Source organism: Nicotiana tabacum, chromosome 4 (genome assembly GCF_000715075.1).
Source record: "Nicotiana tabacum cultivar K326 chromosome 4, ASM71507v2, whole genome shotgun sequence".
Classification (NCBI taxonomy): Eukaryota; Viridiplantae; Streptophyta; class Magnoliopsida; order Solanales; family Solanaceae; genus Nicotiana; species Nicotiana tabacum.
This window is the reverse complement of record NC_134083.1, coordinates 68,256,404-68,328,492: the sequence shown is the minus strand read 5'-3', so window position 1 is coordinate 68,328,492 and position 72,089 is coordinate 68,256,404.

Below are 72,089 nucleotides of genomic sequence, written 5' to 3'. Positions count from 1 at the left end.
ACTACGTACCCCGGTCAGAGATGATAGATACCGGTACGCCATTAAGCCTAACAATCTCGCGAATGTAAACCGGAGCCAGTTGTTCCGAAGAGTAAGTAGTAACCACGGGAATGAAATGAGCTGACTTGGTCATCTTATCCATAATCACCCAAACTGCATCAAACTTCCTCTAAGTCTGTGGGAGTCCAACAACAAAATCTATAGTGATCCGCTCCCATTTCCATTCTGGAATCTCTAACTTTTGAAGAAATCCACCCGGTCGTTGATGCTCATATTTCACCTGTTGACAATTTAGGCACCATGCGGCATACTCCACTATGTCTTTCTTTATCCGTCTCCACCAATAGTGCTGCCTCAAATCATGATACATCTTCGCGGCGCCTGGATGAATGGAGTACCGCGAGCTCTGAGCCTCCTAGAGAATCAACTCACGCAAACCATCTACATTAGGCACACATAGCGTACCCTGCATCCGTAATACATTGTCATCTCCAATAGTGAATTCTTTGGCATCACCGTGCTGAACTGTGTCCTTAAGGAAAAGCAGATGGGGGTCATCATACCGACGCTCTCTGATACGATCATAAAGAGAAGACCAAGAAACCACACAAGCTAAAACTCGGCTCAGCTAGGAAATATCCAATCTAACAAACTGGTTGTCCAAGGCCTGAAAAAATCCAAGGCTAATGGTCTCTCCGCTACAGGTAAATAAGCTAAGCTGCCCAAACTCTCCGCCTTACAACTCAAGGCATCGGCCACCACATTGGCCTTCCCGGGATGATAGAGAATGGTGATATCATAATCCTTAAGAAACTCCAACCACCTCCGCTGCTGCAAATTAAGATCCTTATATTTAAACAGAGGTTATAGACTCCGGTGATAGGTATAAACCTCACAATGGAAACCGTACAAATAATGCCGCCAAATCTTCAAGGCATGAACAATAGCTGCTAACTCAAGGTCGTGGACCGGATAATTCTTCTCATGTACCTTTAACTGTTTGGACGCATCGCAATCACCCTACCGTCTTGCATCAACACTGCGCCGAGACCAATGTGCAACGCATCACAATACACAGTATAAGACCCTGAATCTGTAGGCAATACCAATACTGGGGCTATAGTCAAAGCTATCTTGAGCTTTTGAAAACTCTCCTCACATTCCTCGGTCCACTTGAACGAAGCACCCTTCTGGGTCAATTTGGTCATAGGTGCAACAATAGAAGAGAAATCCTCTACAAATCGGCGATAATACCCCGCCAAGCTAAGAAAACTCTGGATCTCAGTAGTTGATGACGGTCTGGGCCAACTCTGCACTGCTTCAATTTTATTCGGATCTACCTGGATCCCCTTGTTCGTTACTACATGACCCAAAAATCCTACTGAATCAAGCTAGAATTCACACTTTGAAAATTTTGCATACAACTTCTTTTCTCTCAAAGTCTGAAGCACAATCCTTAGGTGTTGTTCATGATCCTCCCGACTCCGGGAGTACACCAGAATGTCATCAATAAACACAATGATGAAGGAGTCAAGATAGTGTTGAAATACATTGTTCATCAAGTGCATAAATGTTGTTGGGGCATTGGTCATCCCAAATGACATTACAAGGAACTCATAATGACCATACCGAGTCCTGAAATCAGTCTTCGGGATATCTGGCTCCCGAATCTTCAACTGATGATAGCCTGAACGCAAGTCAATCTTAGAGAACACCCTGGTACCATGAAGCTGATCAAATAGGTCATCAATACGTGGCAATGGATACCTGTTCTTCACTGTGACCTTGTTCAATTGGCAGTAATCAATACACATCCGCATAGAACCATCCTTCTTCTTTTTCACAAATAAGACAGGAGCACCCCAAGGCGATATACTGAGCTGAACAAAACCCTTATCAAGAAGTTCTTGTAACTGCTCTTTTAATTCTTTCAATTCTGCTGGAGCCATACGATATGGTGGAATAGAGATGGGATGAGTGTCCGGTAACAAATCAATGCCAAAATCAATATCTTTGTCGGGTGGCATACCCGAAAGATCCGTTGGGAATACATCCAAAAAATCCCTTACTACCGGAACTGACTCCATGGTAGGAGTATCAACACTAACATCTCTCACATAGGCCAGATACGCATCACACCCCTTCTCAACCATTCGTTGAGCCTTAAGAAATGAAACAACCATGCTAGGAACATAATCTAAGGCACCTCTCCACTCTAGCCGCGGTAGACCTGGCATAGCCAATGTCACCGTCTTGGCATAACAATCAAGGATAGCGTGAGAGGGAGACAACTAGTCCATGCCCAAAATAATATCGAAATTCACCATACTGAGCAATAATAAATCATCTCTTGTCTCAAAACCACCGATAATAATCAAAGATGACCGATACATGCGGTCAACAATAATAGAATCACCCACGGGTGTAGATACATAAATAGAAGAACTCAAAGAATCACGGGATACACCCTAATACGGGGCAAAATAAGATGACACATAAGAATAAGTGAAGCCTGGATCAAATAAGACTGATGCATCCCTATGACAAACCGGAACAATACCTGTGATAACAGAATTGGATGCAACTGCCTCCGTCGTAGCAGGAATGGCATAATATCTGGCCTGACCTCCCCCTCTAGGACAACCTCTACCTGTCCGACCTTCACCTCTAGCTGGTTGTGCAAGTGAAGTAGCAACTGGTGCAGTAATCATGGCTTGAGAAACCTGTGGGCCCTGTGGAATTGGTGGGGCCTGAGAAATCTGTGGAGGTGCACCCCTCCTAAATCTGGGGCAATCCCTCATTATATGACGAGTGTCACCACACTCAAAACAAGCCCTCGGAAGAGGTGGCTGCTAAGACTAGATCGGGCCTGATCGGCTGGACTGACCACTGAAAGCACCCCATGCAGGAGGTACAACAGACACTAGCGGTGCATAATATAAAACCTGAGGTCTGGGAGTAGCCGTAATACCGCTGGAAGCTGGAAGTGGTGAATGAACAGGACGGCTCACATAGTCTCTACCATGACGGGCTGCAGCTAGGGCACGAGAACTATTATATATGCCAGAATCTCGGGATCTCTTAGCTTCCCTCTCTTCTCTCTCCCGGATCCGCATATCCTCTAATCTCCTAGAAATTGACACCACCTGTTGGTATGTGATGTCCATTTCCAGTTCTCGGGCCATACTGAATCTGATACTAGGGTGAAGCCCTTCAATAAATTGACAAACCCGCTCTCGAACAGTAGACCCAAGGCTGGTGCATGCCTAGCCAAATCACTGAATTGGACCGCATACTCTGCCACGGTCATAAAGTCCTAGCGCAGCTGCTCAAACTCTACGCGCCATGTATCTCTAAGACTCTGAGAAACATACTCCCTCAAGAACATATATGAAAATTAAGTCCAAGTGAGTGAATTTGCCTCAGCCGGACTATCCAACTCATATGCCCGCCACCACTGGTAAGCCACTCCTCTAAGCTGGAATGCCATGAAAGAAACCCCACTGGAATCTATAATACCCATAGTACGGAGGATATGGTGACATTCCTCAAGAAAACCATGATCATCCTCTGATGGAAAACCGCTGAAAGTGGGAGGGTGGTACTTCTTGTACCTCTCAAGCCTGAGCTGCTCCCCCTCCGTAACGGCTACCCTAACCTCGGGCCAAACTGGGGCAATTGGTTGCACTGGTATAACCTCTGGAGCATGGTAAACCTGGGCCCGTCGCTCTAGGGTACGGGCGGCGGGAGTCTGTGCTCCTCCTCCGGCCTGAGATGTGGCAGGAGCAAGTGGAATCAACCTTGCCTGAGGTAGAGTGCCAAACATGCTCAAAACCTGGGCAAGAGTCTCCTGAAGTGCAGGAGTAGTTACAGGCATCTTAGGTGCCTGCTCTCCAACTGGAGCTACTGGTTGTTCCTCTGCAACAGCTCGTGCAGGTGCTCTGGCTGCACCACGTGGTCTTCCTCGGCCTCTGGCTCTGCCTATGCCCTGGCCCCGGCCTCTTGTGGCTCCAACAGGGGGCATGGGTGTCTGATCATCGGATCCAGTGGTACGTGTCCTCACCATCTGTGAGAGAATAGAAAGACAAAAGTTTAGAATTTCAAAGTCAACAAATGCGCACGATAAGGAATCAAAGAAGTGAACATTTTCCTAACAGTTCCATAGCCTCCCGAAGATAAGTACAGACGTCTCCGTACCGATCCGCGAGACTCTTCTAAACCTGCTTGTGACTCATAATACCTATGAACCTAGAGCTCTAATACCAACTTATCACAATCCCAAATTCCCTCCGTAGGATGTCGTGATGGCACCTAGTCTCTAAGACTAGGTAAGCCTATCAATTATGCGGAATAATAGAATCTAAAACTGAAACTCAAATCTCAACATATGAAATAAATAAAGCTGCAATTCAAAATAGTTACAACTCCCAAAACCCAGTAGAAGTAAGTCACAAGCTTCTATGAGAAATACTAAGTGTCTTTATGCATCAGAGTCTAAAGAGAATAAGGGGAACAACATAATAAGGATAGAGGGGGACTCCGAGGTCTGCGGACGCTGGCAGATATACCTTGAAGTCTCCGTGTACGGCTAGCTCACTGATATCTGGTTTGATAGAAAGTACCTGGATCTGCACAAAAAGATGTACAGAAGCGTAGTATGAGTACACCACAGCAGTACCCAGTAAGTGTCAAGTCTAACATCGGTAGAGTAGTGACGAGGTCAGGTCAGGCCTTACTGGAAATAATAAAAGATAGGGTAAAAAGTTTAACAATATAATAATAATAATGACAATGGAAATAAATTAAGTAAGTAGTATGTCACAATTTAACTACATAAAATAAGGACAAATAATATCTCACGGAAGGAAAATGAGAAATTTCATATTTAAGGAAAACATAAAATAACCAAAAGCAAGTGCAGCCATAGAAAAATATCAACAAGGACACTCCTGAGGTACCGCCTCGTAGTCCCAAATCATAAATAAATTCACAATAAATGACCACGGGAGCCTTCACATTTAATTTTAAAGAAATCAATTTTTTCGAAATAACATCCCGCGTTTTAGCCACCCCTATCACACCGCATGGCTTCTAGTAGTTCCCCTACTAGCCACGCATATCAATCCACCCTTATCTCACCGCATGCGTTTCAACACCCAGACCTTATACCACCGCATGCGTATCAATATCACAATTTGTACCTCAAGTATCCAAATATTTCAACTTGCCAAAATAAATCAACAACAACATTTATTTTTTCACAATAAGGAGCTCACGGCTCAATCACAATGAATACAAAATCTCACAAAATATTCGGGACAAAAAAAAATATTTCACAAATTTAACACTTCACCTTAATACCAAATTTTGAATGTCAAATACTTCATATAAATAATAATTCAATTAAGAAATTCATCTTTCAAATAATGAGCACAGAACAAAAGAAACAAAGCTTCAACTAAACAGGTAAAATAATTAGCAGAAAAAGGTAAGGCAAATTTAAAATATATAAGTAGACCAATGATGAGGAGTATAACAGGATAAAAAAATAATTTAATTAATATGAGACAGAAATCTACAAAATTTAAAACCAGAATTTTTCACATTTAGCTTGTGTACACACTCGTCACCTCGCGTACACGGCTTTCAACACATCACAATTTTCATAACAATACCAATCCTAAGGAAAATTTCCCCCACATAAAGTTAGACAAGTCACTTACCTCGAACAAGGTAATTCTTTACTCTGCTATGCCTTTGCCTCGTGAATTGGCCTCTGAAAGCCCCGTATCTTAAGGATCAAAGATTTTTATTTATTTAAAGGAAAACAACTCTAGCCACGTACACGATATCTATGATGAATTGGCAGCTAAACTCAACCAGCGACTATGACCACGTCGGAGAAACTTGACCAGAACCTCTCGAAGTTGCAAACGGACAGCTCGTCGACTCGACTAGAACCTGTGGTAGCATTTTGGGGGAGGGCTATTTTGGGACTGTTTTTCAGCTATTTTGCAATTGATTTTGCGACTGCTTTAAGGATTATTTTCGCCGGTGTCTTGAGGTCATTTTTCAGAACTGTTTTGGTCCGTTTTCTGTTGTGTTTTTGCTGCTAGAAATTGGTGTTTTAGGTGACGTTTTGCTGAGGTTTTCGGCTGCATTTTGGTGATATTTTGGGGAGCTGATTTTGGTGGTGTTAATTGGTGGTTAACGGAGGTTCATGGTTTCATTTTCAGGCAAATATTTAGCTCGTTCTTTGAGCTTTTTGAGGTTATTTTTGAGCAGCTTTTCTATGGCTTTTTAATGGGGTTTCAAAGAGAGTTTTACATGGTTTTCATAGAAGATAGTGGCTGGTTATTGGTGAGTTATGGTTTGAATTTCACTAGTATTTTACTGGAATTTAGCAGCTATTTTTTATTTTTATTTTTATGGCTGAAGAAGATGGGTTTATGGTGGTGGATTTGCTGGATTGAAAAAAGAAGAAATGGACGAGTCGAAAAGGAAGAATTCCCTTAAAACTAATCCTCACGTTGCTCACTCCTTGTTCTCTCTCCATTCTTTTCCGTCTCTTTTCCTCTCTGTTTCTTTTGTTTCTTTCAAGATCTATATCCTCCCCTCATATCCGTTTTCCCTCTCTCTGCTTTCTATTCTTTATCTATATGCCTCTCTAAAATGGATGAATTGTGGGGCAAGAAAAATGAGTGTAGTCCTCCACTAATAAAAAAATGTCGTGTGTTTGTGCTCATATCAATTATTTTGAGTATGTACTACAATTAAGGACAAAAATTGAAATGGGAGAATGGGGTGATAATGTGAATACATGAAATAAAAAGGGTGAAACAACTACATTAGCTATTATTTTGTGATTTTCAATTTTATCCAAAGTAAGATATACTAAAAATTGCTAGACTAAATATTAATTAGCTAAAATAATGAAAATATTCGTGTAATTTTTTATTTTAAAGACAAAATAAAGTAAAAAGTTAAAAATAGTCAAAATAACAATATTATATCTAAAATCAACATCTAAGCACTAAAAGGTAAAACAATTTCTAGGAGGGTCAAAAATTACATGTCTACACACGTAACCACCAAATGAACTAGAGGAAGCAAAAATTAGGGGTTCGGGGCTAGACCTCTCAAAATGACTGCCCGGGTCGTTACAATATACGTCGTCAAATTAATTAGTTGCTTAATTATTTAAAAATTATAAATTATTTTAAATCATGAATTAATTATTATATTAATTGTTTCTCTCATATTCCTCGCTCAATATTATGCCTTGAATCCATGCTATAATTGCCACATGCTTAATTGATTTATGTGACTTAATTGCTACTTGATATTTAGCATACTAATTATTAAATTGCCTATTTCCTCCTTAATTTCCATAATTAATTGCTACTTGTCATCACTTATTTTTAAATAAATCATAATTATTGTATGCTTGTTGTCTTATAATTTCATATTAATTATTGCATTTATTGGAGTAATTTTTTTTATAAAAATTGATAAATTATATTAATTGAGGAGCGGGTTGCACGCCTCAACAGAAATAAAAGTGAATATATTAGAGGAGCGAGTTGCACGCCGCAACAGAATTGATGAAAATGAATATATTGGAGGAGCGGGTTGCACGCCGCAACAGAATTGAATGAAAAGATATATTGAGGATCGGGTTGCACGCCGCAACGGGATTAAATAAAACTGAATATATTGTGGGATCGGGTTGCACGCCGCAACGGAATTGAATATGAATATATTGTGGGATCGGGTTGCACTCCGCAACGAAAATTGATTGAAATAATAATTAGTTATGACTGCCGAGTTGGTTTCAACTGTTGAAATGAGTTACCTGTTTTATTTCTATTATTGTTGTTGTTATTATTATTATTGCGTACAGGTTAATGTAACTGACCTGCCTTAACCTCGACACTACTTCGTCGAGGTTAGGCTCTACACTTACTGGGTACATGGGGTCGGTTGTACTCATACTATACTCTACACTTCTTGTGCAGATACCGGAGTTGGTCCCAGTGGCATACAGTAGATTTGCTCGGATTCAGCTATTCGCAGGAGAATTGAGGTATAACTGCATGGCGTTCGCAGTTCTGAAGTCTCCTTCTACCTTATTTTTAGTTGTGTGCTTTCTTTCAGACAGTTTTATTTTTATTCAGACCCTTGTTTGTATTATTCTAGAAGTTTGTGCACTTATAACACCAATTTTGAGATGGTATTTAGATATCGCTATTATTATGGATTATTCACTCTATTTCAGACCTTATTTCCGCATTTGTTTCTTTATTAATAATTAATTTAAAATTATTTTAAAATGGCTAATATTATTCTAACGTTGGCTTGCCTAACAAGTGAAATGTTAGGCGTCATCACGGTCCCGAAAGTGGGAATTTCGGGTCGTGACAATTGGTTTTAATTTGGTGGCTTTCCGTTAGGTAGAGGGCATTTTTAAAAAGTTTGGCTAACTGTAAGAGTAGATATGTCTCGTTAGTATAACGGAGGGTAGATGTGAACAATATACCAGAGTAAAAGGGTATATTTGACCATTTTTCCTTAAACTAAAGGACATAGTGGTTTGCTAGACCGGAACCAATTCCAATATTGGTACAATACAAGCATTTATTCGATTAAACCAACTATTTAGAAGTTATATTTTCACATCAAAGTAAACGAATAATACCTGGATCTGCCTCTTGAACTCTGCCTAAATAAGCCAGGTAGAAATCCACACAAGAAAGATGCATCAAGTTTTAAAGTTTATAAATTTGATCTTCAAGAATTAAGCACCTTTTCATTATTCTACCAAATCTGCTGACTCTTTCGACATCATACATAAATATTTGACAAAAAAATCTGTAAGGAAAGAATTGAACAACTGAGTAAGAAAATATAAGAAATCAGTATTAATATAAAACAAAGAAAAGAAACGGCGATGTACCATTTAGAGGATGAAAAGCTGAGATGTCACCCGTTTATCTTTTAGTTAAGTTTTGTTGTGAAAATATTCCTTTTATTTTTTAAAAATATAAGAGAAGAAAAGGAGAACTAAATAGGAAAAAATTTAAAAACCAAAAGAAATCGGATCTCCTCTACTTCCTTTTCTATCGTTTTTGCTTTCTACCTTTGTTGTTCTTTAGTAATTAGTCTTTCCTTTTCTGTTCATTTTATTTCTCTTTATATTTCTTTTCATAATACTCCGTTTTCTTACCATCTGTCTTCCTACTTCTCAAATCAGAAAACAATTGATACATGGTAACATCATAATTTCGCTGTGAAAGAAGAAAATATTACAAAGGAAACAAAGAAGAGTAAAATAGAAAATAGATGAAAATAGTAGCATAAAAATTAATACACCTCATGACTCATGAGTAATGCGGAGCAGTTGTGAAAGATCCCATTGAAATTTTGAATTAGAAAGCAGAATCTGAAAGCCTTGTGAGTAAGGACTTCTAGTAAGTAGAAAGGAACGTTTCTTTCTCTAATTGTGATGTGACTTTTGCATTCATGAAACGTTTTGTTGCTAAAGGACTTATAAGAATTAAAACGGATCGGTTATTTAGTATAACCTCTACAAGTGAGAAGGTGCTTTTTCAAAAAGGACGTTTAACAATTGAAATAGGCGAAAAATTTAAAATAAAATGAGAAAAAAGATAAATAAGATTCCTACACTATGAAAGATGCCACATCATCTTGTCAAGTCCCTCCTTTATATATATATATATATATATATATATATATATATATATATATATATATATATATATATATATATACACACACACACACACTACTCGCGCGGAAATGCGCGAACACTAACCATTCAAATATTTGAGTTATTTGGATTATATGTAAATAATCTTAAAATTTAAATCGTCTCAATAAATATAGATAATCATTGGATATTAATTAAGCAACACTATATGAAAAAGATTAACCATTTCTTAAATCTCTTAGTTATAATTCTATTTTTCTTTTTTGGTACAATTCTCGTCGGTGTCATTGGATCCTAAAAATAGTCAAGAAGCAAAATAATAACTCATATTATGGCAAAATAATCAAAGGTTGAGACTATGAAGGACTCTTTGGATATGACTTGACACTTGTTGATATCTTTCAAAAAATATTTCTATTTTAAAATTTCACTTTTTAAAACTTTATTTTTCAATAATAATTATTTTTATAATAATATAAGTGAAAATATTATCCTTAATTCAAAGTTTATTTTAGTCGGCTATCTAAAAATTTTAAAAATTCTTTAGCCAGTGCATTTTTCCCCCCAGTATGACTCCATTTTGATCTTTGATATTAAACATGTTAAATATCTGAGTTATTTGAATTATATGTAAATAATCTTAAAATTAAAACTTTTTAGATAATTATAGATAACCCTTAGTATTAATTAAGAAACACTACATGAAAAAGACTAACATTTTCTCAAATCTCGTAGTGACAATTTTATTTTTGCACCATTCACATTGGTGTCATTGGAACCTAAAAATTGTAACAAAGCGAAATAATAACTCGTATTTATGGGTAAAGCACAAAGGTTGACACAATATAAATAATTCTTTGGTTACGACGTGACTCTTTTACTACTACTTAAACTCTTATTTGGTATATTGTTATCTTTCAAAAAATATTTCTATTTTGAAATTCCAATTTTTAAAACTTTATATATATTTTAATAATGATTATCTTTATAATGATGCAAGTAAAAATATTATCCTTAATTTAAAATTCACTAAAAATTATCTCTATAATGATGCAAGTAAATATATTATCCTTGATTTAAAATTCACTTTAATCGGCTATCTAAAAATTTAAATGATTCTTTAGCCGGTGACACTTTATTTTAGTATGACTCCATTTTGAGTTTATCGATATCTCTAGCCACAGATTTTAAATTTTGAATACCCTATATATAGATATTTTTTGTTCTTTGAATCATTAAATGTTAAATTAGTTGATTGTTATTATATAACATTGCATATATTATTTTAAAATTGTCAAGTAGTTTTTTCTCGATACCATACTTAGCTTAACCTCAATGCAAACTACTCAAATTGTATTTAAATTCAAATTCGAATATCATATCAGTTTGTTAGTAATAGTGATTTTTTAATAATGACACACAATGTAAATTTAAAAACAAATCTAAGATATATCTTATAATCTATGTATATGAGTTGAAAAAAATATTTGAAATCAATGAGATCAGCTTCCAAATTTTTTATGGTCAACAAAGATGAAACAGAAGAAACAATTCGTTGTCATCTCTTATTTCTGGTTTTTATATTTTTCATACAATTTTTTTCTATATTTATTTTCTTTTATCTTATTTTTTTATCTCTTTCTTTCTTTTATTACAAAAAGTTAATTTATTTCGCTATAAAAAGGATGAGTTTTGATTGAAATTGTGTACATAAGAACTTTATTTATATTCTTAGCCTTTGGTTGAAATTCTTTCATATTTTTCTTTTGGCTTTTATCTAATTAACCTAAATAAGTATTCACACAACCACTTGAATTAAAAAAAATTAAAGGATGTGTAATTTTATGTATAATTCATATATAATATGTGTATAATCGTGTGTTATTGATATATAATCTATGTATATTACCTATAAAAAGTAAATAATAAATCTGGCCGGGTATTTATATAAATATTCCATAAGATTTCGATTTCTTGATTTTATCCATGATATGACTTCTATTATAATAATTTAAAAAACTCTCTACTAAAATTCAAAATATCTTATCTTTTTATTTTTAAAATTACATTATATTTTAAAAAATAATCCCATTTCAAAATAATTTGTTTGCATTTTAAAAAAAAAATCATGTCATACCAATTCTTTTACAAATATACTTTTTGTTACACTTGAAAATCGCTATAGAAACTATCAATTAGAAACCAATATCCCTCTTGTTGAATTCGAGAAAAAAAAAACCTTTCACATAATCTAATGATTCAAAACTAATATTTTTCAACGAAAAAAATATTATACCCTTGCAATGTTGGCTTGACTGCTGCTAAATGAAGAGGCTGTTTCAGTTTATACATTTCAATTCCTAGAAGGTGCTAAATTAAAATTAATGATGGCAATTGTATAGCCAAAGTTTTGTTATTTGTTTGATGTCCATTTATACAAATTGACTCTTCAAACAAACATTCTTCAAAAAGGAAAAAAATAACTTTTTTGAATATTGACTGGTTTTTGTGTTGTTTCTTTCTCCAGCGTGTAGGTTTACTTAATTATATATGTAAGTAAACTTTTATTAGATTTTTAAACTCTTTTTGTTATCTGGATAAACATAGACGGGTACCCTATATATTATATCTATTTTAAAAGAAATTCGCTTTATTCAAATCTAGCTATAGAGTTTTAAAGAATTATAATTATAGGGTTTTAAAAGTGAAAGGATTCTATAGTTATATAGAGTAGTTTTTTTTTCTTGTTTGCCAGAGGCGACATAGTATTTAAATAATTAGAAAAGATAAAAAAAGTTCCTAACATTATTACATATGATCATTAACCGAATTAAGTATAATAACATGACAACAAAAGATAAATATCTTTTTTATTTTAATTCAAATTTAAAAACTTTATCTATAAATTCAAAATTATCCTTTAATTCAAATTCATTATACACACACACACACACACACACTTGTATTTCTATTTGATTAACATAGTCAAATATAGAATAAAGTACCATATACTATTGGCATTTATTAGCTTGCCACTTGACTTAACCACAATGCCAATTATATATGATAATTTTATTCCTTTAATATATATATATATATATATATATATATATATATATATATATATATATATATATATATATATATATATATAGATAGATAGATAGATAGATAGATAGATAGATAGATAGATAGATAGATTTTAAAACTTCATTTTAAAGAAAGATAGATTTCAAGTTTAACTCAATCCATACATATACTTGTCAAGTGGGCCACACTTCTAATTAAGCCCAGAACAAACCAGCCAACTTAAGCCCATATATAGGGGTGAGGGGGTGAAAAATTTATAACTAGTAATTTTTACGCCTGGTCAATCAAATTTAGCCACATAATCAAAAGTCAACTATATTTAGCCACTAAATTAGCACAGGAATAATTTATTGACTAAAATACCCCAACTCTATTTATAGAATTTATACGACATGACCTCATACTTTGTTTCAGCAGAATCTTGCGGTGTCAATCTACAGATTGAAGTAAGCTCTCACAATTATTCTTCTGATTCTTCGAATTTTCTATTTTGATCTTCTTATTCTTCTCAATGCGTTAATCTACGATTCTTCTCGTTTGCAATTCAGATCGTAACTAATAATATCTGCATTGTTATGTATTATTATAAATTTTATATGAAAAATGTTTATTCTACGCTTAATTGTATAATATATAAATATAATTTAATTTCAAGTACTTTATGCTATCACTAAAGACCGAAAATGTCTAGTTCATCAAAAATAAAACACAGTTAAAGTGATGGAAGATGAATTAATTGCAGAATAAAACATCCAGTATAATGTACTGGACCTTTCTCAATAGATATATTAAACTTACAAACTTCCAAAATATTATACGGAGAGTATGTATGATTCAAACATCAAGAATATATATCTAAATGTTTAAGATTCACCTACTATCCTGTAACGTCCCGGTCGGTTATTTTGAGTATTATAACCATGTTCCCCCATTTACTGCTCGATTTATGCCTTACAGTTGTTTTATGACTTACGAGGTTAGTTGGTTCAGGTCCGGAAGGATTTCGGAATGAAATGAGACACTTAGTCTCATAATTTAAAACTTAAGTTAAAAAAGTTGATCGGATGTTGACTTATATGTAAACGACCTTGGATTTGAATTTTGATGATTCTAATAGCTCCGTATGGTGATTTTGGACTTAGGAGCGTGTCCGAAAAATTATTTGGAAGTCCGTAGTGAAATAAGGCTTGAAATGGCGAAAGTTAAATTTTTAAAAAATTTGACCAGGGGTTGACTTTTTGATATCGGGTTCGGAATCCGATTATGGAAATTTGAATAGGTCTGTTATGTCATTTATGACTTGTATGCAAAATTTATGGTCAATTGGATTTGATTTGATATGTTTTGGTATCGAATGTAGAAGTTGGAATTCCGTAGTTTCATTAAGCTTGAGTTGGGGTAAGATTCGTGATTTTAGCATTGTTTGACGTGAATTGAGGCTTCAACTAAGTTCGTATGATGTTTTAGTATTTGTTTGTGTATTTGGTTGACGTCCCGGAGGCCTCAAGTGAGTTTCGGATGGTTAACGGATAAATAATTTGGACTTGGGAAAATCTGAAAACTTTGCTTCTGGTGTAACCGCACCTGCGAAGCTTTGACCGCAGGTGCGCAAGGACCATCGCAGAAGCGGCCAGGAGTGAAGGGCAGGGGATGTTGCGCGGGTGCGAAGATTTTTTCCGCACCTGCGAGGTTGCAGATGCGGCTGATTGACCGCAGAAGCGGAATGGGCAGTTTGGACTCGCCGCAAAAGTGGACAACTTCTTCGCAGAAGCATGTCCGCAGAAGCAGACCAGTCATCCCCATAAGCGAAAGGGGGCGCAGAAGCGGATGCCAAAACCGCATAAGCAGTTAAAATACCACTGATGCGGAGCCCCTGGACAATATACATTTCGAAGGGGTTTCGAGTTTTGCCATTTTTGGACTTTCAAGCACGGATTTTGGGGTGATTTTCTGAGAGAAATCACGGAAAATCTTGAGGTAAGTCACTTGTGATCATTTCTACTCCATAATATGTAATTATCATCGAATAATCAGGCTAGATTATATGTTTTGAGATGGAAATTTGGGAAAAATGAGAAAGAGTTCTTGGACTAGAATTTTGAGGTTTTGAATGGGATTTTGTTATCGGATTTAAGTAAATTTGGTATGGTTAGAGTCGTGAGTGAATGAGCTTTCGGGTTTTGTGACTTTTGTCGGATTTCGAGACATGGGCCTGGGAGCCGGGTTTGAGCCAATTTCGAATTTTTGGCTATAATTTCATATTTTCTTGTAAAATTGATTCCTTTAGCCTATATTGATTGTACTGTACTGCTTGTGGCTAGATTCGGGATGTTTGGAGATCAATTCATGAGGTAAGGACATAGCGGAGTAAGAAATTACGCGGTTTTGAGGTAAGTAACATTTCTAAACTTGGTTTTGAGGGTATAATTCCCTGAATTACATGTTGTACTAATTGTTTGAAGATGACGCACATGCTAGGTGACGGGTGTGTGGGCATGCATCATGGAAATTTTGACTTAAATTGATTCCGTGGAGTTGCATAATTAAATAAATGTCATTATCCTCATATCCTCCACGTGTTAGAGAAATTGAGTTGAGACTCATGTTAAAGATCATGTTTAGGCTAGACGCCGATATATTTTGGGACCCACATGGGTCGTATTGTTGTTGAATTAATTGTTTAAATTTATAATTTTGCACTCAATCACATCTATCACTTGCATATGATATCTCAGTGTTTGTTGTCATTCATTGATACTTCATATCATCATGTCGAGTTGATTTTTCATGTCATTAAGAGCCCGAGAGACTGGAGATTCTAAGTGATAGTTATGTTTATTTATTTATGCATGGATTTGGCTATTATAGCGCTTAGGCTGAAGGAACCCATCCGGAGTCTGCATCCTCACAGTGAGCGTAGTATATATATATATTTGGGATGGATCTACCCTGGGCATGGATCTTGCCATAGATATATATTGAGGGATGGATCTACCCCGGGCATGGATCTTGCTAGAAGCATTTATATTGAGGGATGGATTTTCCCTGGACATGGATCTTGTCCGAATCATTGATATTGGGGGATGGATCTTCCCCTGGGCTGGATTGGCCTTATATAGTACTGAGTGACTAACTGTCAGTTGATGGATATACATATATATTTGGGATGGATTTTCCTTGGGCTGGATTGGTCATATACAGTACTGAGTGATTGAGTATTTTAGATTGTGAGTACACAGAGTTTTCTCTGAGGTTCATCACATACAGTATGTACATTGGCATGTAGATACAGAGATGTCATATTCCTCGTATTGTTCAGAATTGATCTGTTTTATTTGTACTGAAAGCTACTGTTGAACTTGAAAGCATGCCTACATTTCTGTATTGTTATTATTTATACTGGACTATACCTGCGGAGCTCGTCACTACTTTCAGCCCAGAAGTTAGTCTCGTTACTTATTGAGTTGGTTGTACTCATACTATACTCTGCACCTCATGTGCAGATCCAGGTGCTTTCGGATACGGCGACCGTTAGATCTAAGAGTGCTATCAGTTGGAGACTATCAAGGTAGCTTCCTGGAGTCCGCTGACCTTGACTCTCTTTCTTTCAGTTATTGTACTGTTTTATACTTTCAGACAGTATTTTGTCAGTCAAACTTTATATTCATATTAGATGCTCATGTACTCAGTGACACCGGGTTTGGGAGTGTTTATATCTATATTTGTGAGTTTTCTTCCGCTGAATTTAAATATTATGTTTTCAAACTTCAAAGATATGGTGGTTTATTAAAATTGTCGGCTTGCCTAGTATTGAGATAGGCTCCATCACGACAGGTGAGATTTTGGGTCATGACAAGTTGGTATCAGAGCCTAGGTTACATAGGTCTCACGAGTCATGAGCAGGTTTAGTACAGTCTAGCGGATCGGTACGGAGACGTCTGTACTTATCTTCGAGAGGTTGCCGAACCCTTACGAAAACTTTGACCTTCTTGCATTCTGTCGTGCGAATTTGTTGATTCCGGAAACTAAATTTCTATTAGTCTATTCTCTCATAGATGGTGAGGAAACGTACTACTGGATCGGACGGTCAGTCACCAGTGCCACCAGTTAGGGCCGCGAGAGGCCGGGGCCGTGGTAGAGGCCGGGGCCGAGGTAGAGGTCGAGGTGTCACTCGTACAACAGTTAGAGCAGCACTTGTAGCACCACCAGTTGCTCCAAGTTTAGGATCAAGTCCAGATATAATTGAGTCGGCGGGACCAACTCAGGCACCAGTTGTGCCTATTGTGATTCCAGGCATTCAGGAGGCTCTAGCACAGATATTGACTGTTTGAACTGGCCTTGCTCAGGTGGTTTCAACTCAGGCTGCACTAACCATTTCTCAGGACGGGGGAGGTACTCATACCCCTGTTGCCCGTACTCCAGAGCAGGTAGTGCAGGGACTTCAGATACCGGGGGCACTACCAGCCCAGTCGGTTGCAGCTGCTCAGGCCCTAGTAGTCCCCGTTATGGAAGATGATGAGCAGAGGAGACTTGAGAGATTTGGGAGGCTTTGACCTCCATCATTTAGCGGTGCTGAGGCAGAGGATGCTCAGGGTTTTTTGGATAAGTGCCAGCGGATGCTTCGGACTGCGGGTATTCTGGAGACCAATGGGGTCCCGTTCACTACTTTTCAATTTTCTGGGGCTACCTTCAGATGGTGGGAGGCTTATGAGAGGCGCAGGTCAGTCGGTGCAGTACCCCTTACATGGTAAGAGTTCTCTATTCTCTTTTTGGAGAAGTTCATGCCGCAGTCTCGTAGGGAGGAGCTACGCAAAAAGTTTGAGCAGCTTCGGTAGGATGGCATGTCTGTGACCCAGTACGAGATGTTGTTTTCTGAGTTGGCTCGTCACGCAGTTTAGTTGGTTCGCACTGATAGGGAAAGGATTAGGAGGTTCATTGATGACCTCACATATCAGCTGCAGTTACTTATGACTAGGGAGAGGGTATCTGGTGCTACATTTGAAGAGGTGGTTGACATTGCTCGGCAGATAGAGGCGGTTCATAGCCAGGAGCGTATTGAAAGGGAGGCCAAGAGGCCTCAAGGTTTGGGCGGTTCTGGTAGGGTACCTTCTGGAGGGCAGCCCTACCACAGCAGGGGTCGTCCTTACAGACACGCTCATGCGTGTCGTCCAGTTCACCGTGGTGCATCATCCAGCTATGGTTCATACAGTTCTCATCAGGGCCAGTCATCTCTTAATGCACTTCCAGCCCAGAGTATGCCATGTGCTCCTTCCGTTCAAGGATCATCTGTACCAGGTTCTTCTGGTAGTTATTCTGGTTCTCGAGGTCCGCCTCAGAACTTACCAGCCTTTTCAGAGAGGGGTTGCTTTGAGTATGAAGTCTTGGGCCACATAAAGAGATATTGTCCCTGCCTTACGTGAGGTCCAGTTCAGCAGAGGAGTCATATTATGACTTCTGCACCAGTTGCTCCACCACCTGCCCTACCAACTCGGGGTGGGGCTCAGTCAGCTAGGGGTCGCCTAAGAGGGGGAGGCCGATCAGGTGGCGGTCAGGCCCGATTCTATGTTTTTCCTGCCAGGCTAAATGCTGTTGCTTCAGATGTAGTGATCACAAGTATTGTTTCAGTGTGCCACAGAGAGGCTTCTATATTATTTGACCCTAGTTCCACTTATTCATATGTATCATCATATTTTGCTCATTATCTGGATATGCCCCGTGAGTCCTTAGTTTCACCTGTTCGTGTATCTACGTCGGTGGGGGATATTATTACTATGGACCGTATGTATCGGTCATGTGTGGTGATTATTGGGGGACTAGAGACTAGAGTTTATCTCTTATTGCTTAGTATGGTTGATTTCGATGTAATCCTGGGTATGGATTGGTTGTCCCTATGTCATGCTATTCTGAACTGTCACGCAAAAACCGTGACATTGGCAATGCCGTGGTTGCCAAAAGTTGAATGGAGAGGTTCTCGAGAGTATGTTCCCAATAGGGTAATTTCTTATTTGAAGGTCCAACGTATGGTGGGGAAGGGGTGTTTATCCTATTTGGCCTTTGTGAGAAATGTTGATGCAGATACCCCTACTGTTGATTCAGTACTGGTAGTACGAGACTTTTCGGATGTATTTCCTGCAGACCTACCGGGTATGCCACCCGACAGGGATATTGATTTCGGTATTGACTTGGTATCGGGCACACAACCCATTTTTATTCTCCCATATCATATGGCACTAGCTAAATTGAAAGAATTGAAAGGGCAACTTCAAGAACTTGTTGATAAGGGGTTTATTAGGCCTAGTGTGTCACCTTGGGGTGTACCGGTTCTGTTTGTGAAAAAGAAAGATGGAACTATGCAGATGTGCATCGATTACAGGCAACTGAACAAAGTTACAATCAAGAACAAATATCCTTTACCGCGTATTGATGACTTATTTGACCAGCTTCAGGGAGCGAGGGTATTCTCCAAAATTGATTTGAGATCCGGATATCATCAGTTAAAAATTCGGGATTCGGATATTCTAAAAATGACATTCAGGACTCGTTATGGCCACTATGAATTCCTCGTGATGTCTTTTGGGTTGACCAACGCCCCAGCAGCATTTATGCACTTGATGAATAGTGTATTTCACCCATATCTTGATTTATTTGTCGTAGCATTTATTGATGATATCCTGGTGTACTCACATAGCCAGGAGGAGCATGCACAACACTTAGGTATTGTATTACAAAGGCCGAGAGAGGAGAGGCTTTATGCCAAATTCTCTAAGTCTGAGTTCTGTCTTAGTTCAGTGGCATTCTTGGGACATATAGTGTCCAGTGAAGGAATTAAGGTGGATCCGAAGAAAATAAAGGCAGTGCAGAGTTAGCCCAGGACATCTTCAGCTACTGAGATTTGGAGTTTTCTTAGCTTGGCCAGTTATTATCGTCGCTTTATGGAGGGTTTCTCGTCCATTGTATCGCCTATGACTAAATTGACCCAAAAAGGCGCTCCGTTCAGGTAGTCGGATTAGTTTGAAGAGAGCTTTCAAAAGCTCAAGACAGCTTTAACTACATCCCTAGTATTGGTGTTGCCTACAGGTTCAGGCTCTTATACTGTGTATTGTGTTGCGTCACATATTGGTCTCGGCGCAGTGCTGATGCAAGATAGTAGGGTGATTACCTATGCGTCCAGACAGTTAAAGGTACATGAGAAGAATTATCTGGTCTAAGACCTTGAGTTAGCAGCTATTGTTCATGCATTAAAAATTTGGCAACATTATTTGTACGGTGTCCATTGTGAGGTTTATACTGATCATCGGAGTCTACAACATTTGTTTAAATAAAAGGATCTTAATTTGCGACAATGAAGGTGGTTGGAGTTGCTTAAGGATTATGATATCACCATTCTCTATCATCCCGGAAAGGCCAATGTGGTGGTTGATGCCTTGAGTCATAAAGCCGAGAGTTTGGGCAGCTTAGCATACTTACCGGTAGCAGAAAGGCCTTTAGCCTTGGATGTTCAGGCCTTGGCCAACCAATTTGTTAGATTGGATGTTTCCGAGCCGAACTGAGTTTTGGCTTGTGTGGTTTCTCAGTCTTCTATTTATGATTGTATCAGAGAACGTCAGTATAATAACCCTCATCTGCTTGTCCTTAAGGACACGGTTCAGCACAGTGATTCCAAGGAAGTCACTATTGGGGATGACGGTGTATTACGGATGCAGGGCAGGCTATGTGTGCCTAATGTAGATGGTTTGCGTGAGTTGATTCTCCAAGAAGCTCACAGCTCGTGGTACTCCATTCATTCAGGTGCCGCGAAGATGTATCGCGATTTGAGGCAGCACTATTGGTGAAGGCGAATGAAGAAAGATATAGTTGGGTTTGTAGCTCAGTGTTTAAATTATCAACAGGTGAACTACGAGCATCAGAGATCGGGCGGATTTCTTCAGAGACTTGAAATTCCGGAGTGGAAGTGGGAGCGTATTACCATGGACTTCATAGTTGGGCTCCCACGGACTTTGAGGAAATTTGATGTTGTTTGGGTGATTGTAGATCGGTTGACCAAGTCCGCGCATTTTATTCCAGTTGGTACTACTTATTCTTCGGAGTGGTTGGCTGAGATTTACATCCGCGAGATTGTTTGCCTATATGGTGTGCCAGTGTCTATCATTTTAGATCGGGGCACGCAGTTAACATCACAGTTTTGGAGAGCAGTGCAGCGAGAATTGTGCACACAGGTTCAGTTAAGTACATCATTTCACCCTCAGACGGATGGACAATCCGATCGCACTATTCAGATATTTGAGAATATGTTACGCGCTTGTGTCATTGATTTTAGGGGTTCTTGGGAACAGTTTTTGCCACTCGCGGAGTTTGCTTACAATAACAGCTACCAGTCGAGCATTCAAATGGCTCCATATGAAGCTTTATATGGGAGATGGTGTCGGTCTCCGATGGGTTGGTTTGAGCCGGGTGAGGCTAGGCCATTGGGTACTGACTTGGTTCAGGATGCTTTGGAGAAGGTTAAATTGATTTAGGAGCGGCTTCGCACGGCACAGTCTAGATAGAAGAGTTATGCCGACAGGAAGGTCCGTAATGTTTCTTACATGGTTGGGGAGAAGGTTCTGCTCAAGATTTCACCCATGAAAGGTGTGTTGAGGTTCGGGAAGAAGGGCAAGTTGAGCCCTCGGTATATTGGGCCTTTTGAGGTACTTAAGAAGATTGGAGATGTGGCTTATGAACTTGCTTTGCCACCTAGTCTATCAGGTGTTCATCCAGTGTTCCATGTATCCATGCTCCGAAAGTATGTTGGGATCCGTCTCATATTTTGGATTTCAGTACAGTGCAGTTGGACGGTAATTTGACTTATGATGTGGAGCCAGTGGCTATTTTAGACCGGCAGGTTCGAAAGCTAAGGTCAAAGAACATAGCATCAGTGAAGGTACAGTAGAGAAGCTAGCCAGTCGGAGAAGCTACTTGGGAGACTGAGCAGGAGATGCGGAGCAAATATCCACACCTATTTGAGACTCTAGGTATGATTCTAAACCCGTTCGAAGATGAACGTTTGTTTAAGAGGGGGAGAATATAACGATCCGGCCGGTCATTTTGAGTATTATAACCCCGATCTCCCATTTACATACATGGTTGGGGAGAAGGTTCTGCTCAAGATTTCACCCATGAAAGGTGTGTTGAGGTTCGGTAAGAAGGGCAAGTTGAGCCCTCGGTATATTGGGCTTTTTGAGGTACTTAAGAAGATTGGAGATGTGGCTTATGAACTTGCTTTGCCACCTAGTCTATCAGGTGTTCATCCAGTGTTCCATGTATCCATGCTCCGAAAGTATGTTGGGATCCATCTCATATTTTGGATTTCAGTACAGTGCAGCTGGACGGTAATTTGACTTATGATGTGGAGCCAGTGGCTATTTTAGACCGGCAGGTTCGAAAGCTGAGGTCAAAGAACATAGCATCAGTGAAGGTACAGTGGAGAGGCCAGCCAGTCAGAGAAGCTACTTGGGAGACTGAGCAGGAGATGCGGAACAAATATCCACACCTATTTGAGACTCTAGGTATGATTCTAAACCCGTTCGAGGATGAACGTTTGTTTAAGAGAGGGAGAATATAACGACCCGGCCGGTCGTTTTGAGTATTATAACCCCATTCCCCCATTTACTGCTCAATTTATGCCTTACAGTTGTTTTATGACTTACGGGGTTAGTTGGTCGGGTCCGGAAGGATTTCGGAGTGAAATGAGACACTTACTCTCATAATTTAAACTTAAGCTGAAAAAGTTGACCAGATATTGACTTATGCGTAAATGACCTCTGATTTGAATTCTGATGATTCCAATAGCTCCGTATGGTGATTTGGACTTAGGAGCGTGTCCGAAAAATTATTTGGAGGTCCGTAGTGGAATTAGGCTTGAAATGGCGAAAGTTGAATTTTTGGGAAATTTGACCGGGGGGTTGACTTTTTGATATCGGGGTCGGAATCTGATTCTAGAAATTTGAATAGGTCCGTTATGTCATTTATGAATTGTATGCAAAATTTGAGATCAATCGAACTTGAATTGATAGGTTTCGGCATCGAATGTAAAAGTTGGAATTCCTTAGTTTCATTAAACTTGAATTGGGGTAAGATTCGTGATTTTAGCATTGTTTGACATGAGTTGAGGCTTCGACTAAGTTCGTATGATATTTTAGGACTTGTTTGTGTATTTGGTTGAGGTCCCGGGGGCCTCGGGTGAGTTTCATATGGTTAACGGATCGGAAATTTGGACTTGGGAAAATCTGGAAATTTTGCTTCTGGTGTAACCACACCTGTGAAGCTTTGACCGCAGGTGCGACACCATAGGTACGCAAGGACCATCGCAGAAGCGGCCAGGAGTGAAGGGCAGGGGAGGTTGCGGTAGGTGCAAAGATTTTTGCCGCACCTGTGAGGTTGCAAATGCGGCTGATTGACCGCAGAAGCGGAAGGGGCAGTTTGGACTCGCAGCAGAAGCAGGCAGCTTCTTAGCAGAAGCGTGTCCGCAGAAGCGGACCAGTCATCCCCAGAAGCGAAAAGGGGCGCAGAAGCGGATTCTGAAACCGCAGAAGCGGTTGCGCAGAAGCGGTTAAAATACCGCAGATGCGGAACCCCTGGACAATATACATTTCAAAGGGGTTCCGAGTTTTGCCATTTTTTGACTTTGAAGTACGGTTTTTGGGGCGATATTTAGAGAGAAATCACGGGAAATCTTGAGGTAAGTCACTTGTGATCATTTCTACTCCATAATATTGAATTATCATCGAATAATCCGGCTAGATTACATGTTTTGAGATGGAAATTTGGGGAAAATGAGAAAGAGTTCTTGGACTAGAATTTTGAGGTTTTGAATGGGATTTTGATATCAGATTTGAGTAAATTTGGTATGGTTAGACTCGTGAGTGAATGGGCTTTCGGGTTTTGTGACTTTTGTCGGATTTCGAGACGTGGGCCTGGGGGGACGGGTTTGAGCCGATTTCGGATTTTTGGCTATAATTTCATATTTTCTTGTGAAATTGATTCCTTTAGCCTATATTGATTGTACTGTACTGCTTGTGGCTAGATTCAGGATGTTTGGAGACCAATTCATGAGGTAAGGGCATAGCGGAGTAAGAAATTACGCGGTTTTCAGGTAAGTAATATTTCTAAACTTGGTTTTGAGGGTATAATTCCCTGAATTACATGTTGTACGAATTGTTTGGAGATGACGCACATGCTAGGTGATGGGTGTGTGGGCATGCATCATAGAAATTTTGACTTAAATTGATTTTTCGAGTTGCATAATTAAATAAATGTCATTATCCTCATATCCTCCACGTGTTAGAGAAATTGAGTTGAGATTCATGTTAAAGATCATGTTTAGGCTAGACGCCAATATATTTTGGGACCCACATGGGTCGTATTGTTGTTGAATTAATTGTTAAAATTTATAATTTTGTACTCAGTCACATCTATCACTTGCATATCATATCTCAGTCTCTGTTGTCATTCATTGATACTTTATATCATCACGTCGAGTTGATTTTTCATGTCATTAAGAGCCTGAGAGACTGGAGATTCTAAATGATAGTTATGTTTATTTATTTATGCCTGGATTTGGCTATTATAGCGCTTAGGCTGAAGGAACCCCTCCGGAGTCTGCACCCCCTGTGTGTGTGTGTGTATATATATATATATATATATATATATATATATATATATATATATATATATATATATATATATATATATATATATATATATATATATATATTTGGGATGGATCTACCCTGGGCATGGATCTTTCCATAGATATATATTGTGGGATGGATCTTCCTTGGGCATAGATCTTGCCCGAAGCATTTATATTGAGGGATGGATTTTTTCTGGATATGGATCTTGTCCGAATCATTGATATTCAAGGATGGATCTTCCCCTATGCTGGATTGGTCTTATACAACACTAGGTGACTGACTGTCAGTTGATGGATATGCATATATATTTGGGATGGATTTTCCCTGGGCTGGATTAGCCGTATACAGTACTAAGTGATTGAGTATTTTAGATTGTGAGTACATAGAGTTTTCACTATGGTGCATCACATACAGTATGTACATTGTCATGTAGATACAGAGATGTCATATTCCTCGTATTGTTTTGGATTGATCTGTTTTATTTGTACTGAAAGCAACTGTAGAACTTGAAAGCATGCCTATTTCATTGTATTATTCTTTTAAATACAGATGGATACAGTTATGTCACGACCCAAAATCCCACCACAGGCGTCGTGATGGCACCTAGTCTCTAAGACTAGGTAAGCCGATTTCTATTACATTTTGAAGCCATTTTTTTATATAAGTAACCAAAACTAACAGTGGAATAAATATGAATATACAACCTCCCACTACTGGTAGTACTAAGTCACGAACTCTAACTGAATACATGGAATGATCACGAGGACCGAATATACAATACCGTTTGATTAAAAATTAACAGTACGATGAAATGAAAAGACTCCAAGGGATTACGACGACCAAGCAGTTCTACTTTGAATCCTTACGGTCCTGCTTTAACTCTGCTCAAGTCCGATATCTCCAATACCTGGCTCTGCACAAAAATGTGTAGAAGTGTAGTATGAGCACACCACGGTCGGTACCCAGTAAGTATCAAGACTAACCTCAGTGGAGTAGAGATGAGGTATAGTCAAGACACTCACTAGTCCAATAGCCTGTGCAATATAATATACAAGATAGTAGGAAACAGATAACAATAAGGACATCATAAAACAACCAGTGATATGCACAACAAGACAACAAAAGACCATTTAAAATCGCTCAACAAATAATAAATACAAGTACACCCAATTAAATCAAATTCTTCAAATAAATGTCCTTCACAAATAATTCTACCAAATAACTCTCCTTCAAATATAATTTTCCTCAAATAAATATCTTTCAAATATAATTCCTTCATATAATACTTTCTAAATAAAAATCCTTCCAAATAAATATTTAGAATATAATTCTTCAATTAAAAAGTCACCATGTGACACCTCATTTCATAATCATAAAAATACGGGTCTCGGCCCATTTTCATATCTCCACGGCACTTCGTGCCCATAATTAAATCATCATATTTTTCCGGCACCTCGTGCCCTCATTTCATATCATAACTGCACGGACAATTCACATGCCAATATCCTCAATGTATATAAGATCCACATGATCAATTTATTTTTACTAAAGTGAGTTTAGAATTTTTAAATCAAGTAAGAAATCATCAAAGAAATGAGTTTATTTTTGAACTCGTTTGGGTGAAGAAAATGACATTTCAATTTAAAATGAAGCATCCGATGACTACTAATTTGGATGTAAAATCTATTAAATTAAAACATAATAGCAATTTCTTTTATTCGAAAAAACTCAATTTTCGAAAATCAGTAAAAACCATAAACACAAATCTGCAGAGTCTTGTACAAAGAGCCAAAGCCAACACAATACAACAGGGAATACCAAAATACATAATAAAATCAAATAATACATTATGGAAGAACACAAGAATTTACATATCACGGAAAAATAAAATAACCAAAGGCAAGTGCATCCATAGAAAAATATCAACAAAATGGCACTCCTGAGGTACCACCTCGTAGTTCCAAAAGTAAATATGCAAGATAGGGGGATCTCCCGGAATACCGTTCCGTAGTCCCAAAGTAAATATGCAGGGCAGGGGGATCTCCCGGAATACCGTTCCATAGTCCTAAAGTAAATATGCAGGGTAGGGGGATCTCTCGAAATACCATTTCGTAGTCCCAAAGTAAATATGCAGGGCAGGGGGATCTCCCGAAATACAGTTCCGTAGTCCCAAAGTAAATATGTAGGGCAGGGGAATCTCCCGGAATACCGTTCCGTAGTCCCAAAGTAAATATGCAGGGAAGGGGAATCTCCCGGAATACCGTTCCGTAGTCCCAAAGTAAATTTGCAGGGCAGGGGGAACTCTCGGAATACCGTTCCGTAGTCCCAAAGTAAATATGCAGGGCAGGGGGATCTCCCGGAATTTTGTTCCGTAGTCCCAAAGTAAATATGATTTCAACAACTGCACATCAAGTGCTCACATATCACAAATGGTTTATCAAGTGTTCAAATATTACAACATATCACAAATTGCACATCGAGTGCTCAAATATTTCAACTTGCCACAGAAATCAACAATACATAATTTTCCATAATAAGGGGTCCATGGATCGACCATAATGTACACAAAATATTAACAAAAATATCCGGAAGTGAACAACTCAACAAAATAATATTTCACATAAATTCAAGGTGGCAATCACACCAAATCATCATATAAAAACAATTTCAATAAACAATGGCCTAGGCATGACAAATAGAGGATTTAATAAATGTCAATAGTTTCCAATTTAATTCCTAAGGGCGTCTAAGGATTTTAATCAATGAAATTTGCACTTATAAACCAAGTACGTACTCGTCAACTCGCGTACATGGTTTTCAATTATACAGTTTGCATATAATACACAATGCCTATGGGGTATTTCCTCCACTCGAGGTTAAGCAAGACACTTAACTTTTTGAAGTTATGCCGATATTCCAAAATTGCCTTCTTGCTTGAATTGACCTCCAGACCGCTCAAATCTATCCAAATTAATTGTATAACTTCATTAAAATTCATCGCAAATAAGTCCGGATAATAATACGTAATAATACGTCGACTTCAAAATTTATTGCAAAAAGTCAACAAAAGTCAACGCGAGACTCGTCCCTCGGAACCCGACATAATTTTCATTAAATCAGAACACCCATTCCGATACGAGTTCAACCATACCAATTTTATCGAATTCCAATAACAAATCGACCTCCAAATCTTAAATTTGTGGTTTATGAAGTTTCTACAATTTTTCCAAATTACCATCTCAAAGTACTAATTAAATGATGAAATCAGTGATATATTCATGTATAATAACCAAATCCGAGTTAGAATCACTTATCCCGATGAATTTCTTGAAAAGCCCACAAAAAATCGCCCCAAACCGAGCTCCCTAGGTCCAAAATGTGAAATAATATCCTAAACCTCGGATATATAGTACATCCTATGAACTCCAATTTCGCGGTCAGCGAAATTCCGAGCACGACGGCGCCCCAGGTCCCGCGGTCGCGAAAAAATGGTGCGGCCGCGAAATTCTTGGGGCTGCACTGCAAGGCTTTAGTATTTTGGCCATAACCTTTTCTATAGATGACTAAATTATGGCTTCTTTACCTTTCTGGAAACTAGACACAAAGGGCTACAACTTTCGTTTTTGAATCATTTCAAAATTTCTTGTAGATCAAAGGATATAGGCTTTCGAAGTCGAACTAGCGGATCTGCAGAACTTCCTGGAGCGCGGCCGCTGACAGAATTGCGCGGTCCGCGAAATTTTGAGCGCGGTCGCAAAATTTTGCTGCTGTCCGTGCCCCTCCTTCGCCTCAGCGCCCCAAAATGCACGGTTCGCATCCCTCCTTCACCGCAGCGCCCAAAAATGCACGGTCCGCGCCCCCAAAAGTGCCAGAACAATATTTTTAGTGCTAAATGCCCGGACTTGCTCAAAACTCACCCCGAAACTCATCCGGAACCTCCCGGAAACAAACCATATATGAATTTCAATCATAAAACACGCCACGGACCTTCTCATGTACTCAAAACACTGAAAAGAGGTCGTCTTGACCTGATATTGACCATGGCCAAACTCCCAAATTTCTTAACTTTACAAATCTCTCAACTTCTATGTTTTGCGCCAAAACGTATCAAATCAATCCGGAATGACTTCAAATTTTGCACACAAGTCATAAATGACATAATGTAGGTATTCCAATTTTTAGAATTAGATTCCGGGCCCAATATAAAAAAGTCAGCTCCCCGGTCAACTCTTTTCTTTTAAGCTTCTTAAATAAGAATTGTTCTTTTAATTAAATTCCGAATCTTCCGAAAATCAAACTCGACCAGTCCCCCGGGTCATAATACTTATTACAAAGTTGCTCGAGACCTTAAGTCACTGAACAGGGTGTTAATTCTTAAAACGACAAGTCGGGTCGTTACATTCTCCACCTCTTGCACAAACGTTCGTCCTCGAACGTTCTAAGAATTATTTTGAGGTTACCAAATTGATGATTTTACTTTTACTCATATACTCACGGTTGATTCCACGCTACCGCATTTGAGATAAGCCCGACAACACCATATTATTTGAGATTATTTCTTTTATTCACACTTATAAGCCTTTAAGCCAATTCTTTATACTCCAATTAAATTTCAAATTCCCTACATCAAGACACGGGGTTAGTCTCAACTGGCTGTAGCAAATCGTGCCTACGCACACATCACCTTTCTTGATAGTGTTGAAGTACTTCAAAATTTTTCTGGGGTGTTACATTCTCCCCCGCTTAGGATCATTCGCCCTCAACCACATAATACCAATACTCTCTTACTTCCATAATGTCACAGTCAGTCCAACGAAACTTCTTTCCAAGTTCATACAATGCCAATCATAAAAATACCCCAATCATCCGCTAAGCTCGTATTCATCCTCTTAACACACAAGTCAACTTTCTCAACCAGATTCAGATTCAAATCTCCACCCATACACCCCGTCGGCAGAAAAGAAACTCTCTACTCACATCATAAGGAATACTCCTACGTAGATTACTCCGCAGGGGATAACCCACCTGCTTAGCCTCAATCTGGTATCTTGTTATACTCTTTCGCAGTCACAATTACTATGCAATCACTTAGTCTATCTGAGTCCAAACTCATTAACCAGACATGAGAGTTTGGTCTGTCCCAAAATTTAACAATGTGAAAGATCCTTCAAAACATTCATTACTCGAGACTGTTCGTCACATCAAATCGAAAATCAAGCACCCAATGGCCTTTTCCTTTACATTTCAAGGAAACACTTCTCGTTATATTCCAATCATCTTAACACATCCTGCGGTTACATCATACCCATCACACCGCCATTCCACCGCTCATCGAGTCACAAATTCCACTGTAGGGTCATTACCGGACATATAAGTCCAATTGTACGAGTTACAACTGAAGCTACCGAGCTTAAGCTGCAGTCTAAATCTGGCCTCAAGTCCTCCAGACTTGCCCATCACCAAAACATAAAATACTCATCTCGAACTTCATTCATGGAATCACAAGCGCGATGCATAGCTAATACCGAGAGCTCATGTGCGCATACGAATACGTGGAAGGAATTCAAAGAGTTTATGTCTCAATCTAAATCAATCTCGCACGATAAGAAAAGAAAGATGGGAAGTATATATCCTAAATGCCCTATAACCTCTCGAAGATAAGTATGGATGTCATCATACCGATCCGCAAGACTCAACTAGACACTTGCTCATGATTTGTAGAACCTATGAACCTAGAGCTCTGATACCACCTAGTCACGACCCAAAATCCAACTAGTCGTGATGGCACCTAACCCAATCCGCTAGGTAAGCCAACTTTTAATAATCCAATTCCAATAATAATTAAGTAATTTAAGTGAATAAAGATCTTAATCTTATACAATCCCCAAGAACTGGTAGTACAAATCATGAGCTTCTAAGAATAAAGTATACAAAGCGGAAATGAAATAAATACATAGTCTGTTTGAATAATACATAAACAGAGCTTTTATAAATCTAAGGCTACCCTGAACAAGAGGCAGCTACAATAGGAACACAGGTACATCTTCAAGTCCCGCAACCATCGAGCACAACAACAATAGCAGCCAACATCTGCACGCAATGTGCAGAAGTGTAGTATCAGTACAACCGACCCCATGTACTGAGTAAGTAACAAACCTAGCCGTAGGTTGAAAGTAGTGACGAGCTTCTACCAAGGGCGGGTCCATAACCAATAGTCCATAACAACATAAAGCAAATAATACCAGAAGTAACTCATGAGATAAAATGCTCATCCAAATCATGATTAAAAAAAATAATAGTCCTTCCTTTCAAATACATCAGTGAAAACCCAAATCGTTTGCCGAAGTTGCCAAAAATATGAATAGTTTGAAAACAATAATTTCTCCCAAAATCTTTTCAATAATAAATAAGATGTTTCATTTTCCTTCTGAATAACCCGTGTAAAACAAATGCATCACTATGCCCATCTGTAAAAATGTGTGAGAAATCATGAATGATGTGATGTTGTACATCATAAGAAAAATACATCTCTATGCCTGTATGTCATGTGTTCATGCCAATGCGATGCAACTCAGTGATAAAATCATAAACAGCCCTTCGGGCAGAACATCACTCATATACAACCCCTCAAGCAAACCTCACATTCACTCATACCTCTCGGGCATACCTCACAGTCACTCATGCCACTCGGGCATACCTCACAATCACTCATGCCACTCGGGCATCTCATGCCTCCCAGTCACTCAGTACTCGGCACTCGGCACTCAGACTCAGTAGGTACCTGTGCTCACTGGGGGTGTGTACAGACTCCGGAGGGGCTCCTACAACCCAAGCGCTATAATCTGCACGGACAACTCACGTGCTGCACGGATAACTCACATGCTATAATATCATATCAGAATCCGCACAGACAACTCACGTGCCATAATAAGCCAATAAGGCCTGCTGCAGGCGGGCAGCCCAGATCCATATAATAGTAATAATATATATAAAGCAAACATGGCCCGTTGCGGCGTACAGCCTGATCCCAAAATATCCTCACAATCAGGCCCTAAATGACATAACGAAGCTATTCAAGACTTCAAATAGTTGAAAGGAGTGTAAATGCTCAAAACGACCGGTCGGGGACTCCCTTTTAATATTATTGTACAAATTAAATTTCACAAAGGGAGAATTTAAACTCATATATTTTACCACAAGGACCTCGTCCTTACATAACCTCCACCGCTGCTTGCAACCCGGTTTAAATATTTCACATTATATAAAAATGCGAGGATCTCGTCCTCAACTTCGAATCACAAGTATGTTGCACATTGTGCCAACTGAAAATTTTAATTTCCTTTCTTTCTTCTTTTTAATAAATTTCGTAAATATTTTTCATAACACATAACGAACCCTCATACCGTTAGGGCATATAATTCATAAAAATTGGAATCAATTATTCCAAAACGCATTAAACCCACTGTAGTGAATAATAAACATTACTTTTGGACTTATAGTCCTCAATGGTGTATAAAATAAAATGGCAGACACGGACTGGCATCTTTAAATTTCCCAACAGGGATAAATATATAAGTGGGTCACAAACTTACGAAGCTCGCCCATAAGCGGGGCATAATAGGAGGACTCACCTCAATATTCAGATCCGAATCCAACTAACGGGAAATATTCTTTTTTATAACAAATCGGGATCGTACCTGTAACGACACCATCTGGTGTATCGGCCTTAGCCAAATCATAGCGATTATATCAATGGGTCGGGCCTCCACCTCTTAGGCGCCCACTACCCGCCTATCCTCCACCTCTAGCTGACTGAGCACGTGGAGTATTAACTGGAGTAAAACTTGTAGCTTAAGTGTTATGAAGAAATCCACACCTCCCAAGTCTGGGGCAATCTCTCATGATATTCCTAGTATCACCACACTCATAACAACCCCTCTGAGGTTGCGGCTACTCATACTGAGTTTGTGCCGGATAACTGGAATAACCACTGTAAGAATCTCGTGTCGGTGGTGCACTATAAACTGGAGCACCCCGAGTAATCTGATGTGCAGACTAAGCTGACCGACTGCTCGAGCCTCCGCTATAATGGGTCTTAGCTGAAGAGTAAAATCCACTGAACCCTCCAGATCTTCGAGACCTTTTGGCCTCCTTAGACTCCCTTTCCTTGCCTAAAACATCCTCAATCTTCCTTGCAATCTCCACTACTTGTTGAAATGGAGTATCATTTTGCAATTCTCAAGCCATGCATATTTTAATACCATAATCGAGCCCCTTAATGAATCTGCGGACCCATTCTCTGATTGTAGGAACTAAGATAGGTGCATGACGGGCTAACTCACTGAACCTGATAGCATATTCTGACACGGTCATAGTGCCCTGACGCAACCATTCAAACTCTGTGCGCCACGCATCTCGGAGAGTCTGGGGAACAAACGCTTTTAAGAACATTTCCGAAAATTCAGCCCAAGTTGGTGGTGTTGCATCGGCTGGTCTACCTTCTTCATAGATTTGCCACCACCGATACGTTGCGCCTGATAGTTGAAATGTAGTAAAGGCAACTCCGCTCACCTCCACAATACCTATGGTGCGGAGAATACGGTGACAATTTTCCAAAAATCCTTGGGCATCCTCTGTAGCTGTGCCACTGAAAGTAGGTGGATCATATTTCTTAAACCTTTCAAGTCTCTTTTGTTCCTCTTCTGATGCCTTTGGCCTGACCTCAGGCCGTACCGGAATAACAGGTTGTACCGGTGCTACACCCAGAACCTGACCAACATGAACCTACTGCTCTGGAGTTGTGGTAGGAGTCGGAGCTACTCCCCCAATCTGCGGAATATTTGGTGCAATAGAAATCAATCCCGCCTAGGTTAATGTACCAAACATACTCAGGAACTGTGCCAAAGTCTCCTGAAGTCCGGGGGTAACAACAGGTGCTTCTGGTACCTGTCTCCCAACTGGAGCTACTAGTGGCTCCTCAACTATTGTTCTGACAGGTCCTCTAGTCGCAGCACGTGCCCTTCCTCAACCTCTACCTCGGCCCCGGCCTCTTGCAGCCCTAGCAGTATGTGCGGATGCCTGCTCAGCTAACCCAGTAGCACGTGTCCTCACCATATGTGAGAGAATGGAGATACAAAGGTTCAAATTTCAAATTCAACGAATTTCGCACGACAGGAATGAAAGAAATGGAAATTTCCTAACAGTTCTGTAGCCTTTCGAAGATAAGTACAGACATCTCCATACCGATCCGCAAGACCCTACTAGACTCATTCGTGACTCGTAGAACCTATGAACATAGAGCTCTGATACCAACTTGTCACGACCCAAAATTCCACCACAGGCGTCGTGATGGCACTAGTCTCTAAGATTAGGTAAGCCGATTTCTATTATATTTTGAAGCCATTTTTTATATATAAGTAACCAAAACTAATAGCGGAATAAATATGAATATACAACCTCCCAAGACTAGTAGTACTGAGTCATGAACTCTAACTGAATACAGGGAATGATCACGAGGACCGAATATACAATATTGTTTGATTAAAAATTAACAGTACAATAAAATGAAAAGACTCCAAGGGACTGCGACGACCAAGCAACTCTACCTTGAATCTTTACGGTCCCGCTTTAACTCTACTCAAGTACGATATCTCCAATAGCTGTCTCTGCACAAAAATGTGCAGAAGTGTAGTATAAGCACACCACGGTCGATACCCAGTAAGTATCAAGACTAACCTCAGTGGAGCAGAGACGAGGTACAGTCAAGACACTCACTAGTCTAATAGCCTGTGCAATATAATATACAAGATTGTAGGAAACAAATAACAATAAGGACATCATAAAATAACCAGTGATATGCACAACAAGACAACAAAACACCATTTAATATCGCTCAACAATTAATAAATACAAGTACACCCAATTAAATCGAATTCTTCAAATAAATGTCCTTCACATATAATTCTACCAAATAACTCTCCTTCAAATATAATTTTTCTCAAATAAATATCTTTCAAATATAATTCTTTCATATAATACTTTCTAAATAAAAATCCTTTCAAATAAATATTTTGAATATAATTCTTTAATTAAGAAGTCACCATGTGACACCTCATTTCATAATCATAAAAATACGGGTCTCAGCCCATTTTCATATCTCCACGGCACTTCGTGCCCATAATTAAATCATCATATTTTCCCGACACCTCGTGCCCTCATTTCATATCACAACTGCATGGACAATTCACATTCCAATATCCTCAATGTATATAAGATCCACATGATCAATTTATTTCCACTAAAGTGAGTTTAGAATTTTTAAATCCAGTAAGAAATCATCAAAGAAATGAGTTTATTTTTGAACTCGTTTGGGTGAAGAAAATTACATTTCAATATAAAATGAAGCATCCGATGACTACTAATTTGGATGTAAAATCTATTAAATTAAAACATAATAGCAATTTCTTTTTTTCAAAAAAACTCAATTCTCGAAAACCAGTAAAAACCATAAACACAAATCTGCAAAGTCTTGTACAAAGAGCCAAAGCCAACACAATACAACAGGGAATACCAAAATACATAATAAAATCAAATAATACATCACGTAAGAACACAAGAATTTACATATCACAGAAAAATAAAATAACCAAAGGCAAGTGCATCCATAGAAAAATATCAACAAAAGGGCACTCCGGAGGTACAGCCTCGTAGTCCTAAAAGTAAATATGCAAGATAGGGGGATCTCCCGGAATACCATTCCGTAGTCCCAAAGTAAATATGCAGGGCAGGGGGGATCTCCCGAAATACCGTTCCGTAGTCCCAAAGTAAATATGCAGGGCAGGGGGATCTCCCAGAATACCGTTCCATAGTCCCAAAGTAAATGTGCAAGGCAGGGAGATCTCCTGAAATACCGTTCCATAGTCCCAAAGTAAATATGCAGGGCAGGGAAATCTCCCAGAATACCGTTCCGTAGTCCCAAAGTAAATATGCAGGGAAGGGGAATCTCCCGGAATACCGTTCCGTAGTACCAAAGTAAATATGCAGGGCAGGGGGAACTCTCGGAATATAGTTCCGTAGTCCCAAAGTAAATATGCAGGGCAGGGGGATCTCCCGGAATATCGTTCTGTAGTCCCAAAGTAAATATGATTTCAACAACTGCACATCAAGTGCTCACATATCACAAATGGCTCATCAAGTGTTCAAATATTACAACATATCACAAATTGCACATCGAGTGCTCAAATATTTCAACTTGCCACAGAAATCAACAATACATCATTTTTCACAATAAGGGGTCCACGGCTCGACCATAATGTGCACAAAATCTTAACAAAAATACCCGGGAGTGAACAACTCAACAAAATAATATTTTACATAAATTCAAGGTGGCAATCACACCAAATCATCATATAAACACAATTTCAACAAACAAGGGCCAAGGCATGACAAATAAAGGATTTAATAAATGTCAATAGTTTCCAATTTAATTCCTAAGGGCGTCTAAGGATTTTAATCAACGAAATTTGCACATATAAACCAAGTACGTACTCGTCACCTCGCGTAAATGGCTTTCAATTACACAGTTTGCACATAATACACAATGCCTATGGGATATTTCCTCCACTCGAGGTTAAGCAAGACACTTACCTTTTTGAAGTTATGCCGATATTCCAAAATCGCCTTCTTGCTTGAATTGATATTCGGACCGCTCAAATCTATCCAAATTAATTGTGTAACTTCAATAAATTCATCAGAAACAATTCCGGATAATAATATGTCGACTTTAAAATTTATTGCAAAAAGTCAACAAAGTCAACGCGGGACTCGCCCCTGGGAACACGACATAATTTTCATGAAATCAGAACACCCATTCCGAGATGAGTTCAACCATACCAATTTTATCGAATTCCAATAACAAATCGACCTCCAAATCATAAATTTGTGGTTTATGAAGTTTCTATAATTTTTCCCAAATTTCCATCTCAAAGTACTAATTAAATGATGAAATCGGTGATATATTCATGTATAATAACCAAATCCGAGTTAGAATCATTTACCCCGGTAAATTTCTTGAAAAACCCACGAAACATCGCCACAAACCGAGATCCCTCGGTCCAAAATATGAAATAAAATCCTAAACCTCGGATATATAGAACATCCTCCGAACTCCAATTTCGCGGTCAGCGAAATTCCAAGCGCGGCCACGCCCCAGGTCCCGCGGTCGCGAAAAATTGTTGCGGCCGCGAAATTCTTGGGGCTGCACTGCCAGGCTTTAGTATTTTGGCCATAACCTTCTCTACAGATATCCAAATGATGAAGGGCTACACGAAGGGCTACAACTTTCGTTTTTGAATCATCTCAAAATTCCTTGTATATCAAAAGATATGGGCTTCCGAAGACGGACCAGCAGATCTGCAGAACTTCCTGGAGCGTGGCTGCGGATAGAATTGCGCGGTCCACAAAATTTTGAGTGCGTCCGCGAAATTTTGATCGCGGCCGCGAAATTCTGCTGATGTTCGCGCCCCTCCTTCGCCTCAGCACCCCAAAATGCACGGTCCACGTCCCTCCTTCACCTCAGTGCCCAAAAATGCGCGGTTCGCGCCCCCGAAAGTACCAGAACAATATTTTTAGTGCCGAAATGCTCGGACTTGCTCAAAACTCACCCCGAAACTCATCCAGAACCACCCGAACACAAACATATATGAATTTCAATCATAAAACACGCCACGGACCTGCTCGCGCACTCAAAATACTGAAAAGAGGTTTTCTTGACCTGATATTGACCATGGCCAAACTCCCAAATTTCTTAACTTTACAAAGCTCTCAACTTCTATGTTTTGCGCTGAAACGTATCAAATAAATCCGGAATGACTTCAAATTTTGCATACAAGTCATAAATGACATAATGTAGGTATTCCAATTTTCATAATCGGATTCTGTCCCCAATATCAAAAAGTCAACTCCCCGGTCTACTCTTTTATTTTAAGCTTCTTAAATAAGAATTGTTCTTTTATTTAAATTCTTAATCTTCCGAAAATCAAACTTGACCATACCCGCGGGTCATAATACGTATTACGAAGTTGCTCGAGACCTTAAGTCACTGATCGGGGCATTAATTCTTAAAACGACAAGTCGGGTCGTTACACTGTACCTGCGGAGCTCGTCACTACTTTCAGCCCAGAGGTTAGTCTTGTTACTTATTGAGTTTGTTGTACTCATACTACACTCTGCACCTCGTGTGCATATCCAGATGCTTTCAAACACGGCGACCGTTAGATCTCAGAGTGCTATTAGTTGGAGACTATCAAGTTAGCTGCCTGGAGTCCGCTGACCTTGACTCTCTTTCTTTCAGTTATTGTACCGTTCTATATTTTTAGACAGTGTTTTGTCAGTCAGACTTTGTCATCATATTAGATGCTCATGTACTCAATAACACCAGGTTTTGAGAGTGTTTTGTGAGTTTTCTTTCGCTGAATTTAAATATTATGTTTTCAAACTTCAAAGATATGGTGGTTTATTGAGATTGTCGGCTTGCCTAATATTGAGATAGGCGTCATCACGACAGGTGAGATTTTGGATCGTGACATATCCTGAATAAAAAGCTGGAATTTTGTCGTTATATATGTCAAAACTACAGACTCTCCAGCATATAGTATTGGAGGTATCTTTGATTCAAACTAGAAAACATTATGCATAAAATGGTATAGAACACAACACCAGTATAAAAAGCTGTACTTTTCTTAATTAATATGTAAAACTCAGAAACTTCCAGCATATTATACTGGAAGTATCTATGATTCAAATCAGAAGAACACATTTATGTTTTTAAGGTTTCCCTAACGTCCTGAATAAAATGCTAAACTTTTATGATTATATATGTGAAAACTACAAACTCTGAAGCATATAGTACTAGAGGTATCTTTGATTGAAAATCAGAAAAAATACTACATAAAATGGTGTAGAACAAAACGTCAGTATAATATGCTGGACTTTTATTAATTAATATCTAAAACTCAAAAACTTCCAGCAGATTATACTGGAAGTATCTGTGATTCAAACCAGAAGAACACATCTATGTTTTTAAGGTTCCCCTAATGTCCTGAATAAAATGCTAAACTTTTATGATTACATATGTGAAAACTACAAACTTTGCAGCATATAGTACTGGAGGTATCTTTGATTCAAAATTAGAAAAAATACTGCATAAAATGGTGCAGAATAAAATACCAGTATAATATACTAGACTTTTCTTAATTAATATCTAAAACTCAAAAACTTCCATCAGATTATACTGGAAGTATCTGTGATTAAAACCATAAGAACATATCTAAGTTTTTAAGGTTCCCCTAATGTCCCGAATAAAATGTTAAACTTTTATGATTACATATGTGAAAACTACAAGCTCTGCAGCATATAGTACTAGAGGTATCTTTGATTCAAAACCAAAAAAAATACTGCATAAAATGGTGCAGAATAAAATACCAGTATAATAGGCTGGAGCTTTCTGAATTAATATGTAAAACTCATAAAATTCCAACTTATTATACTAGAAGTATCTGTTGTTTAAAGCAGAAGAACACATCTAAGTTTGTAATGACCTGAATAAAATGCTGGACTTTTGTGATTACATATGTCAAAACTACAAACTCTTGAGCATATAGTACTGGAGGTATCTTTGATTCAAATCCATAAAAAATGCTACATAAAATAGTGCAAAACAAAACACTAGCATAATATGCTGAACCTTTTTCAATTGATATGTAAATTTCACAAACATCCAGCATTTTATACTGGAAATATATGTGATTCAAACCAGAAGAAAATATCTAAAATGTCTGCTGTTCCTCTAATGTTTTCCAGCATATAATACTATAAATTTCTCTGATTCATCATACAAAAAATAAAAAAGTGAATGGCTAATCTTTCCCTTATTTCCTAAATAAAATGAGGATACTAATATCTAATTATTTGTGTACATTAAATGCAGGATGTATACAAATTTCTTGATTATTGCTTTCGATGGAAAATGGACACCAGATTACAAGTATTTAGATTATAAAATGAAGCTTCTGCTTATAAATGATGGGACTTCATTTGACGAATTCATTAATAAGATTTTGGAAGTTATAGAGTTTGATAGGAACAAGTTTGAAGCAATAGTATGGCTTAATATCAACCTAGGTACCGGCAAGGGAATACATGTAACAAAAGATGAAGAACTTACTTCATGTATGATGCTTTTAAGAAACGATCCATACTACAATGGCTGCAAATTCATTGTTGATATATCAAAAATACTTTCTGAAATTTTTACTAGAGATCAACAACAAGAAGGTAATGCAATAATGTAGATTGACAATCAACAATTATTGAAGGGAACCACATATGTTCCAGAAGAGAAAGACATGCTGATTTCTGAAATACCAGAAGAGCAAGACATGCCAATTTCCGATATTACAATGAAAAATGAGAGTGTAATTCCTGTGAAAGATCAACACTTTGAAACACTATACACAATTTAAGGGAGAAAAAGGAAAGCTAAAGGAAAGGGAAAAGAATCCCCATCAATAATACTAAAGGAAAATAAATCATTGGATGATGTAAAACTAGGGTCTGTTTTTCAAGACGAAAATGCTATGATTAGATATTTTTGCTTAGCAGCAATAAAGGAGCACTTTGAGTTCTATGTTGAAAGATCAAATAATACAAGATTCTCTTTGATATGTAGTGATTAAAAGTGTGGTTGGACTATTGGAGGTTTAAGAATTAAGGAATCAATACTTTTTAAAATAGTTAAATTCCAGAGAACACATGAATGCTCGGTTGACATTAGAAAGTCACATCAAAGACAAGCGACTTCAAATATGATAAGATATTACATGATTGACAACTTAAGAGACTCTACTGAAATAAAGCCTAAGTTTGCCATTTCAAAAATGAAAAGAGCACATGGAATAGATGTTGGCTATGGAAAAGCATAGCGTGCTATTCAAAAAGGGATATCTTTATTTAGAGGAATAACAAAAGAAAATTATGAGCAGCTGCCATCGTATTTGTATATGATAGAACAAAAAAAATCAGTATCATATACTAATATTAAGAGAGATGCAGAAAACAGGTAAAAACAAAATTTGTAAAATTTTAGTATTTCTTTTGTTTTTTGTCATCATTATTTTCCAGCTCATTAGTGAATACTGCAAATGACACAATAAACTCTATATTAATATTAAATATAATACTGCATTTTCATATGAAAAATATAGATTCTACAGTATTAAAACTTTCAAAATTACCAGTATAATATACTGGTTTCATATGCAAAATATACAAAATCTCAAGCCTATTATTCTGCTACTATGTTTAATTCATAGTAGAAACACACATCTGCTAATATCGATTAGTATTCAGCTTGTCATACCACAAAACTAAATTCTATTTACTTTTCAATGTAACAAGTTTCTTTACATATTTTTTGTGTATGGGGCGTCAATTTCTGGGTGGAAGTATTGTAGACCACTTATTGTTGTTGATGGAACATTTCTAAAAAATAAATATAGAGGTGTTCTATTAGTGGCAGTTACAAAGGATACAAATAACCGGATTTTCCCTATAGCATTTGGGGTAGCAGATTCTATCACTTTTCCAGTAACAATCAGCAGAAAACCAATCCTTAAACTCATAAAATCTATCTACCCTCCTAAAATTAAAATACAAAAAATATAAGCAATATTTTATATAATTTAAAGATAAAAACTTGAACATTTCAGGAATACGCACCTTCAATATACTACTTGAAGATTCCATTTCTGTAAAATCATGAAAACAAAGCATATTACAAATTAGATTAGAGTATATAAACAGAGCTCCAATATAAACAGAACTCATCCAATATAACGTATTGGACAACAAAGCCTACAGAAGGCAGGCTTCCCGTGTAATATACTGGAATTAAATTAATTAGAAACAATGAAACTCCAGAAATAAATATTGGGGTATTAAAAAGAAACATAATCAAAGAGCATATTAAAAAAAACAGATACAAATAATCATTGAAAAAAGTAATCACAAATAAAATACAACTCTAGTATAAACATGTAATGACCCGGCCGGTCGTTTTGAGTATTACAGCCATGTTCCCCTATTTACTGCTCATTTTTTGCTTTACAGCTGTTATGTGACTTGCCGGGAAAATTGGTTCGAGTCCAGTGAGGTTTCGGAATGAATTGAGACACTTAGTCTCAAAGATGAAAACTTAAGTTGAAAAGGTTGACCGGATGTTGACTTATTGTAAATGACCCCGGACAGAGTTTTGATGATTCCAATAGCTCTGTATGATGATTTTGGACTTAGGAGCGTGTCCGAAAAATTATTTGGAAGTCTGTAGTTAAATTAAGCTTGAAATGACTAAAATAGAAATTTAAGTTGGAAGTTTGACCGAGGAGTTGACTTTTTGATATCGGGGTCGGAATCCGATTTTGGAAATTGTGATATGTGATTGGAGTTCTTTGGAAACCCCGGACTTTGTGATATATGATTGGTTTTGAGGTGACGCACATGCTAGGTGACGGGCGTATGGGTGTGCACCGTAGGAATTGTGACTTGGTCAAAATTCCATGGAATTGTGTAGTTGAATAATCTGTTGATATCCATATATTTTCCACTTATTAGATAAATCGAACTATAAATCATGTTTAAACCATGTGTTGACACTGTAGGGACCCACAGAGGTCGTGTATATGTTGAATTATCTGCTAAACTGCTTTATTGTACTCAGTCACAGTTTTACTTGCACATTACATCTCAGTCTCTATTGTTCATTATTGATGCATCATATCATAGCTGTTTGGGCTACTTATCATGATTTCTGAGAGCCCGAGAGACTCGAGAGGTTGATGACTGAGTGAGACCGAGGGCCTGATAGTGAGGATATTTATGGGATCGGGCTGTACGTCGCCGCATGTTTCATTGTTATATGCCATGATTGGATTGTTATAGCGCTTGGACTAAAGGTATAACGACTCGATCGGTCGTTTTGAGCATTTGCACTTCGTTCGGTTGTTTGAGGGCACGAGTAGCTCCGTATGATGTAATATGACTTATGTGAATCGTCGGTTTTGGTTTTTAGGTTATTCAAAATTTATTTGAAAGAATGATTCTCAGCTAGAAGCTTTAAATTTAAATGAGTCGACCAAGTTTGACTTTTTGTGAATTTGAATCCGGAACAGAGTTTTGATTATTCCATCAGCTCCGTTGGGTGATTTTGAACTTAGGAGCACGTCCGAATTGTAATTCGGAGGTCCGTAGTTGAATTTGGCTCGAAATGGCGAAATTTGAAATTTCGGAAAGTTTGACCAAGAGTGGACTTTTTGATATCGGATTCGGATTGTGATTTCGAGAATTGGAATTGCTTCGTTATGTTATTTGGGACTCGTGCGCAAAATTTAAAGTCATTCCGGATTAATTTTCTATGTTCACGAGTTATTGAATTTGAAAGTTCAAAGTTCATATATTTTGATTTGAGGTGCAATTCGTCGTTTTGATGTTGTTATGCGTGATTTGAGGCCTCAAGTAGGTCCGTGTTATGTTATTGGACTTGTTGGTATATTTGGACGGGGTCCCGAGTGGCTCGGATGAGTTTTGGATGAGGTTCAGATCATTTTACATCGTGTTTCTATTGTTGGTTCTGGTGTGACCGCACCTGCGACTGGTTTTTTCACGACCCAATTTCCCCTCCGTGTGACGTTGTGACGACACCTAGTCTCTACAACTAGGTAAGCCTAACATTTTGCGGAATAGTGAAATAAAAATATAAATTTAACCAACTATTCAAAAATACACAACAAATCCCAAAACCCGGAACATCGTGAATCACAAACTACAGAAAGAAAAATCTAGTGTCTCTATACATCAGAATCTAACAAGGAAAATACAGAAGATAATGGACATGAGAAAGAGTAGAAGGGGACTCCGAGTTCTGTAGACGCGGCAGATATACCTTGAAGTCTCCAAAGCTGTCCCGGCTCACTGATAGTGCGGCTGATAAGATGCACCTGGATCTGCACACGAAAAGCATGTGCAGAGAGTAGCATGAGTACACCACAATCGGTACCCAGTAAGTGCCAAGCTTAACCTCGGTCGAGTAGTGACGAGTTCAGGTCATGGCCCTACTGGTAAATATATAATAAAACAATATAGAGTGTAATACCGCAATAAAATAAAGGCTGAAATTTAACAACAATGAAATCGTTGAAGGTAACAGCTCAGTACACAGAAACACAACAGGGGATCTCCCGAGATACCGTCTCGTAGTCCCAAACGTAAATGTGCAGGGGGATTTCCCAAAATACCGTTCCGTAGTCCCAAAGTAAATATGCAAGACAGGGGGATCTCTCAGAATACCGTTCCGTAGTCCCAAAGTAAATATGCAGTACAGGGGAATCTCTCGGAATACCGTTCTGTAGTCCCACAGTAAATATTCAGTACAGGGAGATCTCCCGGAATACTGTTTCATAGTTCAAAAGAAAATATGCAGTACAGGGGGATCTCCCGGAATACCGTTCCGTAGTCCCAAAGTAAATATGCAGTACAGGGGGATCTCCCGAAATACCGTTTCGTAGTCCCAAAGTAAATATGCAGTACAGGGGGATCTCCCGGAATATCGTTCCGTAGTCCCAAAGTAAATATGCAACGCGAATGATAGAAATACAACTACATCACGAAATTCTTACGATTTAGACTAAGTACCACTCAGGGAAGAAGCAGGAAATTCACTAAGCATGCTGCACATAATTCACATAAACAATTAAGATGCGTAGACATGTTGTATTAGACTAAACATGATAGCTACACATATTGGAATAACTCAATTAAGAATGAAAATAGATTAGTACTCATTAAAATGGTATAACTCAAAATAACAGGAAAATATGTTGCTGCTCAGTAAAAAAATCGGGTTTTACCACAACTAGCCCGTGTACGTACTCGTCACATGTACACGGTGCTCACATATCACAATAGTTCCAAATCTTAAGGGGATTTTCCCTACACAAAGTTAGGCAAACCACTTACCTCGAGTCAATCTTAATCAATCGGTCACAATACCTTTCCCACGAATATCCGGCTCCGAATGGCCCAAATCTAGCCAAAAGCAATTATGTATCAATAATACAACAATAATAGACTAATCTAATTAATGAAATCAACATTTTAAAATTTCTAAAATTAAATCAAAAATTGCCCGTGGGGCCCACTTCTCGGAATCGGGTAAAAGTCATAAAATACGAAAGCACGTTCACTCACGAGTTCACTCGTACAAAAATTCACCAAATCCGATGTCTAAATCCCAATCAAAACTCAGAATTTCGTTTAGGGAATTTTTCCCCCATTTTATCCAACTTTTCAATCCAAAACCAAAATTAAATGGAGAAAACAACTATAGATTAATAAAATACAACCAAAATGAGTTAGGAATCGTTACCCCAAAGTTCTCTCTAAAAATCCCTCAAAGAATCGCTGATTTCCGAGCTCCCGAGTCCAAAAATGGAGAAATGACTCAAGCCGTCGAAACTCTCTCTTTTCTGCCCAGCGAACTCGCTTCTGCGAGCCCAGAACCGCACCTGCGGTACCACTTCTGCGGCTAGGACACTACACCTACGAGTTTTCATAAAACTATAGAGCCCGCACATGCGCCCCTAAGTTCGCACCTGCGTATGCGCTTCTGCACTCAATCGTCCACTTATGCGGAACCTTGGGTCCTTCTCATCTCCGCATCTGCGACTGCCCTTCTGCAAATGCAGCTCCGCTCCTGCGGCTCACTCTTCGCATCTACGACCACTGACTCCCCAGCCTAAAAGCGCACCTGTGATCCGAGCCTCGCTTATGCGAGGCCGCACCTGCAGACTTCCCACTGCAGGTGCGAAAACACCAGAACCAGCAACTTCAAAATTCTTCTAAGTCCAAGATTTCACCCGTTAAGCACCCGAAACTCACAAATCACATCAACTAACGCTAAAATCACAAATCATCCTCCGATTGAAACTTAAAGAACTTGAAACATCCAAATTCGACAACCGACGCCGAAACCAACCAAACCACATCTGATTGAGCCCAAATTTTTCACACAAGTCATATTCAATATTTCGGACCTACTCCAACTTCCGGAATTAGAAAATAGCCCTGATATCAAAAATTTCACTACCGTCCCAAAACTCCAAAAATTTGACTTTTCGCCATTTCAAGCCTAAATGAGCTACGGACCTCCAAAATATAATCCGGATACACCCCTTAGTCCAAAATCACCTAACGGAGCTAACGGAGCCAACGGAACTCCATTCCGGAGTCGTATTCACATAGTTCCGACTATGATCAAAAATCTTAAGACTTAAGCTCTCATTTTAGGGACTAAGTGACCTAAATTATTCCAAAAATCAAAACGAAACCTCCTGGCAAGTCACAATAGCAGAAATAGATATGGGAGAAGTAGTAAATAGGGGATCGGGGCTATTACTCTCAAAACGACCGGCCGGGTCGTTAGAGGTTTCCGCAGGTACTATGGTCGCAGAAGCGACGAAGGGGTCGTAATAGCGAAAATAGTGCTGGGTGAGGAAGACCACAGAAGCGGAGATTTTGGCGCATATACGGATGCACATAGTGAGATTGAGTACTCTGAGAGTATGAGTGCATGAGCTCATCATCGAGATGCATTGCATTTGACATGCGTACTTGAGATACATGAATAGAGGTGCATTTCCTTCTGCTACCCAATTTTGGGAACATTTATGATTTTACCTGTATCTTGAAATATAGGCATAGAGAAGTACTTTCCTCATTCTATCTGAAAATGAAACATCTTACTATTTGTTGAAAGGAGTTTTGGGAAAATTATTATTTTCAAACTTATTCATATTTTTGGCAACTTCGGTAAATGATTTGGGTTTTCACTGATGTACTTGAAAGGCAGAACTATTTTCGGAATTCATGACTTTGCTGAGCATCTTATCTCTGAGTTACTTCTTGTATTATTTGCTTTACGTTATTATGAACTATTGTTGGTAATTGGTGATGGACCCGACCTTGGTACAAGCTCGTCACTACTTTCAACCTAAGGTTAGATTTGTTACTTATTGAGTACATGAGGTCGGTTGTACTTATACTATACTTCTGCACCTTACGTGCAGATATTGACTGCAGATGTTGTTGTGTTATATGGGAGCTGGATTGAAGATGTACCTACGTCCCGGTTGTAGCTGCCCCTTATTTGTGGTAGCTTTAGGTCTATGAAATTCTGTTTCTATACTTTTCAAGCAGACTATGTATTTTTCATTTCAGCTTTGTAAACACTATTCTCAGAAGCTCATGATTTTTACTACCAGTTCTTAGAGAATGTATTAGATTCAGATATTTCTTTACTTAATTGCTTTATTAATTATTATTGGAATTAGTTAGTAGTTAATTGGCTTACTTAGCGGGTTAGGTTAGATGCCATCATGACTAGTCAGATTTTGGGTCGTGACAAGGTGGTATCAGAGCTCTAGGTTCATAGGTTCTACAAGTCATGAGCAAGTGTATAGTAGAGTCTTGCGGGTCGGTATGATGACGTTCATACCTATCTTCGAGAGGCTACAAGACATTTAGGATATACTTCCCATCTTTCTTTCCTTATCGTGCGGCATTGATTCAGCTTGAAGCGTAACCCTTTGAATTTCTTCCACGCATTCGTATGCGCATGTGAGCCCTCAGTATCGGCTGTGTGCCGACGGCTTATGATTCCATGGTTGAGGTACGAGATGTGATTTTGGCGTGATGATGATGGACTAGTCTAGAGGACTTGAGGTCGAGTTTTGACAGTGGCTTGAGCACGGAGATTTTGATTGTGTGAGCACGTGCTTTTGGACTTATACGTCCGGTAGTATTCCTGTGAGTGGAATTCGTGGCTCGATGAGCAGTAGAATGACTATGTGGTGAGTATGATGAGACTGCGAGATGTGTTCATATTGTTCAAATATGACAAGAAGAGTTTACTTGAGATATAGCAAGGACTATGGGGTGTTTGATTTTTGTCTTGATTTGGCGTGTGGTATCGAGTTATGGGTGTGTTGAGGGATCTCTCATGTTGTTTAGTTGTGGAGTGAAAAGATTCTCATGTCTTGTCGATGAGTTTTGAATTAACAAGATTAAGTGATTGCGTAGTAGTCGTGACTGTGGAAGGGTATAGAGAGATGTCAGTTTGAGGCAGAGCAGGCGGGTTATCTCCTGCGAGGTATCCTGAGGTTGTGTGGTCCTTATGATGTTTTGGTAGAGAGTTCTCTTTTACCAGTGAATGATATATGTTGCAATTTGAGTTTGGATCTCTTGTGGAAGTTGGCTTGACTATTACAAGGGTGAATGTGAGATTTGCAAACAATTTGAGGTATTATATGGTTTGTGTTACATGGGCTTGCAAAGGATTTAGTTGCATTTCAGTGCGGGATTCTATCAGTAATAGAGTATGGGTATCGTGATGTTATCGACTATTTTGTTCTATGGCTTTGAGCCAAGTGGGGGAGTCTGCTATCGATGAGTTATTTGCACGGTTATGTGTCGTATTAGTTTCGGTTCGGGGTATACTGGTGAATCAGTTATGACTTGCAGAGGTCGAGATCAAGGATGACTCGGGTAAAGGAATTGCTGGATACAGGTTGTATTACGCTCTATGGGTATATGGGAATCATAAAATAATTGAGTGGTTATTCGCGAAGGATGTAGGGTACATGGAGTAGGAATTTGCTCGATTGCTTAGGAGTGTGGACTACTCCCTTGGGTGTTGGTGTACTAATGGGCCACAGGTCATTCGGTCCGTTTGGTCGGTTTAATTGAGATTTGAGTAGAGTGGATGACTCTCGAGAATGGATCTAATGGATTCAAGATTTATATGTTGCGATTTGGAATTTTCAAGATTTATATATGGCTAGAAACTAGGAGTTGCACGGGATAGTGTCGAGACTTGTGAAATTTTTATATCATTGTGGATTATGCATTTCAGTATCAAGAAGGTGAAGGAAATAGTTTTAGGTTCACATAAGGTCTCTTTAGAATGAGTATCTCGGTTGTGGTGCTTTGGGGTACTTAAAAGGGGAGTCAGCGGCTTATGGGCCTTAGGGATTAATGGTTTTATACTAGGGTCTCTTGTGTGGTGAATTTTGGTTAAGGATCGTGGTGTTCCAAGAAGGAGAAGTATCAATTTGAAGGCAATTTGGAAGGGACTTGGAGAAATGGGACAGCGTGGTAGTAGGTAGGATCAGCACAGTAATGGATATAATCGGTTCTTTGGATCTTATGACGTGGCTAGTCTCTACAAGTGTTTCGTGGCAATGCTCTTGGGTTTTGGCAACCTGTGTGGCTGGGTTGAGTTAGAGAGATTCGGTTCAGATAGCTTGGTTATGTGAAAATGGGTTTCGAAGAGTTGTCAATGGTTTTTACCAAGGTTCGAGGGGTATATTTCCTGCTAGCGTGAGGAGAATATGGTGTATAGTGAATTTCTCCTGGATGAAATCAAATGGAAGGTCCTTGGCTAGTTGAGTATGTAGTTGCTTGTGACTAGGAGTGGACTATGAGATTCTCGCATCTTTCATACGATGGCATGGTATATGCAGTGTGTTGTGTGGGATTGAGATTTACGTGAGCGAGATCACAGTTCAGTTTTGAAGGGAAGGTCATAAAATTCGTAGGCAACATGGACGGTTTCAGATGACTAGGTAAATGATATTACTATTTGGTATTGCTTGATGAGAGTGTACATTTCAGAAGGGGCACTGTGATTTGAATTATGGATACTTCATTGGTATTATGGCACTTTCCTGGTTGATCGACTGCTGATATTCAAATTTTTCTATGCGGCACGGAAGAATTTTAGAAGTATCCCTTGTGGGATGATCGTGTATGAGAGACGTGTTAGACATTCTGGTGGTGGAGTTGGGATCAGATATGGGATTCGTGTGTTCTATGGATTTGGAGACTGGTAGTTCTCAAGAGCAGGTTGTTTTCATAGTTGTGGACTGTGAAGTCATGGCCGTAGCTAGCTAGATGATAGTATGTGTTATGATTCAGTCATTGTGGGCTTTTGGAGGGTTTATTTATCCATGTGTGGGTGCCCGGAGTTGATTTGGGGGTCCATTGGTAGGCCCAATTAGGATGTGTCATTCGGTTGTTGTTGAGCTTATTCGTGTTCTGTTATGTTCGGTGAGTTACTCTTCTATGCTACGAGGAGTTGTGATTCGTTGAATGTATGGACCCATGGTGCAGTTCTATTGGGGCATTATAGCGGAATTTGCGCGAGATGGGTATTTGGGTGATGCATGAGTGGTTGCGCATTGGTTATGTTCTTTCGGGTATGTGTGGCATTATGTCATTTGCTTCTACATGGTTATGGTAATGCACTTTGAGTACTTGATGTCGGATTGTGCGTGGTTATTGATTTTGAGCATGATGGTTGAGGTATTTCATGTGGATCAGTGTTTAGATGGGGTCGCGCATGGCGGCAGAGTTATGTTGAGATATGATCCTTTGTGTTAGATTCGTGTGTTATGGTTCTATGCTATGTGATGGATTTTCAGCATTCGGTTGTGGTGGTACTTGTTGAACTTGCGGGATGGTTCTCTCGTTTGAGTCATTTTTCCATGATTTTAGTATATTTGGAATGTTACTTATTGGTGCACGGATTGCACGGGTTATGGCTTTAGATTGTATTGATGTGTCATGTCGCTAGAGTGGTCGGGTTGGATGAGATGAGGTCATTGAACCTAGAATGGATACTATCGGAATTGATTACAGCATGGTTGGAAGGATAATATCGAAAGACGGCTTAGAAATTTGCTATAGTTCTTGTCGAAGGAGATGGAGTACCATGATTTGTCGATCTGATGAATGGTTATGAGTTCTACATGTTTCTTTCATCATTGGCAGTGTATGAAGGTTTAAAACGAGGCTTTGTTTGATATGAGTTTGTTACCGGTATTGGGTTGATTTGAGCAGCTATTGTGATTAGAAATCTTTGCTTCGAGCGTTTGAGCTATGTGGTATTTGAGTTTTGAGTATTTGAGTATGGTTATGGCTTTTGGTACAGCTTGTTCAGACTTATATAGTGTGTAAGTTGCGGGATTCAGATCTTATAAGAAATTTCGGATGTTGGAAATTGGATTTGAAGGTTTATGGGCTAGATTGAATTGAGAAATTTCAGTTATGTTGCGTTATCGAACTTGTATAGGCTAGGGTGACATGGGGTCACCTCCGAGTATGAGCATAATAAGGTTATACGGCGGTTTGATGGCTTTGAGAATAACTCTGGACACGTTCGAAGACGAATGTATGTTTAAGTGGGGGAGGATGTAACGACCCGACCGGTCATTTTGAGCATTTGCACTTCGCTTGTTTGTTTGAGGGCACGAGTAGCTCTGTATGATGTAATATGACTTATGTGAATCGTCGGTTTTGGTTTTTAGGTTATTCGAAATTTATTTGAAAGAATGATTCTCAGCTAGAAGCTTTAAATTTGAAAGAGTCGACCAAGTTTGACTTTTTGTGAATTTGAACCCCAGAACGGAGTTTTGATTGTTCTATTAGCTCCGTTGGGTAATTTCAAACTTAGGAGCGCGGCCGGATTGTAATTCGGAGGTCCGTAGTTGAATTTGGCTCGAAATGGCAAAAGTTGAAATTTTAGAAAGTTTGACCGGGAGTGGACTTTTTGAAATCGGATTCAGATTGTGATTCCGGGAATTGGAATATCTTTGTTATGTTATTTGGGACTTGTGCGCAAAATTTGAAGTCATTCCGGATTGATTTGCTATGTTTCGGAACGAGTTATTGGATTTGAAAGTTCAAAGTCCATAGATTTCGATTTGAGGTGTGATTCATCATTTCGATGTTATTATGCATGATTTGAGGCCTCGAGTAGGTCCGTATTATGTTATTGGACTTGTTGGTATATTCGGACGGAGTCCTGAGTGGCTCGGATGAGTTTTGGACTAGGTTCAGATCATTTTACTTCGTGTTGCTATTGCTGGTTCTAGTGTGACCGCACTTGCGGATGGTTTCCGCAGGTGCGATGGTCGCAGAAGCGACAAAGTGGTCGCAAGAGCGGAAATAGTGATGGGTGAGGAAGACTGCAGAAGCGGAGATTTGGACACATATGCGGATGCGCATGTGCGATATGATGGAGCGTAGGAGCGAGGTATTTTGCAGGTGCGGATGGTGGCTCGCACCTGCGATGGCTCAGAAGCGGAAATTGTTCTGCAGGTGCGAGGGGCCAGCTGGTTAGTTGTGGTCGCAGAAGCGAAACATTTACCGCAGATGCGACTATTTTTCCGCAAATGCGGAAAGTGCTGGCCAGAAGCTATATTATCGAGGGTTTTGGTTCTTTCTTCATTTTGGGACCGATGGAGCTCGGATTGAGGTGATTCTTGAGGCAATTTTCACGATATAAATTAGGGTAAGTATTCTCTACTCGGTTTTGGTTATATTTCATGAATCTATCTTCATTTTTAGCAACTGATTGATGAATTTATAGAGAAATTTGGGGGTTTTGCCCTAAAGTTTCATAATATGAATTTTTGAGTTTTGAACATCGAATTAGAGTCGAATTTGAGTGAAACTAGTATGGTTGGACTTGTAATTGAATGGGTTATTGAATTTAGTAAATTTTGTCAGGTTCCAAGGTGCGGGCCCGGGTTGGGCTTTTGGCCGATTTTGGGTTTTTGATTCAAGATTTGATCTTTTTCTATCGGGATTGGTTCCTTTAACATTGTTTGAAGTATTTGAGTTGTTTTTTATTAGTTTTGAGCCGTTCAAAGGTCGGAACGCGCGGGATGGCATTTTGGAGCATCGCTTGGCTTGCTCGGTGTTGGAATTGGCTTATTCGAGGTAAGTAACTATTCTAATCTTAGTGTTGAGGGTATGAAACCCCGTAATACGTGTTATGTGATTGGTATTGAGGTGACGCACATGCTAGGTGACTGGCGTGTCGGCGTGCACCATGTGAATTGGGACTCTGTTGTTTCTATGGCACTGTATAGTGGTCCTATTTTGTTGATATTCGTGTTTTCACTATGTGATAATGTAATTGAGCTGTCAATCATGCTAGATATCATATTTAGGCATTATGCCGATACTGTTTGGACCCATAGTGGTCGTTTCTTAATGTCATCTCACTGATTTCATTGATATTTCATACTCAGTCATATCCATGCAATCATACCATATATCAGTCTCAAATATTATTTATTGATTCATCATATCATTGTTGTCGGGCTAGTTTCATGACATTGTGAGCCCGTGAGTGAAACTGGAGAGATTGATGACTGAGTGAGGCCGAGGGCCTGAGTGAGAGTGACATTTTGGGATCGGGCTGCATGCCGCAGCATATTATACTGATTATATTTTATATGGATCGGGTTGCATGTCGCAACAAGCCTTCGGGCTATATATATATATATATATATATATATATATATATATATATATATATATATATATATTATTGGATCGGGTTGCACGCCGCAACAATATTGGATCTGGTTGCACGCCGCAACAATATTGGATCGGGTTGCATGCCGCAACAATATTGGATCTGGTTGCACGCCGCAATAATATTGGATTGGGTTGCACGCCGCAACAATATAGTGCTTGGGCTGAAGGAGCCCCTCCAGAGTCTGCACACCCTCAGTGAGCGCAGTCGACTATATATATGTGGATCGGGTTGCACGCCGCAACGGGCCTTATGATCATATATGGATCGGGCTGCACGCCGCAGTGGGTATTGTACAACGCTGAGTGATTGAGTGTACTGAGCATAGTGAGAGAGAATGCGAGACAGTGAGATTGATTACTCTGAGAGTGTGAGTGCATGAGCTCATCATCGAGATACATTGCATTTGACATGCGTAGTTGAGATACATGAATAGAGGTGCATTTCCTTCTGCTACCCAATTTTGGGAACATTTATGATTTTACCTGTATCTTGACATGTAGGCATAGAGAAGTACTTTCCTCATGCTATCTGAAAATGAAACATCTTACTATTTGTTGAAAGGAGTTTTGGGAAAATTATTGTTTTCAAACTTATTCATATTTTTGGCAACTTCAGTAAACGATTTGGGTTTTCACTGATGAACTTGAAATGCAGAACTATTTTCGGAACTCATGATTTTGCTGAGCATCTTATCTCTGAGTTACTACTTGTATTATTTGCTTTACGTTATTATGAATTGTTGTTGGTAATTGGTGGTGGACCCGACCTTGGTACAAGCTCGTCACTACTTTCAACCTAAGGTTAGGTTTGTTACTTATTGAGTACATGGGGTCGGTTGTACTCATACTACACTTGTGCACCTTGCGTGCAGATATTGATTGCAGATGTTGCTGTGTTATATGGGAGCTGGATTGAAGATGTACCTGCGTCCTGGTTGTAGCTGTCCCTTGTTCGTGGTAGCTTTAGGTCTATGAAACTCTATTTATGTACTTTTCAAACAGACTATGTATTTAATTCATTTCAGCTTTGTAAACTCTATTCTTAGAAGCTCATGATTTGTACTACCAGTTCTTGGGGAATGTATTAGATTCAGATATTTATTTACTTAATTGCTTTATTAATTGTTATTAGAATTGGTTAGTGGTTACTTGGCTTACCTAGCGGGTTAGGTTAGGTGCCATCACGACTAGTCGAATTTTGGGTCGTGACAAAAGGAGCCCCTCCAGATTCTGTACACACACCCAGTGAGCCCAGGTACCTACTGAGTGCGAGCACCGAGTGCTGAGTGATTGAGATGAATGAGTGACTGTGAGGAAAGAGTGATTGTGAGGTTGAAATGAATAGGAGGACTGAGTGACTGTTGATCTACGAGGATGCATTGGTTTCATTATTGTTGCACTTCAGCTGTCATATATCACTATTTTTGGAAACATTTCTGAGAGATATTATCTTCTGGTTCAGTTGAACTTGATATGAAATTACTGTTTGGGTCTCAAATGTTGAACTTGAAAGCATGCCTACCTTCTTATGTTGGAAATTACTGTAATTGGACTTAGCTGTGAAGCTCGTCACTTCTTTCAGTTCTTTATTTAGTATTGCTACTTACTGAGTTGGTTGTACTCATACTACACCTTGCACTTCGTGTGTAGATCCAGGTGTTCCTGGACACAGTGGGTGTTGATTCCTTCGCATATTTGATTTTTCGGACATTCCGAGGTAGCTGCCGGTGTTTCGCAGACCTTGTCTCTCCTTCCCTATCTTCTTGTTTACTGTATTTGGTCTCAAACTATTATAGACCGTATTTTCCAGACTTGTGATGTATAGATGTTCATGTACTCTGTGATACCCCGATAGTTGGGAATTCCGCGTTATGTTTGGGGTTTTTAATCCCGTTTATGAGAATTGTTGCTATTAAATCTGTTTTAATTCATTCTTGTTAAAAGTGTTGGAAATATTTTGTGAGAAGTTGGCTTGACTAGTACCACATTAGGCGCCATCACGGCAGGTTAGGATTTTGGGGTCGTGACAAGTTAGTATCAGACCTAGGTTACACAGGTCTCACGAGTCATGAGCAAGTTTAGTAGAGTCTTGCGGATTGGTACGGAGATGTCTATACTTATCTTCGAGAGGCTTCCGAACCCTTAGGAAATTTCACTTTCTTGTATTCTATCGTGCGATATTGATTCAGCTTGAAACATAACTCTTTGAATCCCTTCCACATATTCGTGTGCACATGTGAGCGCTCGGTATCGTCTGTGCATCGCCGGCTTGTGATTCAATGAACGAGGTTCGAGATAAGTATTCTATATTTTGGTGATGGGCCAGTCTGGAAGACTTGTGGCCGGGGTTAGACCGCAACTTAAGCTCGGTAGTTTCGATTGTGAGAACTTGTGCGTTTGAACTTTTGTGTTTGGTAGTATCCCTATGAGTGGAATTTGTGGCTCGATGAGCGGTTGAATGATTATATGATGAGTATGATGTGAATGCAGGATGTGTTCAGATGGGTTGAATGAGATAAATAAAGTTTACTTGTGACTCAAGAGTTTGCTATTGGGTACTTGATTCCTGTTTTGATGTGAGGTACGGTCTTGAGCTGTGAGTGCATTGAGGGATCTGTCATGTTGTTTAATTATAGAGCGAAGTAGATTTTCATGTCGTGTTGATGAGTTCAAACTCATAAATATTAAGTGATTCCGATTGTGGCTGCGAAAGGATATAGCAAGATGCCAATTTGAGGCTAAGTAGGTAGGTTATCTCCTGCGGAGTAATCTACGTATGTGTGTTCCTTATAATGTTGAGTGGAGGGTTTCTTTTCTCCCAGCGGGGTATATGTGTTGAGATTTGAGTTTGGATTAGTTGAGAAAGTTGACTTGACCATCACGTGGATGAAGGCGAGCTTAGTAGATGATTTGAGGTATTTTATGGGTTGTGTTACCTGAGCTTGTGAAGAATTTTCGTGGAATTGACTACGGGATTATGACAATAGTAGAGTATGGGTATAGTGAGTTATCAGATATTTTGTAATATGCCTTTGAGCCAAGTGGGGAGTCTGCTATCTACGATTTGATTGCACGATTATGTGCGGTATTGGTTTTGGTCCAAGGCATACTTGTTGATTAGTTATGACTCGCAAAGGTTGAGATTGGGGATGACTCGAGTAAGAAAATTTCTTGAATGCGGGTTATATTGCACTTTATGAAAATATGAAGAAAAAAATCATGAAATGATTAAATTGTTATTTTGAAAGATGTAGTGCGCACGAAGTATGAATTTGATTGGTGGAGTTAAGGCAGGGTTACTTCTTTGGGGGCTGTTATACTAATGGGACTTGTGTCTTTCAACCCGTTTAGGCGGTGCAATTTAGATTTGAGCATAGTGGGTGACTTTCCAAAAGGGTTCTAATGGATTCTAAATGTATATGTGTCAATTGAAAAAATTTTGAAATTTGTATATCGCCAGAATCGGTAATTTACACTGGATGGTGTCGGGACTTGCGATAATTCTGTATGACTATGGATTTTACATTTCAGTGCAAGAAAGGTAAAAAGGAACAATTATAAGTCCACATAAGGTCTTTTCAGCGTGGGGGTCTCGGTTGTGATACTTTTGTGGTGCTTAAAAAGAATACAGTGGCTTATGGGCCTTAGGGCGGTATTGTTTTATGTTAGGATGTCTTGTAGTGAGCTTTGGGTAAGGATCGTAGTGTTTTTACAAGGAGAAGTGTCAACTTGAGGGTAATTCAGAAGAAACTCGAAGTAAATAGGACAACTGGGTAGTAGGCTAGACCAGTATGGTAATGGTATGCTCAGTTCTTTTGGGTAATTATGATGTGGTGAGACTTTACAGATGTTTTGGTGGCAATATTCTTGGGTTTGGTGACCTGCGTGGCTTGGTCAAGTTAAAGGAATTCAGTTCTGATAGTTTGGTTATGTGCAAATGGATTTCAAAGTGTTCTTGATGGTTTCTACCATAGTTTGAGCCGGATGTTTTCTACCGGTGTAGGGAACGTATTGTGTATTGTGATTTCCTCCTGGAATGAAGCAAGAGGGAGGTTTCCAACTGACCGGGTATGTAATTTGCTGGTGACTCAGAATTGATAATGAGATTCCCGTGCTTGTCACATGATGGCATGATAGATGTGGTGTGTTGTGCGGGATTAAGATTTACATATACAAGTTGGAAGTTTATTCTTGAAGGGAAGGTCACGAATTCTGGACAGAATGGTCAGTTTCAAATATTTAGATTTATGTTATAACTGCTCGGTAATCCCTGAGAAGGGTGCGTATTTCAGAAGGCGCATTGTGTTTTGACTTACATATGTTCATCGATATTGCGGTACTCACCTGGGTGATAGACTGCTGATATTCCAATTATCTCTATACGGTACAGAAGAATTATGGAAGTATTCCTAGTGGGATGATCGTGCATGAAGGATGTGATAGTCATTTGAGTGCTGGAGTTGTGATCAGTTATTGTGGTTCATGTGTTCTATGAATTTGGGGGACTGGGAGTTCTCAGAAGCAAATTGTTTCAGGGTTGCGACCTGGTTGAGGTGAGTATTTCATTTAAATTTAGTGGAGGCACTAATTGCGTTAATTATTTGTGATAGCTGCGTGCCACGAGTGCGTACATATGGGAGGTTTGAGCCATGTGCGGGCATCAGGGCAAGTATTCATACTCGGAAAAATGCTTAGGTGTCACGACCCAATTCTCCCTCCGTAAGACGTCGTGATGGCACCTAGTCTCTACGACTAGGTAAGCCGAACAAAATGTGGAAATAACAAAAATGGAAGTAAAACTCAACAACTAACTGCAACAGATAACTAAATAACTAGTAACAATGTCGTTTGGCCTATACAATAACCAACACTCTAGTAATACACAGTATTCCCAAAATCCGGAACATCATAAGTCACAAGCTACAGAAGGAAACTAGAATCTCTATACGCCAGAGTCTAATAAAAGAAATACGGAAGGTAAATAACATAGGAGAGAATAGAGGGGGCTCCGAGGTCTACGAACGCGGTAGATATACCTTGAAGTCTCCGTACAGCAGGAAACACTCTCAGCTAATAGCGGGGTTGATAAGAAGCACCTGGATCTACACCCAAAACATGTGCAGAAGAGTAGCATGAGTACACCACAACGGTACCCAGTAAATGCCAAGCCTAACCTCGGTCGAGTAGTGACGAGGTCAGTTCAGGCCCACTGGTAAATAATAAATAAGGCAGGAGAATATACAGTATAATAAGAGACTAGAATTTAACAAAAGGAAACACAGCGAGTCAACAGTACAACACACAGGGGTAAACAGTAGGGGATCTCCCGAGATACCGTCTCGTAGTCCCAGAATAAATATACAGGGAGAACTCCTGAGGTACTGCCTCGTAATCTCAAAAGTAAATATACAGGGAGAACTCCCAAGGTACCGCCTCGTAGTCTCAAAAGTAAATATGCAGGGAGAACTCCCAAGGTACCGCCTCGTAGTCTCAAAAGTAAATATGCAGGGAGAATTCCCGAGGTACCGCCTCGTAGTATCAAAAGTAAATGTGCAGGGAGAACTCCCGAGGAACCGCCTCATAGTCTCAAAAGTAAACACACAGCTCAAACTGATAAATACAATAGTTAACAGTAAGATTTCTATAGTTATACTAATAAAGAACAAGGGAAAGCAGGAAATCAACTAGGCATGCTTCACAGAGTTCAGATTAGCAGTTAAAGCACGTAGACATGCGATATTAGACTAAACATGATAACTACACATATTGTAATAGCTCAATTAAGAATGAAAACATACTAATACTCATTTAAACGGTATAACTCAAATTAAAGGAAAAACACAGGTTGCTACTTAGTAAAATAAATCGGGTTTTACAATAAATAGCCCGTGTACATACTCGTCACCTCACGTACACGGTGCTCACATATCACAACACTACCAAATCCTAAGGAGATTTCCCCCACATAAGGTTAGGCAAGCCACTTACCTCAAACCAAGCTCAATCAATCGGCAACAATGCCTTTTCCATGAATATCCGACTCTGATGGCCCAAATCTAGCCAGAATCAATTACATACCATAAATACAACTATAAGAAACTAATCTAATTAATGAAATCAAAGCTAAAGCAAGAAATTAAAAAATTGCCCAAAAAAGCCTCCCTGGGCCCACGTCTCGGAATCGAGTAAAAGTCACCAAAATATGAACACCCATTCGCTCACGAGCTCGGTTGTGTAATTTGTTTTGGAATCCGACCTCAATTTGAGGTCTAAATCCCCATTTTACAAAAATTCCTAATTCTACCCAAAACCCTCAATTTCCACCATGAAAACACAAGATTTTTGGTTGAAATCTTAGGAAATGTAGTGAAAGATTGAAAGAAACTAGTTTAGAATCACTTACCAATGATTTGGGGAAGAAAGGTTCTTTGAAAAATCGCCTCTAGGGTTTCTTGTTTTGAAAATTTGAGAGAATGAACCACAATCCCGTCTAAGTCCCATTTTTATCAGTTGCAGATGTCGCATTTGCGACCTGCGAACCCCGCAAATGCGAACCCCGCAAATGCGAAGAAACCATCGCAAATGCGAAGTCCTTCCCATCTCTGCTTTCATCGCAAATGCAATGACTTGTTCGCAATTCCGAAAATTGATCTTCCCCATTTGCGACCAAACTAATCGCAAATGCGACCAAGCCTGTCCCAGCCCCACTAAGCAAATGCGAAGTACTATTCGCAAATGCGATCTCGGCCTCCCCGCAATTGCGACCTCTTGATCGCAAATGCGAACTTATGCTGACCAAGGTACTCTTCGCAAATGCGATCCTGTCAGGATTGGGGAATGTTCGCAAATGCGAACATTGATCTCGCAATTGCGAGATCAGACACCAGTCACCAGAAATTGCAGAACCAGCTGAGTTTTCTAAGTTCAAACCACTCTGTAGCCTATCTGAAACTCACCCGAGCCCTTGGGGCTCTAAACCAAATGTGCACACAAGTCTAAAAATATCATATGAACTTGCTCGTGCGATCAAATTGCTAAAATAACACTTAGAACTATGAATCGAACACCAAAATCAAATGAAATTTTTAAGAAACTTTAGAATTGCTATATTAACAACTGGACGTCCGAATCACGTCAAACCAACTCCGTTTCATACCAAATCTGACAGATAAGTCATAAATGTAGTGTTGGACCTATACCGGGTTTCGAAACCAAACTACGGACCTTATATCAATAAAGTCAAACATTGGTTAAACTTTCAAAGTCATTAAGCTTTCAAACTTTCAAATTTCAACAAAGTGCGATAACTCGAGCTAGGGACTTCCGAATTCGATTTCGGGCATATGCCCAACTCCCAAATCACTATACGGACCCACCGGGACCGTCAAACATGAATTCGGGTCTATTTGCTCAAAATGTTGACCGAAGTCAACTCAAATGGATCTTAAGGCAAAAATTTAATATTTTCTCAGTTTTTAACATAAAAGCTTTTCGGAAAAAACTACCCGGACTGCGCACGCAAATTGAAGAAAGATAAAATGAGGTATTTAAGGTTTCAAAGCACAGAATTAGGTTCTAAAATATAAGATGACCTATCGGGTCATCACATTAGGCAAAGATATGCTTAGAGTTGACTATTAAATGTAAAGTTATAACGTGTTACAAAGAGGCCAATTCCCTGAATAAATTGGGTAGTTACTATTTCTGCGTTAACTTACCGATTTGAGTGATGATAGCACACTTTGCACCTGCATACTCTATGGCGTGTTATTTATACCAGTCCAGGAGCATAAGAATCTTAATTCATTTATCATATACATGTGTACTTATTTGATTTCTCTTGTATGATATGCTTGGGCTGGAGGCCTGTAACCATGCCAGGCAGATTATATTATTGGCACGTGAGTTGTTCGTGCGGATCCATATATTGATATTATTGGCACGTGAGTTGTCCGTGTGGGTCTAGATATTTATACTATAGCACGTGAGTTGTCCGTGCGAGTGATGTTAATGTGAGCTCTAGAAGAGCTGGTTACTGTTATTAAATTTGTGTGTCTTGGTTCTACTATATATAATGAGCTTATAGCATTGCAGTTGTGGAGGTGCTTGCTAAACTTGCAATACGGTTCTCTTCTTTGAGACATCTTCCATTTTGGGTACAAGGTTGCGCAGTTGTGGCTTGAGTTATATTGGTGTGGCATGTCTGTGGGATAGTTGTGTTTAATAATATATGGTCATTGGACCTAGAATGGGTACTATCAGATTTTATTACGGTATATTGTGAGGATAATATTGAAAGTCATCTTAGAAGGTGATTATGGTTCTGGTTGGGGCGAGAAAGCTCCATGACTTGTTGATCTGATAAGGGGTTATGAGATTTTGCATGTTTCTTTCATTATCAGCAGTGTACGAAGGTTTTAGAACGAGGTTTTATTTGATATGGGGTTTAGTACCAGTACCGGTTTGGTTTTTGTCACGACCCAATTTTCCCTCCATTTGGGTATCGTGATGGCACTTAGTCTTAGGGACTAGGTAAGCCTAACAATAATTGAAACAACAACATTATTTAAATAGAATCTCTTACAATTCCAAAACCCGGTAGTACAAGTCATAAGCTCTATAGAGTGTTTGCTAGAAAGCCTCTAAATACAACTGTCTAGAAATAGGAATAAACAATGCAAAATGAAAACTTGAAGTTGACTCCGAAGCCTGCGAACACAGCAGCAGGTTTACCTTGAGTTTCTACAGTAACAGTCCACACATCTAGCTAACGAACAAGTACCTGGATCTGCACAAAACATGTGCAGAAGTGTAGAATGAGCACGCCACAGCGGTGCCTAGTAAGTATCAAGACTAACCTCGGTGGAGTAGTGACGAAGAACAGTCAAGACACCCACTGGTCTAATAAACTGAACAGGTATAAGTATATGAACAACATAAGTATGATGTCTACATAAAGACTATGCAATATGGCTCACAATACAGTAATGGCAATAAGGAAGGAAACAACAAGTATCAGCGGAATATCATGAAAATGACACAGACAAAGTGAATGGAACACAACCTAAATCCGAAATCACAAATACAGCAAGGAAAGTAATAACTCAGCAACTACAACCGCTTTTACATCAGATTTTAGTCAACAATTCCACGAGGTACCGAACCTCAGACAAATCACATCTCACGGGTCTCAATACCTGAACCCTAACACTTGGCATCATGTGCCCTCATAACACCTCATAACCGTACTGACGACCCACGTGCCAAATAGAGCCATTCTCACATAGAAGGTAAGTAAACAAGGGTGATCATCTATGCTCAATAATATAAAGAACACCTCTTATCCGATAAGAATGCTTAACTACGTGTATGCTTGTGCAAGTGTCCTACTCTAACGACCCAGTCGGTCGTTTTGAGAGTTATAACCCCGTTTTCCCCATTTCTACTTATTTTTGTGTTATTCAGCTATATTATTTTATATCGGGTTAGTGGGTTCGAATCCGGAAGGAACTCGGAGTGAAATGAGACACTTAGTCTCATAATTGAAAAATTGAGTTAGAAAAGTGGACCAGATATGGACCTATGTGTAAACGACCTCAGATTTGAATTTTGATGATTCCAATAGCTCTGTATGGTGATTTTGGTCTTAGGAGCGTGTCCGGAATATTATTTGGAAGTCCGTAGAGGAATTAGGCTTGAAATGCCGAAATTTTTTTTTGAGAAGTTTAACCGGGGGGTTGACTTTTTGATATCGGGGTCAGAATCCGATTCTGAAAATTGGAATACCTCTGTTATGTCATTTAGGACTTGTGTGCAAAATGTGAGGTCAATCGGACGTGATTTGATAGGTTCCGGATTTGTTTGTAGAAATTAGAAATTTCAAAGTTCATTAGGCTTGAATTGGGGTGTAATTCATGATTTTATCGTTGTTTGAGGTGATTTGAGGATTCGACTAAGTTCGTATGATGTTTTAGGACTTGTTGGTATATTTGGTTGAGGTCTCAAGGGTCTCGTGTGAGTTTCAGATGGTTAACGGATCAAAAATTGAACTAGAACAGCTGTTGCAATTTCCTTCTGTTGGAAATTGCTTCTGCCCAGAAATCGAGCCCAGATCGAGCTCAGGGTCGAGGGACACGATCGAATGCATAATCGAGGGCCACGATCAAAGCCCAGATCGAGCCTAGAGTCGAGGGCTACGATCAAAGCCATGATCAAGCCCAGAGTTGAGGGCCACGATCGAAGCCCAGATCGAGTCCAGAGTCGAGGGCCACGATCGAAGCCATGATCGAGCCTAGAGTCGAGGGCCACGATCGAAGCCATGATCGAGCCCAGAGTCGAGGGCCACGATCGAAGGCATAATAGAGGGCCACGATCGAGAACCAGGATCGAGGGGCAGGACCAAGGACCAGGATCGAGGACCTCGATCGAAGGCCAAGATCGAGGCAAAACCGAGGATGTCTGGGCAGAATTATAAAAATAGGGATTTCGTCCCATTTGCCATTTTTGACAAATTGGAGCTTGAGGAGAGGCGATTTTTGATATGTTTTCAAGAAAAACTTGAGGTAAGTCCCTTGTGATCATTTCTACTCCATAATATTGAATTATCATTGAATAATCCGACTAGATTACATGATTTTAAAGTGTGAATCGGAGATTGGAACTTAGAAATTTGGAAATAAGATTTTTAGATTTGAGGGTCGAGTTGAGGTCGGATTTTGGTAAAATTGATATGGGTAGACTCATAGTTGAATGGGCTTTCGGATTTTGTAACTTTTGTCGGGTTCCGAGACGTGGGCCCCACAGGCGATTTTTGAGCGAATTTCGGGTTTTGGTCTAATTTTGAAGCTTTTCTTGTAGAATTCATTCTATTAGAGTATATTGATGGTATTATACTGATTGTGAATAGATTTGGAGCATTTGGAGGCCGAGTCCAGAGGCAAGAGCATTGCGGGATAGAGATTTGACCGATTTGAGGTAAGTAACGATTGTAAATCTAGTCCTGAGGGTATGAAACCCCGGATTTCGTATCATTCTACTATTTTGAAGTGACGCACATGCTAGGTGACGGGCGTGTGGGCGTGCACTGCTGGGAATTTGTGACTTGGTCCGTCCCGTAGCAACTGTAAAGTTGCATACTTTGTTGAAACCATTGATACTTATATAATTTAGAAAGCTTTTCTGTAAATTGGGTTGAATGCCATGTTTGGGCCTTGCGCTAATGCTGTTTGGACCCTTAGGGGATGTTTCTTATCATCCTCTCACTGTTTTCGATTGAAAATCTATACTCAGTCATGTTTATACTTGTTTACCGCATAACTCAGTTTTATGACTCTATTTTGATGCATATAAATGTTTTGGGCCGAATGCCCTGTTTTACTGAAATGCCCTAGTAGCTTGAGAGGTTTATGACTGAGTGAGGCTGAGGGCCTGATTTGTGAGGATGAGTGTGGATCAGGGCTGCCCGCCTGCAGCATACTTTATTATTATTGCACGTGAGTTGTCCGTGCAGATTATAGTGCTTGGGCTGAAGGAGCCCCTCCGGAGTCTGTACACACCCCCAGTGAGCGCAGGTACCTACTGAGTGCGAGTGCCGAGTGCTGAGTGACTGGGAGGCATGAGTGATTGTGAGGTATGCCCGAGTGGCAAGAGTGATTGTGAGGTATGCCCGAGTGGCAAGAGTGATTGTGAGGTATGTCCGAGTGGCACGAGTGACTGTGAGGTTTGCCCGAGTGGCTGTTTATGATTTCATCATTTTTTTCTCACCTTTGCATTGAGCCTTTGTTTGAAAAACTATTGGAAAAATGTCTTTAAAATGATTTTTATTGGAACTGGGTTTAAACGAGATGTTTGATTCAAATCCTGATTTTTTAAGAGCATGTGGTATTTTACTGAGATTTCCTGATATGAACGTTATATGCTTTATTGCTCGTCACTACTGCTCAGTCTTTATTTATTGTTGTTACTTACTGAATTGGCGTACTCACGTTACTCCCTGCACCTTGTGTGCAGATCCAGGTGTAGCTGAACACGGTAGCAGTTATTGAGTGTTCTGGTTGCAGATTTTTTTGGAGATAGCAAGGTAGTTGTTTGGCGATCGCAGCCCCTGCTCTTCTCCCTCTTATCTTCCTCTAGTTGTATTTAGCTATTTTCCGGGCTGAGTTAGCCTTGATATTGTTAGACAAATTGTTGTATGTGCTCATGACTAGTGACACCCCGATGTCGGGCTTTTTCTTTTCCGCACTTCTGTTTTTCTTTGATTTGAACTCTTTTAGTGGAGGTTTTATGTTAAATAACCTTGAAATTATCTTTGAAATGAAAATATCGTTTTGTTTTGGAAATGAGTCGGCTTGCTTAGTTCCACGATAGGCGCCATCACGACAGGGGTTAGTTTTGGGTCGTGACACCTACCATGGTCCATATCTGCAAATAAGCATAAGGAAAAAGAACGGACAACACGTACTATATTGTCTCACATCTTTCACAAGATAAAGCTCACACATGTACATATACCACTACACAAATATCAACAACAAGAATGCCCCCAGGGCACAAATCATCACAAATCAATCCATGACATAGCCCACCTTGTCTCGCCACGTGTGTAGTAATAAAGTAAGTGCCCGCCTTCTCTCTCTCTCTCTCTCTCTATATATATATATATATATATATATATATATATATATATATATATATATATATATATATATATATATATATATATATATATATATATATATATATATATATATATATATATATATATATATATATATATATATATATATATATATATATATATATATATATAACAATAGCATGGCAGAAACCTCGTGCAACCCCATAACAACAACAGCACGGTAGAAACCTCGTGCATCACAATAATAACAACCGCACGGCAGAAACCTCGTGTATCACCACAACAAGTACAACAACAACAATGGTAATAATAAAAAGTACGACAAGTAAATCAACTCAAGAATCTTTAAATCACAAGAAACGGTAGAACTAATTCACAATTAATAACCACAGTAAGGAATGCTAGGCGTAAAGAGAATAGCTCAACAAGGAAAAACTAATGTGTAGCAACGATCCCACAATATACACTTCAACAACAGGGAAGCTAACACGAGTCAAATATTTCCAAATAAAACAAGTCGACTAAGATATAGGATATCTAAACTTCTTTTAAGGTTGAGGAAATTACGAAGGATATTCAACAATTCAATTAAGGATAAGCAGCGAAAAATTAATCAAAAGCTCAATTAAGACTGAACAATTATAGGATAAGATAATAATAATTCTAAATAAAGATAAGCAGTTATGAAAAGATATCACGACAATAGAGGAGGTAAAATCTTCAGTTAAGTCAAATAAGAGTCAAATAGGCAATAAGAGTGAATCCTGAAGCAATTAATTCTAATTAAAACATGTAGAGGTGAAACTAGTAAATAGAAACTTAATCATATCAAGAAAAACTTCATACTCGGTGAATATAAGGACCTAAGAATCCTAAATGGCCATCTTTTCACATATAAGTCCGAGCACGCACTCGTCACCTCGCGTACATGGACTACAATCAACATAGAAGACACAAATCCTAAGGGGAAAATCCCCCACACAAGGTTAGGCAAGATACTTACCTCGAACCAAGCTCAATCAGTCCGTAAGAATGCCCTTTTCTCAATTATCTGACTCCGAATGGTCCAAATTTAGCAAAACACAATTGCACATCATGAATACAACCATAATAGACTCATCTAATTAATGAAATCAATATTTTAACAAAAATTCTGAAATTCGCCCTAAAAAGTCTACCCGGGCCCACGTCTCGAAATCGGGTAAAAATCATAAAATACGAATACCTATTCACTCACGAGTCCAACCATTCCTTTCAAAACTCAAAATCTTTATTGAAGAAGTTCTTCCAATTTTTCCCAATTTCAACCCCAAAATCCGAAATTAAATGGAGAAAACAACTATAGATTAATAGAATACAACCAAAAACGAGTAATGAATCATTACCCCAAAGCTTCCTCTGAAAATCTCTCGAAAAATCGCCAAATTCCAAGATCTCAAGTCCAAAAACGAAGAATGAAATCAAACCCTCGAATTTCTCTTTTCTGCCCAGGCGTGACGGCACTTGCGACATAATTAGCCGCATCTGCGCAACTGCAGGTGCGCATGTCCAACCGCACCTGCGCTTCCTCTCGCTTTTGTGTCCCAAAATTCGCTTCTACGAAGCCGCCGATGCGCACAAATTCTCCGCACTTGCGGAGACTGCCAAGTCCAGCTCTTCTCGCACCTGCGCCTCCATCTTCGCACCTGCGACCATCGTACCTGCGCCCAAGGTCCGCAGGTGCGATTACACCAGAATGCAGACCTCTTCACAACCACCAAAAACCATCTGAAGCTCGTCCGAAACACACCTCGGGCCCCAGGGACCCCGTCCAAGCATACAACCAAGTTCCATAACCTAACACGGACTCGCTCGAGGTCTCAAATCACATCAAACGATGCCAAAATCATGAATCACCCTCCAAATTCAAACTTAAAGAACTTGAAACTTCAAATTTCCACAACCGATGCCGAAACCTACCAAATCACGTTCGAATGACCCCAAATATTTGCACACAAGTCATAATTGACATTACCGACCTACTCCAACTTCCGAAATTAGAATCCGACCCCGATATCAAAATATCCACTACCAGTCCGAATCTCCAAAAATTCGACTTTTGCCATTTTGAAGACTAAATAAGCTACGGACCTCAAATTCACAGTCCAGACACGCTCCTAAGTCCAAAATCACCTAACGGAGCTAACGGAACTGACGGAACTCCATTCCGGAGTCGTCTTCACACAGTTCTGACTACAGTCAAAATCCTAAGACTTAAGCTTTCGTTTTAGGGACTAAGTGTCCCAAATCACTCTGAAACATCTGATAACTGAATGCAACCACACACGCAAGTCAATACAAATAATACAAAGCTGCTCATGGTCTTATGCCGCTGAACGGGACTTAAATTCTCAAAACGACCGATCGGGTCGTTACATTCTTCCCCTCTTAAACAAACGTTCATCCTCGAACGTGCCAAGAATCGCCTCGAAGTCTTCAAATCATTGAAGGCACAGATTCAACATACACTCGTGGGGGACCCCACGTCACCCCAATCCACATAAGCCTGACGACACCATCCCAACTGTAATTTATCCTTTCTATCAACTTCGATAAGCCTTAGAGTCAAAATTCTCGCCTTCCATTTATCTTCAAAAGACCCGATTCTAAATCCATAACCGGTATCAGTCTCAACTAGCTGTAACAACTCATGCCTACACCCACAAGGTATGACCACACAAAAAAAACACACCACACATAGGCCCATAACAACATTTCTGATCATAATAGCTGCCCGTAATCAAAACCAGCACCGGCAATTAGCCTCATATCCGTTAGAACCCTGTTTCAAACCTCCACAACACTGACAACGATGCACAAAACATGAAGACCTCTTAACTATACACCTAAATCAACAAGTCACAACTAACACCACCGGGCACACACCCCGCAAGCTAAAACTCAAGAAGCACATAACGAAAATGACTGAATATGTGAAGAGAACACATAAGCGAAATATCAAACAAGCCCGACAGGCACAACTCTCTAACAGTACCATACTACGAATCAATTTAAAAAGGAAAAATCAAAGTACATGAACAAATCATAAGGATCTCATCCTGGTATAACTTCCACCGCGGCACGCAGCCCGGCTCAAACATATCAAATCACATGGAATCGCGAGGGTCTCACCCTCAACTCTGAATCATAAGTCGAATACACATCATACCAATGGAAATCTTCCACTAACTCAATTCTGCCAATAAAATCACAGCACTTACTAAACTCTCACCCCGGTAGAGTATCAAATCACAAATCGTAACCAATTTACTCACGAATCACATCAAACTTGCCATAATGGACAACATGAATTCACTTCTAATCTCTTAACTTTCAATAATGAATATAAACAAACGATAGACACGACTATCACTCATAGAATCTCCCAACGGGGGCAAACACAAAAACATAATACTAAGTCATGAACTCACCCATAGGTAGGACAACAAATAGAGAAACTCGCCCCGATAAGCAGAACCGTATCAAAATACGAATGGTGCCCCTCTGTAACAAATCAAAAGCATACCTGTATGACATCATCTGGCACAGTGGCCTTAAGCCTACTATATGAAACACATCAACGGGTCGGGCCTTCCCTTCTTGGGTGCCCTCTACTCGCTTGAATACTCCGTTGTGACACACCTGCACGGAGTCTAGGACAATCTCTCACCCTGTGGCTGGTATCTCCACACTCAAAGCAACCTCTCTGCTGACGTGGCTATGGGAACTGTGCGGTACGGGTACTCTAAGACCCATGAGCACCTGAAACACTGTGTAAAGCCTGAAGTGCAAACTGAACTGGCTGACCCACGAAACCTCTACCATGTCGTACCCTACCTCCAAAATAAGGACCAATAGATCTCTCTGGTCTATGAGGCCTCCTCACCTCCCTGTCCTCTCTCTCCTGATCTCGCCTGTACTCTCTCATGGCCCCGCCTGCCCTCTCTCTCCTGATCCCATATGCCCTCTACACGGTGAGCGATCCCTACCACCTGCTGAAACGAAACATCTGACTCTAGCTCCCGAGCCATGCTGAACCGAATATCATGCCTAAGTCCCTCAATGAATCTACGGACACGCTCTCTAACTGTGGCGACCAAAGCAGGTGCATGCCTGGCCAAATCACTGAATCTCATGGCATACTCTAATACTGACATAGTGCCCTGGCGCAGCTGCTCAAACTCCGTGCGCCATACATCTCGAAGGGACTGAGGTACAAACTCTCTCAGGAACATCTCTGAAAACTGAACCCATGTAAGTGAAGCTAACTCGGCTGGGCTATCCAACTCATATGCCCGCCACCACTGATAAGCCGCTCCCATGAGCTGGAACGTAGTAAAAGCAACCCCGCTCGTCTCCACAATACCTATAGTACGGAGAATGCGGTGACACTCCTCTAGAAAACCATGTGCACTATCTGAAGCCAAACCACTGAATGTAGGAAGGACATATTTCTTAACCTTGCAAGTCTAAGTTGCTCTTCCTCAGATGTTGCTGCCCTGACCACAGGCTGAACTGGAACAACAGTCCATGTCGCAATGACACCTGGAACCTGGCCAATATGAACTCGCTGCTCTGGGGTGTGTGCAGCCGGAGTCTGGGTTCCTCCCCCGGACTATGAAGTAGCTGGTGCAACCGGAATCAACCCCGCTTAAGCCAATGGACCAAACATGCTCAGGAACTGTGCTAAGGTCTCCTGAAGTCTGGGGGTAATAGTAGGCGCCTTCGGTACTTGCTCCCCAACTGGAACTACTGGCGGCTCCTCAACTGCTGCTCTGGTAGGTGCTCTGGCTACGGCACCTGCTCCTCGTCGGCCTCTGCCTCTGCCCCTAGCGATACCTGCTCCGGGAGCAGCGTCATCAGTAACTGTAGCTCGTGTCCTCACCATCTGTAAGAGAATGGAATGAATAAAGTTCAAACTTCGAGATCAATGAACTCACACAATAGGAATAAAGGAAGTGAGATTGTCCTAATAGTTCCGTAGCCTCTCGAAGATAAGTACAGACGTCTCCGTACCGATCCGCGAGACTCTACTAAACTCGCTTATAACTTGTAGCACCTATGAACTTAGAGCTCTGATACCAACTTGTCACGACCCAATTTCCCCTCCGTTTGGGTATCGTGATGGCACCTAGTCCTAGGGACTAGGTAAACCTAACAACAATTGAAACAACAACATTATTTAAATAGAATCTCTTACAATTCCCAAAACCGGTAGTACAAGTCATAAGCTCTACAGAGTGTTTGCTAGAAAGCCTCTAAATACAACTGTCCAGAAATAGGAATAAACAGTGCAAAACAAAAACTTGAAGGTGACTCTGAATCCTACGAACGCAGCAGCAGGTTTACCTTGAGTCTCCACAGCAACACTCCACACAGCTAGCTAACGAACAAGTACATGGATCTGCACAAAACATGTGCAGAAGTGTAGAATGAGCACACCACAGCGGTGCCCAGTAAGTATCAAGACTAACCTCGGTGGAGTAGTGACGAGGAACAGTCAAGACACCCACTGGTCTAATAAACTGAACAGGTATAAGTATATGAACAACAGAAGTATGATGTCTACATAAAGACTATGCAATATGGCTCACAATACAGTAATGGCAATAAGGAAGGAAACAACAAGTATCAGCGGAATATCATGAAAATGACACAGACAAAGTGAATGGAACAAAACCTAAATCCGGAAATACAAATACAGCAAGGAAAAGTAATAACTCAACAACTACAACAGCTTTTACATCAGGTTTTAGTCAACAATTCCACGAGGTACCGAACCTCGGACAAATCACAACTCACGGTTCTCAATACCTGAACCCTAACACTTGGCATCATGTGCCCTCATAACACCTCATAATCGCACTGACGACCCACGTGCCAAATAGAGCCATTCTCACATAGAAGGTAAGTAAACAAGGGTGAGCATCTATGCTCAATAATATCAAGAACATCTCTTATCCGATAAGAGTGTTTAACTACGTGTATGCTTGTGTAATTGTCCTACCATGGTCCATATCAGCAAATAAGCATAAGGAAAAAGAACGGACATCACGTAGAATATTGTCTCATAGCTTTCACAAGATAAAGCTCACACAGGTACATATACCACTACACAAATATCAACAACAAGAATGCCCCAAGGGCACAAATCATCACAAATCAATCCCTGACACAGCCCACCTTGTCTCGCCACGTGTGTAGTAATAAAGTAAGTGCCCGCCTTATCTCGCCACACGTGCATAACAATGTTCTCACCTTGTCTCGCCACATGCGCAACCCATATATATATATCCCGTATATATATATATATATATATATATATATATATATATATATATATATCCCGCCTTGTCACGCCGCATGTGCAAATATCAATAGTAACAATAGCACGGTAGAAACCTCGTGCAACCCCATAACAACA